Source organism: Zingiber officinale, chromosome 11A (genome assembly GCF_018446385.1).
Source record: "Zingiber officinale cultivar Zhangliang chromosome 11A, Zo_v1.1, whole genome shotgun sequence".
NCBI classification, from domain to species: domain Eukaryota; kingdom Viridiplantae; phylum Streptophyta; class Magnoliopsida; order Zingiberales; family Zingiberaceae; genus Zingiber; species Zingiber officinale.
Window position 1 is genome coordinate 36,948,881 of NC_056006.1, and position 72,089 is coordinate 37,020,969.

General features: G+C 36.6%; 1 protein-coding gene across 2 annotated transcripts; it reads right to left on the reverse strand.

Moving 5' to 3' along the window:
- Positions 1-6,968: 6,968 nt before the first annotated feature.
- On the reverse strand, positions 6,969-49,806 carry LOC122032179 (mitochondrial amidoxime reducing component 2-like). Of its 2 annotated transcripts, none has more exons than XM_042591438.1 (8): positions 49,608-49,806; positions 30,042-30,191; positions 29,162-29,338; positions 19,748-19,836; positions 19,596-19,660; positions 19,312-19,414; positions 7,517-7,624; positions 6,969-7,312 (listed from the first exon to the last, which is right to left on the reverse strand). In XM_042591438.1, the coding sequence occupies exons 1-8, from the start codon at positions 49,750-49,752 to the stop codon at positions 7,199-7,201; spliced, it is 951 nt and encodes a 316-aa protein (XP_042447372.1). In that variant the 5' UTR covers positions 49,753-49,806; the 3' UTR covers positions 6,969-7,198. The 2 variants fall into 2 exon arrangements, with proteins under 2 accessions (XP_042447372.1, XP_042447371.1); XM_042591437.1 differs by having other exon boundaries at positions 6,969-7,327; positions 49,608-49,804.
- Between the last annotated feature and the right edge of the window lie 22,283 nt (positions 49,807-72,089).

Sequence of the window (72,089 nt, forward strand, 5' to 3'; positions counted from 1 at the left end):
CGCTTTCTTCCTCTTGGGACATTGACTTCTATAATGTCCCTTTTGATTGCAAAAGAATCACACAATGTGCTCCTTGCACTTCTTTGTTGTGGGGACGGTCTCCTTGGGCTTCTCCTTGCCCTTTGGTGCCACTTGGTTCTTTTTCTTGGCCAATTTAGGGCATTTGCTCTTATAATGCCCATGCTCCCTACACTCAAAACGTATGATATGATTTTTATTTTTATTTGAAACATTTATACCTTCATGTGTAGGGATGACATCTTCTCCTTTTGATCCGGAGGTAGAGGCTTCCTCTAGATCCGATAATGATGCTCCTCCAATAGATTCGACTTGACTTGTGGAGGTGGAAGCTTCTTCATCCTCTTCTTCTCTTGACCCGGATGTGGAGACTTCTCCTTCTTCTTGATCCGGTGTCATCGAAAATTGCTCCCCCTCAATCCTAAAGGCGGAGGCTTCTTCATCTTCATCTTCTACAAGAAACAAAGAGTATGCACCCTCTTTGCCCTTTTCGTTGCATTCCTTTAAAGATGAAGCTTCTTGGACTTCTTTTTCGAAAGATGAGCATCTCTCACCTTCGGAATTCTCCTCCTTTTGGTCTTGCTCCAATGAGTCACCCTCTTTGGATTCTTCTTGGTTTGGTACAGTGGAGGGGATCTCATGAATCTTTGTCAATTCGCTCCATAGCTCTTTGGCATCTTCAAAATCTCCAATTTGCTCCAAGATGCTGCTTGGCAATAAATTTACCAAAAGCTTGGTCACTTTGTCATTGGCCTCACATCTTTGGATTTGTTCTTGGCTCCACTTGCTCCTCTTGAGTACTTTGCCCTTGGAATTTGTTGGAGCTTCAAATCCTTCCATTAGAGCAAACCATTGCTCTATCTCCATCATCAAGAAATTCTCGATCCTTGATTTCCAAAGATCGAAGCTTGTTGAATTAAATGATGGAGGCACCCTTGTATCGAATCCAAGTCTGTCTTGGAATTCCATGGAAGTTGAGCTTGAAGAATTTTGCTCCAACTTCTTCACCATCTAGCTCTTTTTCCTTTCCGGCGATGATTCCGATGAAGAGCAACCTTGCTCTAATACCACTTGTTGGGACCGATTATGTAGCTAGAGAGGGGTGAATAGCTCAGCGCGATCTCGTACTCGTCGTTGCTTGTTTCTTCAAGGATATGCAGCGGAAAGTACAAAGAAACATACTCAACGCTAACACTAGGGATTTACTTGGTATCCACCTCAAGAAGAGGTGACTAATCCAAGGATCCACACACTCACGCACCCTCCACTAATAAAACACTCTTTTATGGTAACTACCAAAGGTGGAGAAGCCCTACAAGTTCACACTATAAGAAGAAAAGGAAAGGGAGCAAAATACAAGCAAAAGCTTATAAGTTTGCACAAGAAAACCCTAACCCAAGATTTCTTCTTCTTACCGTAGATCCGCCTCTTGACTTGAAAGAACCTCCAAGAACTTCAAGAACTGGCGGTGAGAACTTTGTGGAGAACCTTTGTGAAGATCTGTGCTCGCTGGAGAAGAAAACCGTGAGTTCTCTATCGACGAAATCGCACGCCAACGTCTTTATCCAGCGCCAACGGTCGGATCCCGATCGATTGGATTGCTCCCAATCGATCGGGGAGGCTTTGGATCAATCCAGCAATCGATCCCGAGCGCCTCTGTGCTCTCAGGAACTGCCTGGATCGATCGGCTGATCGATCCAGGGCTTATTGCGCAGAATCGAACCTCCCAATCGATCGGATGATCGATTGGAGACTCTGGATCGATCCACCGATCGATCCAGAGCTGTTCTGTTCGCGCGACACTTCTCCCCAATCGATCCACTAATCGATTGGGAGAAGGCTTGTCGTGGGGACTTGCCCAATCGATCAGCTAATCGATTGGGCATGAGCCAATCGATCGGCTGATCGATCCAGCTCATGGTTTTTGCCCAAAACCAAGTCCAAAGTCCCCTAAACCAACATCCGGTCAACTATGACCTATTGTACATCATGCCTAGCATCCGACAACCCTTGACCTGCTAGGACTCCCTCAGCAAGTGTCCAGTCAATCCTTTTGACGCACTTGGACTTTTCTTCCTCATGCCAAGTATCTAGTCAATCCCTTTGACATACTTGGACTTTCCAACACCAGATGTCCAATCAGCCTTAATCTATCTGGATTTCCTCGTGCCTGGCTTCACTCACCAGGACTTTCTCAATTGTCTGGCTTCACTCACCAGGACTTCCAATCTGCCTAGCTTCACTCACTAGGTCTTTCACCTGACTTCACTCACCAGGATTTTCTTCTGCCTAGCTTCACTCATTAGGTCTTTCCATCTGCCTGGCTTCACTCACCAGGACTTTCACCTATCTTCACTCACTAGGTTTTTCACCTGGCTTCACTCACCAGGATTTTCAGTCAAGTATCCAGTCAACCTTGACCTATTCGACTCTCTTTCACAATCTCCCCACATGAACAATCGCACCTGCAATCTCCATGTGTTGTCTACATGTATTGTTAAACATCGAAACCAAAACATCAAAACTCGAGCTTGACTCAATTCAAACTCAGTCAAATAGGTCAACCTTGACCTAAGGAATATTGCACCAACAAGGATCTCTCCCTTTGTATTTATTCACATCATCAATATATATGAATCAATATAAATTAGCTAATATATCTTAAAATTTCTAATGTGAGACTAAAATCTTATTTACAATAAAGCTCCTATCCTTCCTCTTCTCACCTCTTCGTCCATTCGCATTTCTAACAACTTGTACTTAAGTTTTAAGTCCAAACCGCTAGGTGTCAAGTTTGTGATAAGAACCATGTTTTACATTCAAAATGTATTTATATGAGATAAAGGAATATAATCATGTATTCTAAAATGTAAATTAGCAAGTAAAGCATAAAATTCATGAAAATGATGTGTACACGAAACTTGTGTCAATTGGGTGACAAATTTGTGTCAAATACACAACATATAATGGAACTTCTACAACTCATTCAAATCAACCGAGCAACATTCATGGCATAAAAAGCATGTGAAAACAAGCATGATTCATAATTTTTAACATGATAAACCAACTACTAGAGGATGTTGACGACTCACTAAACAAAGATTCAAAATGTATTTCTAAAGTTGGGATGTTGATCCTCCTATATTTCCTTCTAAAGTTGGGATTCCTTGGAATCAACAACTTCTTCTAGTTATTGGAAAGGTATCTCATGAAGATTGAAAAACTTGTTTGAAGTGTCCCTTGCATACATGAAGTGGGCAACCTTGGTCAAATCATCTTTTGATAATCCACACTCCAAGATTGGCTTTGTTTTTCATTTGTTTTTAATCGGTTTCCATGATCATTTGTTGGAATTTTATAACCTGTCTTGGCAGGCCTCCATACTTTGAATTCAGCCATGAAGTAAAATTTCATTCGGCTCTTGCAACAGCTGAAATTGACTCCGTCGAAAATTGGTAGACATGTGGTTTAAAGTGGTAGTGTGATGGAGTATCGATCCATAGCCATCACCTTGAATGTTAATTCAACTTTTGGAACCTCCTTGCACAAACATAAACTCAAACAAGAATGCTAGCAGCAAGTGTGATTGTGTGGAGTGTTAAAATTTGCAATGGAAATAAATGTGAAAGAAAGGAGGCAGGATCTCTTGGCTCATTTTTTTTGGTCCAGGGGATATGCCACTCCCATTTGCGGCCGGATCACGATTGTGATCCGGCCGTAAATGGTTGCGATCCCTTCCTGGGTTCACTGTCCCTACCAAGTTATAGTTTTTGTTCGGAGCGGGCGGCCGGAGGCCGCCCGAAGGACACCCTCGCTTAGCGCCCAGTAATCTGGTCACTTATCCACCACCGGAGGCCTTCGGGCGGCCTCCGGCCACCCGCTCCGAACAAAAACTATAACCTGATGGGGACGGTGAACCCTAGAAGGGATCACAATCATTTGCGGTCGGATCGTGATCGTGATCCGACCACAAATGGAAGTGACACATCCCCTGGACCACAAAAAAATGGTACAGGAGATCTGTGCTCAAAAAAAATTGGATACGAGGATGATACAAGTGTTTTCGTGTAAGCATTAGATGCCAGAGAATCCAACAAAGCCTCTAAAGCAGACTTAACTGCCCTATCTAGACACTTGCAGTGACCACATAGACTTGTGTTGTCCGACTTACCAAATATAACCATGGGAGACTTCAACATTAAATTCTAGTCAAAGGTAAAACCCTTAGATTAACCATATTGGTGTAATCTTTACCCTTAGATTAATCATAATAGTGTAATCAACCTCAGGTCAAGATCGACCAAGCTCAAGTTGAGGAGATCATTAGATTTCGATATTTGATCATGTTTGATGGTTGAGAGCACATATTGATTGACCAAGCTCATGTTGGGGAGATTATTGGATTTCCATATTTGACTTCAACGTTAAATTCTGGTGAAGGTAAAACCCTTTGATTGACCATTTTGGTGTAATCAACCTGGGTCAAGGTCAACGAAGCTCAAGTTGGGGAAATTATTGGATTTCAATATTTGATCATGTTTGATGGTTGAGAGCACATATTAATGGCTGAGAGCAAGATGTTAAGTAAAAGGAGAGATTGTTGGAAAGAAAGATTATTGGTGTAATTGATCTCGGATCAAGGTTGATCAAATTTGATTTGGATATCAATGATTAATGATTGAGCAAGATGTTAAGTAAATCAAGGTTAACCAAAAACTTAATAGTGGAGAAGTCCAAGTAAATCACGATTAATCAGATATTTAACGATTGGAAGTATAATAGGGAGTTAGCATGGGAGAAGTCCAAGTGGGTCACGATTAATCAAACACTTGACAATGTTAGGTGAAGTCCTAACAAATCATAGAGGATCGGATGTTAGACATGTTGGTGAAATCCTAATAGGTCATGGAAGACTAAATGTTAGGCGTGTGAATAAAAGTTCGAATAGGTCATGGAGAATTGAATATTAGTCATGTGTAAGTAAAGTCTTGATAGATCATGGAAGACCAAATGTTAGGCACAAGAAGGGAAGTTCAAATAAGTCAAGGAGCATCGGATATTTGGCAATGGTAAAATCTTGATAGGTTAAAATTGATCAAATACTTAACAGATGAAATTCTAAAAGGTCAAGGTTGACTAAATGTTAGGCGAGTGAAATCCTCGTTATGCTGAAGTTAATCAGATATTAGGTAAAATGATATTTCAACCTTAGTGAGGTTGGAACAGAGTTACATGAGCCCGAATGTTCAGAATTTGAGGGGGTTGTGAAATGAGCAATCGACTATTACATCAATCAAGTGAAGAACTCGACTAATGACATTGCAGAGCGAATAGAATATTTTGCAATCGATCCGGGTATTGATTTGCATCAATCGATTGATGATAAAGGAGCAGTTGACCACTGCTGAGATGAATAGAATTGTTGGACAGATAGAACAGAACAATATTCAAATCTATAGTAAAGCAATCAACTGATGGTGCTCAAACAGTAGACTATTGGGCGGAATCCAATCATGATAGCAACCCTATAAAAAAAATGTTTTGCGGAGGTTTCGAGCTATTGTTGTAAAGCGATCAAAGTAAAGATTTATTATTGTAAAGTTGTTTCATTTGCATTGTTCTTATTCTCTATTGTATTCTTACTCTTGTTGCTTGTAAAAATAAGTTTATAAGAGGTTGCTCCGTCTCTAGAAGGTGTCTAGCAAGAAAATAGAATAATAGTGTTATCGCTATGACTTAGGCCGTGAAAAAAAAAATCAAATATTCTAAACCATGTAAAATCAAACAATTCTTGTGCTTGTGTTTTGTTGTTTATATTATTTTGTTTATTTTCACTTTGTACTAATTTTTTATAAACGAATACACGAATAATCAATCAAATGAAGCGAATCAATATTCACTCCTCCACTCTAGCGATGTTACCGGTCCTAACAGATCATAGGTGCTTAGGTCGACCTATGAACCCCTTTGATTGACCAAGCATGTGCCTAGAGGTGGTTTAAGGACTATCTCAATTTATTTGACCCTCTAACCACTTTAGATCAACCCCAAAGTTCAAGACAACATATTAAACACCCTTTATGGTATTAAGATGAAGCTCCCTAGATAATAAATAATATCTAGTAGCTAATCTAATTCATACAACAATCTATGCCCGAAGACAAACTCAAAACTACACCACTCAATTCACTACAAGACTCGCATGTCTTTGGGTGTTCATACAAAAGCTTGATAACCAGCCTCGAGTTCCAAGCCCGATTTCGGCTTCACACTTGATCCGCAATGTCCGACATCTCAACTCCTCAATTTGCACCTAAGCTTGAAGTCTCTCAATCCAATCTATTTGACCTCAACTGCTACCTGATCCGAAATGCCTAATTTAATCACCTGGATCTACTAATTTTGATTGCCACGAGTCGTGTACACTTGAAGCGCCAACATCAATTGCACACCTAACTTAAATCATAGTACTAAATCATCAAAATAGCCTGATTAAATTGAACCACAAAAGAAATCATTTTTTTCCAACATACTCTGCCCTGTCAGGATTAACCACCAGTCTGGATCCTCATATATCAAAGTAAAACTTTTATGAATCAATATAAGTATCTAAACATGGCCAACTCAGCAAGCATTCCTAAACTAGCAAATCTATCAGAACTTGCTAAAGATTGAATTGAAAATGTTTATGAAGAATATATAAACGTGTTGTTTAGACATTCATATCTGTGCAATATAGTAGTTGGCGTCAAAAAGGATACTCAGAAAAACAACAAATCAGATATCAAGAACCATATGGTACTTTGTGAATCCTTGAACTAAAAACTTACTAAGAGAAGCTTGGCATCAATAAGAACATGTAATTCCAGAGAACTAAATCTAGGGGAAATTTAATTGCCAATAGAGTTCAACATTATAAATTATCTCTAAACTTCATTATAGTCACAATATCCACAAAAGTTTATCCTTTTATTTGCAATATATCCTTAGAAATGTTTCCAAAAAAGTGTATATTTGCTTATTCATAATATACAGTTCTTGCTTGTAAAGAGTTGACAGAAAATCAATTACCATGCCGACTTGCATCATGCTTATATGCCAACTACTATTATGGTCTACCAATAGACAAATGGCTAAATAGTCTTCTAGTAAATTACCAAAGTACCAATTTCCCTAGTACTCAGATTGGAGCATCAACATTAGAAGAGTACTTTTGAAGCACAAAAACAGGATCTCCAACTGCAATAGTTTTACTTCCTCTGGGGGGTAAGAGTGATTCCTTGCAGACCAAATTCTGTCCAAAGAACATCTGCAATTTTCAGATCTCACAATGTTAAGTAGGTTTATCTTGTAAACAAATAAAGGAGAATTACATTAGTTTTTTATCATCATTGACAGCCTTTGGTTATATAGCACTGTTTATGGAAATTATGGTTATAAAAACTTTGGTGAATGTCTATTTTACTTAGAATCAAGGCAAACTACAGACAGATTTTACCTTCCCCTGTGTTTTCTTTAACTTCAAGGCATGGTCTGACCGAAACTTCATCAGAGTTGAAGTTGGTTCATTGCCAGTGACACCATTTTCTTGGTTAATAGTTGGTATCTGCATAAAACCACAAGGGATACTAATTTAGAGAAATATTTGAGCAATTTTCGCTGAAAAGTCGAGTTTGTGACGGTAAGGTGAAGTTAAACATTCACTGTGAATGCTCAAATTTGTGACCCAGGGGGTTGGGCACAGATTGAGAGTGGCTCATATGCTGGACAGTAGCAGATAGATCACCTGCAAACTGGGCAGCCGCAGAAGTTAGTGCATTATACAAAGCAGGAAAGTGGTGCACATGCAGCAGCAGAAGCACTGGCTGGTGCAGTGCACTGGCAGGGAACGGTTCCTAGTAGAGGCAGGATTCTGAGAACTAAGGAGACAGGTTCTTTGCAATGCGACAAGTACAGGGGCACAGAAGAAGGGGCACTATGTAGATTGTTGATGCAGAAGGAGCATGGTCAACACTGATAGTGCAGAAAGGGAAATCCTGGAATAGGGAAGGTATTGCCAGTTAATTCCATGCACTGAATGGGATCCTTTTTCCATTTGAAAACATAATGAAGTAAAAAAACATGGATCATTTATTTTTTCTGGATTTGGAAAGAGAGAGGATTGGAGGAATCATGAGGTAAAGGATTATAAAAAACCATTATTAATTAATGCTTTGAGGCTCCCTGCAGTTAGATTGAAAACAAATGTAAAAAACTGATAAAATATTAGGATCAGGAAACAAGAGGGTAATTAAGAAAGATGTATTCTGCAATATCTGTGTTAAAATAGGGAGACTGGGCTACAACATTTCAACTATCATAGAAATAAGTAGGGGCAAAGAATCAAACTCTTCTTATTGCTTTTTGTCTTCCATCTCACTTCAATAGCTGCTCTTTTCTAGACGAGCAGTATCAAGGAAGCGATGTTGAGTTTTGACAGTGATTTTTAGTTAGCAATAGAAGTTATTGCCCAAACCTTCTTCCTTCCCTTGCATTGAACAGTTAGTAAATAGAGGAACAGATGGATTTTTGACTAAAGTGACCTCTAGGGTAAGTCTTCAAGACTTCTTAGCTTTGAATCACTGGGACCGAGTCTTCAAGTCTTCAAGACGTGAGTGGAATCTAGCAAGCCCCCCTTTGAGACCGAGTTAGGTTACTGGGGAAATAACTACTTAGCTTCTCTTGAGATTGAGCACGCCTTTGAGACCTTGGGTTGATTGAGAAATATGAACCAAGTGTGTGGCATGTAAGTGTCTATCACCGATTACGTGCCTATCACCGGAAACATTAAGAACTCAAATTTGATGATTACTTGACGAGGACGAAAATTGAAACTTGAAGGGTTTTGAGTTACTTAATGCACTGTGCACAAGATACTTATGCTTGAGTCATTCTTGACTTGTTTCCATGATCATGCTTGTTAATAAAACTTTTTGATAGAGTTAGGAAAATGCATTAGGGATATGAGTGCATTGTAGAACATATGAATTTAGATTGCAGCATTTTGCTTGAGGACAAGCAAAGGTTTAAGTCTAAGGGTATGATATGCATAGATTGTATACTTTAGCATGTTTTGACGCACATTCACATACTTTGCACGTGCTTTATCTATGCATTTTCGTACTTCTAGCTTTGCTTTTAGCATATTTACACTTTTTGTTCGGAGATCTGTTTTTGTGCATTTTTTGTATACAGGAGTCGACTTTGGAGAAGAAATGATGTCCGAGGCAAAAATTAAAAAGGAAGAAGGCACCATCCTTGAGTGTCACACGACGACCCTGCCATGGGGGATTGCCCAGGCCGTGTGAGGATCACCACCCGTGTGGCTGCAGCAGGAAGGGGACTGGTCATGGCCGTGTGATTTTCACACGGCCGTGCCAAGTTGTGAAGCCAATAGAGCCAAGTCGTGTACACCACACGGCCTTGCAAGCACTCCAGAGATGAAGTAGTGCACGACCGTGTAGACACACACGGTCGTGCAACATTTCCAGAGGCCAAAAACACCCTGGTCGTGTGCACCACACGACCATGCAGGAGCTCCAGAGCCGGAGGCAGTGCAGGCCGTGTAGATCTACATGGCCGTGCAAGGGGAGCAGTGGCAGAGCAGGCCATGGTCGTGTCTCACACACGGCCGTGTGAGATGGGCAGAGAAGGGAGTAGCACAGCCCGTGTGAGCTTCACACGGCCGTGTCTCGGGGTCGTGTGCCGCCCAAACTCCTCCTCTATATAAAGCCTTCTTCAAGATTTGAAAGGGGAATCTTCTCCCCTTGGGGGGAAATCAAGATTTAGGCGTTCCTCCACCTTCTTAGAGGGATTTTCCGGCGATTCGAGGGCAAATCTTCAACGTTTCGACTCCGGGAGCAAGGATTGGATCCGAAGACCATTCTTCATTGTAGATAAGTCTTTCTTCCCTTTCTTTCTTGGATTTGGGGATCAAAATGCTTGTAATCTTCTTGTTTTCGGATTTCTTTCCTCGTTCTATGGATTAGATCTCTTGTTCTAGGATGGAGGGAGTATTTGTAATGAAGATTTGATGTAAAACTCTTGTGGATTTGTCAATTTCCTATTTCAATGATTTTGTCCTGTTTTATATCTCTTTGATCTTGTGTGGAATGTTGTGATTTAGACCTAATGTCCATTCTTGATTCAATGTTTGAATACCTTGTGGATCTTATAGAGATTATTTCTCATTTGATTTTCCGAGGGACGTTCGTGACAGGAACAAGCCCGTGTAAGGACGTTTGAGAGATGATCTTGAGGGTGAAATAGGATTATTCAAGGGGGTAGGATAGATTGTATGTGTTCATATCTTATATCTTGATGCGGTTGAGTAATAAATTCTTATGTTGATTATCCGAGGGACGCACGTGACAGGCAAGCCCGTGTAAGGACAACATAGATTCATTTCTAATTGATCATATTTAGGTATATATTTCAGTCCTAGGCCGGTTGTCTATTGCAAGAGGGAACCGATAACCTCCTACAAATAATGGACAATTGAGGAAAAAGATTTAGTAGATCATTTACATTGAATAATCTTACAAAGAAACTGAAACTCCTAGAACATACTTTTATCATAGCCCTTATTCTTGTTTCTTATTCTTTAGTTTCTATGTTTTACTTTGCATAGTTGTACTTTGCTTTTGTCAATCCATTGATTTGTTGTTTAACTAATTCGCGTTGAGATATCTTTAGTACTTATACCAGTCCCTGTGGATACAATATCTTTTATTATTACTTATGACATATCCGTATACTTGCATAACGTCAACATAAGTCAAAGAAATAAATACTAGATATATATGCTTGTTATTATATCAGGATTAAGAGCACACACTTCCATAATAACAAAGGTCTTGTTCTTTTATTCAGTCAGTATAAAAGAACTTACCTTAAATGGTCCTGCTCAATACACTCAAAGTGTACTAGTGTAATTTTATAGTTAAGATAAACTAATACCTGATTACGCTATGACTATTTCAATGGTTTGTTCCTTTCTATCTTAGTCGTGAGCTACTGTTTATAATTTATAAAGAATTGATAACATGATATTCTGTGTGTGACACCACACACCATGTTATCTACAATATAAATTAATTGAACAACTACACTTAGCATACAAATGTAGACATTTGAGCAATATGATTCTTTATTTCAAAATAAATGTTTACAAAAAACTAGGCTTTTAGTATATACTCTAACATTCAAATCCTAACAATTTAGTGTTCAAAGTAGAGATCAAGATATACCTTCGAGACAAAGCATCTGCAATAATGTTTTCCATACCTTGTTTATATTTGATCACATAAGGGAATGATTCAATAAAGTCCACCCATTTTGCATGACGTCTATTCAACTTACCTTGGCTCTTCAAATGCTTCAACGATTCATGATTAGTGTGAATGACAAACTCTTTGGACCACAAGTAATGCTGCCAAGTTTCTAAAGCTCTCACTAATGCATACATCTCCTTGTCATAAGTTGGATAGTTCAAAGCTGCTCCGCTGAGTTTCTCACTAAAATAAGCAAGAGGTCGACCTTCTTGTTTTAGCACAGATCCAATATCTATTCCTGATGCATCACACTCAATTTCGAAAGTTTTAGCAAAGTTAGGTAATGCAAGTAATGGTGCAGAACTTAGCTTCTCCTTAAGTAAGTTGAAAGTTGAAACTTGTTCACTATCCCAATGAAACCCAACATTCTTTTTAACAACTTCAGTCAAGGGTGAAGCTATAGAACTAAAATTTTTAACAAACCTCCTATAGAAACTTGCCAACCCGTGAAAGCTACGTACCTCAGTTATCGTTTTTGGTGTTGGTCACTCACGAATTGCCTTAACCTTTTCTTCATCAAATGTTATTCCCTTAGCACTAACAATATAACCAAGAAACTCTATTGGACTAGTGCAAAAAGAACATTTTTGAATGTTAGCATACAATTTTTCATTTCGCAAAATAAGTAGAACATCGAAATGTTACCTCAGCTCGTCGCGTGCTCGTGGTCGGCGTTGCTTGTTTCTTCAAAGATGTGCAGCGGAAATATACAAGAAACAACACACACAACACTAACAAGTAGATTTACTTGGTATCCACCTCCAAAGGAGGTGACTAGTCCAAGGATCCACACACTTACACACACCTCCACTAATAAACACTCATTTTCGGTAACTACCGAAGGCGGAGAAGCCCTACAAGTTCGCACTACAAGAAGAAAGGGAAAGAATACACAAATACAAGCAAAAACTTATAATGAGTATAGAAAACCCTAATCCTAGCTTTCTTCCTCAGTTGTAGATCCGCCTCTTGACTTGGAAAACCTCCAAGAACCTTCAAGAACTGGCGATCTGAACTTTGTGGAGAAGCTCTGGGAGCACAGTGAAGATCTGAAATGAATCGGTGAAGTTCTACCGAAGAAGACGCACGCCAACGGCCTTTATCTGCGCCAACGGTCGGATCCCGATCGATTGGATTGCTCCCAATCGATCGGGGAGGCTTTGGATCGATCAACTCATCGATCCAGAGCGCCTCTGTGCTCTGGGAATTTGCCTGGATCGATCGGCCAATCGATTCAGGGTTTATCGCGACACATCGCAGCTTCCCAATCGATCCACTGATCGATTGGGACCTCTGGATCGATCAGCTGATCGATCCAGCAGGCTTCTGTGCGCTCGCGACTGCCTCCCAATCGATCTACTGATCGATTGGGACAAAGGGTTCTCGCGGGGACTCCCCAATTGATCGGCCGATCGATTTGGCTCCAGCCAATCGATCAACTGATCGATCCAACTGCTGGTTTTTGCCCAAAACCAAGTCCCAAGCCCCCCAAACCAACATCCGGTCAACCTTGACCTGTTGGTACATTTTGCCTAGCATCCGGTCACCCTTGACCTGCTAGGACTCCCTCACCAAGTGTCCGGTCAATCCCTTTGACCCACTTGGACTTTTCTCCTCGTGCCAAGTATCTGGTCAATCCCTTTGACCTACTTGGACTTTCCATTGCCCGGCTTCACTCACCGGGACTTCCCTTTTGCCTAGCTTCACTCACTAGGTCTTTCACCTAGCTCCACTCACTAGGATTTTCACCTGGCTTCACTCCCAGGAAGATCTTCTGCCTGGCTTCACTCACCAGAACACTCACCTAACTTCACTCACTAGGATTTCCTCACTGCCTAGTTTCACTCACTCACTAGGTCTTTCACCTGGCTTCACTCACCAGGATTTTCCTCTGCCTGGCTTCACTCACCAGGACTTTACTTCTGCCTAGCTTCACTCACCAGAACCTTCCAGTCAAGTATCCGGTCAACCTTGACCTACTTGACTCTCCTTCACATCTCAACTGGTCAACTTTGACCAAACGGGAATTGTATCAACAATCTCCCCAAATGAACAACTGCACCTGCATTGTCCATATCATCTAAACTCAATATATTGTCAAACATCGAAACCCAAACCAAGACTCAAGTTGGTCAAATCAGGTCAACCTTGACCTAAGGGATATTGTACCAACATTAAGATCATCTAAGGCTTGAATTAGGTTGACTATGCCGAATGACTTGCTCTTGGTCAAACCTTCTTCAATGGTAGCTTTAGGCTTCACATCTTCAATTAGTACATTAAGTGTTTCTTTCATCTTTCTAGCCTTAGCCCTTGTAATTGGGCCTCCATTGATGCATAATAGATCATCATTAACATCTAGAGTGAGTTGACCATGATCGATATTGTTAGCTTGTTGCTCTCTTTCTTTGACTCCATCACTAAGTTTAGGTTAATTAAAACTAAGTAAACCCTAAGTATTTAAAAATACCTTTAGATTACTATGACCTAATATTTCGTTTCTCTTTTACCGAACTAACTCCACCGCATTTTGTTTCCTCTTGCGTTTTCGCTAACGCCGACGTCGACATCCATGGTCAGCTGCAGCATTGCTAGCCATCTCCATTGCCCACGCGAGCAAGCGAAGTGGTTCACGGCAACAGCAACCTTTAACCTCCCGGCCACTCATCTCCTTGCAGGCTGACAGGACTGACCACGGCCACCCAGTGTCGTCGACCTACCAACCCCGCTCTAGCAATTTCAGCCATACTTCTTACTCTAGAGGTCCCTGCTACGACCACGAGTAGGGAGTTGACAGCCCTCTTGAGTCATTGTCTTTCCACCTCCTCGGCTCTGGTCACCGCAACTCTGGCTACACTTGGATTTCAGCAACCTTCTCATAGTGTCGATCATCTTTCCAGCCATGAGTCACTCTCCGATCGTGAGCCACCATCAACCACCACATAATTTGGTGAGTATTAAGGATGATATTTTGGCTAAACCTAATCTAATCATTTGGATGGATTAGATTAGGGTTAATAATGGGTTAGATCAAATTTAATCAAGAAATTAAGATTAATTGAAATTAATCATTAATTAGGGTTAATTAATGATTGTTCGATTAAGGTTTTTCCTAATTAGGTTAGAATTTGATTTAGCCTATTGCATATGTGATTAGCTAAACTGTACAATTTGACAAGACTCTAATTGAGACGAGCGTCTCGACGTGGAAGTTATTTGACACAAACTACGTTTGAGGCGTATATTTCTTCATGACCTCATTGACCTTAGTGCATGGAGATGGTTTATGGAATAGATTAATTTTACCTTAACTCTACTCATATTTATCTAAGTTTGATAATTACATACTTGATCTTAGAAATGATCTATTTATTGCTCATACAATCTTATCTTTGAATGTTCATACTAGCGTACACACGTGAATAGTATGTACTATAGAAATTATCATGTTGATCGTTCACATGTTGTAGTGTGCACACGTGTATGGTGTGTACTATAGGAGTTACCATATTTGATTATTCATATGTTATAGTCGCACACACGTGTATGGTGTGAACTACAGGTGTTACTATTACTATACATGTTATTTAATAGACACATGTTGAATCTTTTCACACGTATAAATATATGTACATGTAATTTAGTAGACACATGTTGGATCTTTTCACACATATAGATATATGTGATTGATAGATCATGATATAGATATACTCATGTTTACAATATTGTTGCATTGATGATGACGATGTTTGAGTCATTGATATTAGCATCGTGATGCGTGTTGGATATCTTGGTGATACTATTGTGCATATGTATGAGATATCTCGCATTTGTTTAAGCTATGGTTGTTGCATATACCTGACATTATTCATACATGTTCATTTATGATACATGCATATGCTATTATATGTTGCTCATGTAATACAAGCAAATTTATTGCAGATCCCCAGTTACTGATCATTATACCTTACGTGTTAGATCAGTTCGAATATGCGCATTTATTATGTCATTTATTGTTGTGTACATAATTCCTATATATGAGACTATATACTTTGATCTCCTTACACATTTGACGATGCACGATTATTTATCTATTATCTGCTGAGTCATGTAGACTCACCACCCTGTTGTACTTTATTTTCTTCGGTTAGCAGGTGGTGATATAGACTCACCATCATTCTCACATCACATTTGAGAATGGTTTTCTATGTTATATTTCCTTCTGCTTTATTAGCACTTTGGTTTGTGGACTTGGTTATGTAATAATTTGACTTGGTTGTGGATTTTAGCCTTATGGCTACCTTTATTCGGTTATGTGGTTTATCGTGTTAAGCCGAGTTTGCCCGCAGTCATTTCTATTTTCTATGCTGTGGGGATTATGAAGATCACTCTATACTGTTGTTACTTTGTTTTATATCTTCCACCTTGTATTTGTCCATGTGGTAGACTCATATCATGTTGTATCGTACATTGTCACTAGGGGTATTATCCGTTCTGTCGGAAAAGTACACCTCTAGGGCGTAATAATTTATTGGTAACAGAGCTACAGGTTTACGAAGCCTATTTTCCATGTTTCGGATTTCGTAGTTTGTTTCCTTGAAGTGACTTATTGAGTTTTGGAACCAGATAGTGACATCTCCAAATTATAGGAAGTAAGGTAGTATAATTGTTGATATCGATACTGTGATTGTTTATTAAGTTGTCTGTATCAAATGATAATCTCAGTGAACCTCATTGACTATCCCTGGGTGACCTGTCCGGCTCCACGGAAGTTTCTCACCGACCACCAGGGTAAATCAGGAAGTGTACGCGGCGGCCAGCCCAGAAGCTCAGCATTGTTTGATTGCGTCCCTCATTTGGAGGAAAAATTCCTGCAAATACGTCATAGCTGGGATTGAACCGCGGTTGTCTGAGTGACAACCTGGATGTGCTACTGCGGCACCATAGCCCCGGAGACATTAATTTGTCTATATCAGGTATGACACGTGGTGGGTCAACCTAAAAATAAAATATCTAATGAATAGAGGGTAAGTACTCTAGTACCCCTATAAAAAAACAAATGAGATGTATAAAATTGTGTGAAGTATAGGAACATTAAACTAATGAGTTATATTATAAAACTTTGAAAAAGAGCGATAGGTAAAGATTAAGGAGAGTAAGGTTATAAAAAAAAATCATTTTGAATTCCTCCTAAAACGTTGACGATAGAAGACATACATGTCCTCAATGAACTGAAAAAGTATCGGGAAAGAAGTAACACTTATACATGGTATTCATTAGCCTAGAAAAAGCATAGAGTCCTAAGGGAAATTATGTAGAAAATTAGGAAAAGAAAGGTATTAGTGCAATGTATATTGAAACAATTAAGAATATTTATAAGGATTTAATGACAAAAGTGAAATAGTGTTAATCAATTCTAAATTCATATCTTTTTTATACTAGTTATATATGAACTTACTAGATGCATCAAAACAAGTTACTATGGTGCATGTTATTTTCATACGACATTGTTCTAGTTGATAAGACACGTGAAGCGGTAAATTCTAAGCTCCAATCTTGACAGGAAACACTAAGGTTGAATATATAAAATTTAAGTTAGTAGTATTAGACATAGTAGAGAAATTATTAGCTAAAGGATAACAAGTTACCGGTAAATGAGAGCTTTAAGTATCTAGGATCGTTTTTGCAAAATAATCGACAGGTTAATAGAGATGTTTTTATAAAATACAAAAAAGAAGGTTGAAGTGGAGCGGATGTCAAGTGTTCTTTGTGATAGTAAAGTACTTCTAAAGTTTAAAGGAAAATTCTACAAAATGAAAGTTACACCTAATATGTTATATGAAACTAAATGTTGGGGTATGAAGTAAACACACAAGCAAAAGATGAGAGATGCAGAAATGAAGATGTTAAGGTAGATGTGCGAACATACGAGGATAGACAAGATAAGCAATGAAAATATTATAGAGAAAGTTGTGGTGACACCTATTGAGGAAAAACTCTTAGAAACTCTTTTTAAGATGGTACAGCCATGTACATAGAAAGGGCAGCCCGGTGTACGAAGCTCCCGTCATGCGAGGTCCCGGAAAAGGATCCATTGTACGCAGTCTTACCCTACTTTTTGCAAGAGGCTGTTTCTAGGATTCGAACCCGTGACCTTTTGGTCACAAAGCAACAACTTTACCGTTGCGACAAGGCTCCCCTTCCATATATGCAATAAATATTTAGCAAAAACAATATGGTTTAACATTTCTTATGACATTTAGGTAGTCTATTCAATCACAAATAGGATAAAATTCATTTAAATAAAAATAAGGGTACAATAGGAGATAGAGCTCAGTTGCGTAGAAGGATCCATAAAGTCAACCCCACTTGATTGTTGTTGTTGATGTTGTTATGTTATTTCAATTATTCGTGCAAACCATGGTATGACTTTTATCCTTATTACTTGCTTATGTGAGATGTTACATATTTAGTATTATCGTCATGTCTAAGTTATATGCTACATGCTAAGTATTATCTTCATGCATAAGTTATATGATACATGCTTGGTATTACATCTTGCTTAGTGTTATCATTTTCGTTGATGCTATCATTGCTACTGGTACATCCCATGTATGCGGTTTTGTCTCTACTTTCATATGTTTCAGGATGAGTAGTAATAAATAAGGTTGCGTTTGGTAGGGGTGATAGGATTAGGATTATGTTTTCAAAAAGTTACTAATATGTCGTTTGGTAGGATTGATTAGGGGTGGGATTAGGGTTGATTAAGAGTGGGATTCACAATCCCTAGGCATGAGGAGTGATTAATAATCCTATCCCTAATCCTATCCTACTAACTCAATTCTAATCCTATCATCCCTACCAAACGGAGCCTAAGAGAACAACTTATCCAATGAATGGGTGATTATGAAAATATAGACACTAAGGAGGTCATGGTGGAGAAAGGGCTTACCATTTTCCTCTTAATCTTAGTCATGATATTGGTCAATGAGATATTTCATAGGTTTCAACATTTAAACTATCTCAAGTTGCTTCAAGAAAATTCTGAAGGTTGTATGTTAATTGTGAACATACAAAATAAAGTCATGTGGTCGTAGGACCACCCAACCTGAAACCAGTTCAAATTCAAATTTGTTCTCTTACTAGGTAACATATACATTTATTTATTGGCATACTATTTAGATTGTAACAAGCATTTTACTATCACTTTTAGTGATGCAGAATTTCTATGGAGCAATTGATAAAACTCACATATCTGCATGGACTCCTAGTTGTAGAAGTCATGGGAAATTCCAAGGTTGATAATATTGGTGCATAAAATGTAATGGCAGCATGCTTACTTGATATGAGGTTCACCTTTGTGTAAAGTAGTTTAACGGGAGCTGCTAATGATTATTGTACTTTTATGGATTTAATATGTAGATCACAATGTCAATGTCAATTGCAGGCAAATGACAAATTTTGTGATAGAAAAATATCAATTTGTATTTATTATGATGAAAGAATTAATCTCCCATTGGTCTTTGTAGATGAATTTTATGTTATCAACAATGAATGCCCAAGTATGGAGTTTTTTTGGCATATCGAGAGGTGAGCATTACCATCGCTCCACTATCAAAGATGTGCCCCTACCATTGCACGTGAATTGTTCAATCAAAGCCATTCATCTCTATGTAATGTAATTGGATCATGTTTTGGCATATCGAAGGCTAGATTTTCAATCCATAAATTGATGACAGAATGTCCCTAGTAACACCTTTTCTGCATGATATTTTACATGATGCTATGATATGGACTGTTGCACATTCTACATGATGAATTAATTTTTTATGCTTAAGAATACACACTAACACAATATAATTCAGAAACAAGGAATCAGTTAAGACATAACTTATATGACTGAGACAAAGAGACACATTACCTTACAGCGTGCACATAATTTGACACCATGAAAGTTCAATTTGTTGATTTTTAATTCTTTCCATAGGTCCTCTGAAAATGGATCACACCCATCAACAAGGATGCTGAAAAAATAAGAAATTGTAAGTGTGAATTCCTCAAAACTTGATTAATTGTTGGACATATTCATGGTAGAGTACACAAAACCTCAAACAAGAGAGTTCTAAGATATTATTCCAGTAGCATTCAACATTACATGAGAATGAGTTCTATATGGTTCTAAATTTCTGCATAATAGTTTCTTACTTTGGTCTGAATCGATTAATCGGTAATGGTTCATCTAGAAGTTCATTCAAACCATCCAGTGATCCCTGCAAATGATATCACAGAATAGAAGTCTGAATTTTTCCAAACTAATGATTGCAATCATGCAGTTCCATTGTATATATGTGCCTAACCTGGGATGCTAATAGGAACGGGAACCCATCAGTAAACAGAGTCTTGTATCCTTGAGCATAGTTTGGATCCACAGCTCTGATTTCTAATTCTAAACCATCAATAGATGGAAGTTCAAGTCAGCGTCTGCTGATGCTTCAATCATACATGGAAACAACAAGTACAAAGGAAATGGATTCCGCTGACAAGACAATCTTGCAACTAAAATTACAAATTTGACAATGATTTAACCATTGTTATGCAATTTGGATATAATAAGTAACTTTTCTGAGTAGCTTCTGTATTAGTTATCAGAAAATCATCCAAAGGAGAAAGCATGAGCTTATTCTATGAAAAATACTTAATATATACCTCATGCAGTTTGCACTTCTACATGCAAAGTGTAAGGAAATATGTTGCTAAACACGCAAACGCGCAGCGGAAAAACATATTTCTTTCAGAAGATCCATGCGAAGGGAAAGAGAAATTCCTACATATACTAAGTTTTCTAACATAGCATGAGAGATTATACCTTTGTAGCGTGTTCACGGACTCCCAACAGCTCGGATCACAGCACGATCTCACGTTCGCGCCTCTACGGTATCCACACGAACAAGCGTTCGTTTGTCTCACAAACTCACAAAAGGAGAAAGGTTGTGCTAGCAACCTTGAAAGTGGATTTCGGCCAAGAGGAGACGAGTAAGGAGAATGAAGAGAATCTATCCCAAAAATGAAGAACAAAAAGCTTAAGTATTTTCATCCAATGAAAATACTTAATTAGCATTAAGCCATAATGAGCATTTACACTCCATTAAGGACCAAACTTGTAACTCTTCATTTCAAATGAGTGTAACTCTTCATTTCAAATTCAATTTCGAAAATTGAATGAAATGAATAATTGAATTTCGAAATTCAATAATTATCTTCATTAAATCTCACTTGAGTCTAACTCAAGTCTCCTCACTTGAGTCTAACTCAAGTCTAATTCACTTGAGTCTAACTCAAGTCTAATTCAATCGAGTCTTACTCAATTAATCCTCATGCAATTCAAATTCAATGAATCACTATTTCATTAATTCAAATTGACTCCTTGAGTCTAATTTGAATTGGACTTAATCCAACAATTAGATCGAATTGAGTCCAACTCAATAAGTCTAATTCGGATTAGACTTAATCCAATAATTCATCATATGAACCCATCTCCAAATCTACTTGTTCTTTGTGTGTGACCCAATAGGTTCTCGTAACGTTGGCAATGTACCCAAATCAACATTTAGATACATAAGCAATGAGTGGCATCTAGCAAGGCATCATTGATACCCAAATGACGAGAATGTCAAGATCCAACCTAACATGTCCGTGGCTATTATGTTGTATGACTTGGTCCCTCTATCCTTGATATCTAGATTGATCAATGAGACATAGACCGTGTCATTCTCTTATCAACCTTTGTGTTTCTTGATCTCTAAGTAGACACACTCAATCAAATAAGTTTAATATCTCATATTGACTCATTTGTGCATGGGCATGCTTTCTTGTGTCCTACTAATCAAGGGGCCCTCGCTTCCGTTATATAGAAGGGATAGATCTCATCTACATCACTCACATCCCTCCGCATAATTCATTGCATACCAGTGATCGACTTTATTGTCCACCTTATTACAGATGACGTTTGCCGATACCAAAGTACACAACACCTTATGTAGGGAACCGTAGCGACTTCTTAGACAAAATACTTAAATCAATTATATAGAATTATGAATTTATCATCCATCTTCAAGAAAAAAAAAAGTAAAACCAATTTGAAGCTAATATCACCATGAAAAATATTTGGCAAGTAACCACCAAAATAGGCAAGAAAAAAGGGAGATAAGAAAACAACAATAACCAAGTCTTCTCTTACTAAGTGGGGTCAGCTATATAGTTCCTTATACATCATTAGGCTCTATCATTTAATATATCATTATCTATATTAAAATAAATTTTATCTTATTTTATTATTCTTAACCAAGGCTTTTTTTTTGCCTTTCTCGTTTAATATGTATATTTATCATAGTTTCATATCGTCTAACTAGAGTATTTATTGATTGTATAAGTATAAGTCTGTATCATCTTAAATGTGTCTCTCAGAATCTTCCCTCAATAGATTCAATCTGACTTTCTCTTGAATATTTTTATTTCTGTTTTTTGTTTATCCTCATATGTTCACACATCCACCTTAACATTCTCTCACCTTAACATTTTCATATCTGGAACTCTCATCTTCTGTCCATGCTCAAGTTAGCCCAACATTTAGCTCCATATAACATAGCAGATATAATAGTCGTTTTGTAGAACTTCAATTTAAGTTTTAGAATAACTTTACGATTTGCTTGTATTATATGTTAGACATCACTCAATCCCTCCATCCTTTTGTAAAAAAAATTCAAAATATTAAAGCTCTCAGTTTCAAATAACTCATCATCTTCTATCTTAATAATTGTCTCATTACATCTAATATTACAACAACAATCAAGTCTTATCCCACTAGGTGGGGTCGGCTATATGAAGCATTCCACAACATTAGGTTCTACTCCTTACTATATCATAATCTATATTTAAATAAATTGTCTTGTTTTATTGTTCTTAAACAAGTCTTTTTTTCTCTTCCTCGTTTGATGTGCATATTTGTCATAGTTACACATCGCTTAATTAGAGTATTTATTGGTTGTCTAAGCACATGTTTATACCATCTTAAATATGTCTCTCGGAATTTTCCCTCATACATTCCCTTACTTTCTCTCTAATATTTTCATTTCTTATCCTGTCCATCCTCATATGTTCACATATACACCTTACCATTCTAATATATACAACTCTCATCTAATATTTTTATTTCTTTTTCTATTTATCCTCATATATTGACACATCCACCTTAACATTTTCATCTCTGCAACTCTCATCTTCTGCCCATGCTCGAGTTAACATAACATTTAACTCCATATAACAGTTATTTTATAGAACTTCCCTTTAAGTTTCAGAGAGATACTTTACGATCATATAAAACATTTGACGCTCTCCTCCATTTCAATCATTCTACTTGTATTATATGTAAGACATCTCTCAATCCCTCCATCATTTTGCAAAAAAGATTCTAAATATTAAAGTTCTCAATTTCAAACAACTCATTATCTTCTATCTCAATAATTGTCTCATTATGGTAGGAGCAAGGGGGCGGGTAAGATATGACCCGAGCAAGCCCAAGAATCTTACCTAAGAAATCAGTCATCTTCATGTATGGGACGGTAGCATGATCTAGGGACTCACGCTCGGGGAGCGCGCCAAACCATGAAGGGTTATGTTCATGCTTATGTTCAAGTACATGTTTATGTTATGTATGTTCATGCTCATGTCTATACTCTTATGCTCATGTTCACGTCTATGTTCATGTATGTTTATGTTTATGCCTATGTATGTCTATGCTCACGTCTATGCTCTTATGTTCACGTTCCTGTGTATGTCCTTGCATGCAGTGTGGTTCCATTCATGCTTTAGTACGCATATGCAAGAAAAATATTTTACTACGAATAAAGATTTAGTTAAGTTCGATTTCGCCTCTTAAACATATGGATATTGGAACTAATTAATACATAGTATGGTTTGAATGTACTGAGTCTCTCGACTCATAGATTTTAACAATTTTAGGTAATGAGATAAATAAGGCGGAGGCATTGATGGGTGAGCAAGCTCAGGACGATCAATCCGAAGACCTTCCAGTTTAGTTTTCGCATTAGTTAAATGTTTCTTTTGAAGATAAATTCTAGAACTGTATGTATGTCCAGTACCTATTATTGCTAGTAGTTAATGGTTTTAAGAACTATTTATGTACATTAGTTAAATCGAGAATATGTTATAATTGTAAGTACAATTGTAATTGGGGGCGTCCGTATACTAAAAAATAAAAAATAAAAATAGTGAGGGATGTTACAACAGGTATAACCTTTGTATTGTAAAACTTCTCTTTATGTTTTACAGGTACTTTAGGATCATATAAAACAATCGACATTCTACTCCATTTCAACCATCCTACTTGTATTATATGTAAGATATCTCTCAATCTCTCCATCCTTTTATAAAAAATATCCTAAATACTAAAACTCTCAGTTTCAAACAACTTATCTCTCCTATTTTAATAATTGTCTCATTACATCTAATATTACAATCACAACAACCAAGTCTTATCCTAAGTTGGGTATATGAATCATTATATCCTATTAAGCTTTATCTCCTACTATATCATCATCTATACTTAAATAAATTTTACCTTGATTTATTATTGTTAATCAAATCTTTTTTGGTCTTCCTCTTCCTCGTTTGATGTGTGTATTTATTATAGTTTCACATAGTCTAACTGAAGTATTTATTAGGTATCTAAGTGCATGTTTATACTATCTTAAATGTATTTTTCAAAATTTTCCCTCAATAAATACAACTTCAACTTTCCCTCTAATTCTATCATTTCTTATTTTGTCCATCCTCATATGTTCATATATCCACCTTAACATTCTCATCTCCGTAACTCTCATCTTTTGCTCATATGCTCAAGTCATACTCCAACATTCAGCACCATAGTTAGTTTAATCGCCATTTTATAGAACTTCCTTTAAATTTTAAAGGTACTTGATGACCACATAAAATACTCGACGCTTTCCTTGTATTCTATGTAAGATATTTCTCTTAATCCCTCCATCATTTTGAAAAAATGATTCTAAATACTTAAAGCTCTTAGTTCCAAACAATTTGTCATTTCCTATCTTAACAATTGTACATCTAATATTGTTAAACAATTCCAAATTCTAAAACCTTTCACTTCTAGTATTTTCCATTGAGATTTTAGTTTAGAATTTACTCTTTCACATATCTCATTTGTCAAAACAATATCATCTACAAACAATATATACGTATTGTGTCTTGAATGTGTCAAGTCAGTTCCTTCATGATTAATGTAAAAAGATAGAGATTTAGAATTGATCCTTGATAACCCCATCTTTATTTGGAATGCTTTAGTTAATCCGCTTGAAATCTTCACTGGTCATTACATCCTCATACATATCCTTAATTAGTTCAATATATGCTACGCTAACACTTCTCTTTTCTAAAATTCTCCATAGGACTCTATCATAAGTTTTTTCTAAGTCGATGAATACTATATATAGATCTTGTTTTTGCATTCGAAATTTTTTAATTAGTTACTTGAGAAGATGTATAACTTTTATTATCAACCTTACAGGCATGAATTCAAATTATTTTTCGATCATCATGGCCTCCTTCCTTAATCTTTTTTCTATTACTTTTCCCAAAGTTTATTATATGACCCATTAGTTTAGTACCCCTATAGTTTGTACAATTTTCTACGTCTCCCTTTTTCTTATATAAGGAAACTAGAGTACTTACCCTCCATCAGACATTTTTTTCATTTTCAACATCATATTAAATAATTTTGTATGTTATTCAATATCTTGTTTTCCTAAGCACTTTCATACCTCTATCAGAATATCATTTGCTCTAACGATTTTTCCATTTTGCATCATATTTAAAGTTGGTTCTACTTCTGAAGTGAATTATACATTAAATAATTAAATTTGTATACAATTAAATTTGTCACCTAAACCTTTATTAAAAAATGAGTGAAAATAGTTCTTCCACCGCTTTTTTATTTCTCCACATTTACTAGTACCATATTGCATTCATCTTTAATACATCTTATTTGGATAAGATCTTTTATCTTCCTCTCTCTCACTTTAGCTATCTATTTTATAATTCACTTCTAGTATTTCTCGTCAAGATTCGAATTTAGTATTTACTCCTTCACGCGCCTCATAAAACAAAACAATGTCATCTACAAACAACATACATTATGGTACTGTGCCTTGAATGTGTCAATGAGTTCGTCCATGATTAGTATAAAAAATAAGATTAACTCTATTTTTATGGAAATGCTTCAGTTAATCTACTTGAAATCTTCAATTTTGTCGTTATATCCTCGTACATATCTTTAATATATGGTACACTAACACCTCTAAAAGAAGGATAAGAAAAACACATGAAAAATAATAGTTTTTTTCCCCTTTTGTACATTTCTCTCTTCCTCTCCCATGCTCTCTTACTCATCCCTGAGAACAAATAGATAGCTATATATATCCTTTAAAAAAAAATCATTATCATTAAGCCCTATTAATCCCAACTCCTTTGAGGCGGCTCCATGAATCTCATCACTTCATTCAACTCTACCGGTAATATTTCAAATAACTTTTAATGCCATTAGATAGAGTGCTCATTGGTCTCCCTCTACCCAAATTGATTCAATTTTTCTAATTCTAGAATCTATTGGTTGTCTTTCATTTTAAACACTACACCAAAATGATATTTACCAATATATAATTACACTTCCAATAGCACCGACATGCTTAGTTGGTGTGTCCACTTCTACCAATGCTAACTACATGTGTTGCCACATCACTTATCCTGCTACCACTTCAACAATAGCTAAAGCTTTGTTAAGACTAATTCCATTTCCATTCCTTGTTATCCAACTCAACACCAACAACCGAGTCCCCTTCACCAGCACAGGCTGATAATTAATACTTTTTGGAATATTATGAATTTTTGATAAGCCAACACCCAAATCCAAAATCTGAAAAGAACAATGGAAAACATCTCTAAGATCAAGTGCAAGATCAATATTGCCAACTATTAACTACAAGGAGATATTGAAAAGAAAATTTATATTGTTGACAATAAAGTGGTTGAGATGAAATGATGTTGTAGTGTCCGAAAACCCAATGGTTCAATTAAGAGGATTTATTTGATTAGTTTAGATTTAATTTAAGAGTTTATACAGTTATGAAAATTGGATTAATTAATTATATTAAGAAAAATAATAAGATACAAAATATATATGTGGCTCAGTAAGTCTATAAAAAAAATTTATGACCCATATGTATAAAAATTTATATAACTTAGTTGATAAAATTTAAACGTTTTCTTAAATTTACTATGTGATAATTTCAATAAGACTAGGTCCAGTGTTTCTTTTTCTTGTAGGAGAATGAAAAGAGAGACCAAGTCCTCAGCTTCTAACTTTTTTTAAAAAACCCTACCTTCAAAAGCTCCATCTTCTTATGTTTTTCCGTGCCCTAAGATGCTCCCCCTCTCCATTGTTCTTCCACCGTAGAGCTCCAAGGGAAAACAAAGAAGAGGGAATTGGTAACTAAAGACTAAAGGCATGTTCCCTACTCGAATTATATTTTAGTTAGTTTCTATAATTTATGAAATTCGGATCTTATAGTTCTTGATGCCCTTTCCATTTTAAGAAGACGGTATCATGGTTTAAGTTCATTTCTCACCTCTACTTGAAAGTTAGCAAGTTTTGATGCACTAATTGGTTTTTATTAAATGATGGAATTCAGCCACCCTCATGTTCATATTCATTGTTTTTAGGAGTTCCCTCCATGATGTATTGTTCTTTACTTATTCTAGTTGATAGCAACAATAGTTTTGATGCTCTAAATGGGTTCTAAAAGTTGAGGAGTTCGGATTCTTTAGTTGTGAGTTTAAATTCTGTTTTTCAGATAGTAGTTCATCACTAAATTTTAATGATTCTCCATCATGTTTTTGCTTTACAAGTTTGTGCATGTTCTCTACTTGTGTTTATTTTAGCTAGTTCTACAATTTGGTGTGGATTTGGATTGTAAAGGATTTGGTTTTATTCACTAATTTTAGGGGTTATTCATCTTGATGATAACTTCACAATTGCTTTATGCTCCCTATGTATTACCCTTAGAAGATAGAGAACTTTGCATGCTCAAATTGTAGTGTAGGAATTTTAAATTTCGGATTTATTTAAGAAGAGTTTTATTCACTGATTTTATAGGTTATTTGATAATATTACTTTACATGTTTGCTTCATGTTATTACCATTGCTTACATGTTATATTAGTCTCGAAATATTAGAAGTTGCTGATTTTATAAAATCTCAAGCTCATTTGTTTTAGAAGATGATACCAGATTAGTTCCTAGAAATTTGTAAGTTTCGGATTTTATAGATTCTTAAGTTCTTTTGTTTTAGAAGGTGATATCATGTTAGCTCCTATAAATTTATAGGTTTAGGATTTTATAGGTTCTTAAGCTATTTGTTTAGAAGATGATACCATGTTAGTTCCTATAATTAGCAAGGTTTGGATTTTATAGATTCCTATGCTCTTTTGTTTATTTGGAAGATGATACCATGTTAACTCCTAGAACTTATAAGTTTCATAAATTGCTTAATGTGCTTGTGCTTACTCTTGCTTTACATCATGATAGTTTAGTAGGTTATATGTATGATATGAATTTGCATGTTTATTTTTAGATTTACAATTATGTCATGTTTAAGTTGCTATGCATATTCATGCTATGTTGATGCACAAGCCTATGCTTAAGCTTATGTTATGAATTTGAATGTTTATGTAAAGATTTATAATTATGTCCATGTTCAAGTAGTGATCAAATTTATGTTAGATGCATGACTACAATTACGTCCATATTTATGTAATGAACATGGTTGAGTGTGTCCGGTGTCCTTACCCCGGGAGCTCACCAAATCTATGTGGTTGAGTGTGTCCGATGTCCTTAACTTGGGAGCTCACCAAATCTATGTGGTTTACCAGTGTCCTTAGCCCGAGAGCTCACCAACCCTACGTGATTATGTTAATGGTTGTATGTATGTGCTCATGATTAAGTCTATTACGTGCTTATGCTAATGCCTATGCTTATGTTCATGAGATGCCAGTAGGCAAGTCCTAAGTTATCTAGCATGTGTTTTTCTTAGTATATTAACACGATTTGGAATATGCTTAGTCTCTCGACTCACAGATTTTAACTATTTCAGATAATGGGACGAATGAGGGGCAATGACCAGTGAGCCAGCTCGGGCGATGGCAGTATAACCCGAAGACCTTTCAGTTTAGTTTCTGCATTAGTTAAATGTTTTTTTTCGAAGAATAAGTTCTGGGATTATATGACCAGTACCAAATGTTACTAGTAGTTATTTGGGTTAAGAACTATTTAAATGATTTAGTTAAATTGGGAGTATGTTATGGTTGTAAGTGCAATTATGATTCGGGACCTCCGCATGCTTGGATATATATGTAAAAAAAAATAAAAATTAAAAAAAACAATGGACGTTTCTAATCTAGTTAACATAACACATGCAGAGTAACTTGGTAAACTGAGGCACCTAAAGAAGAGACTAGTAATCTTATCCATGCAGGCTAGAAAGGAGCAAGATGCGAAAAAGATATCTTGGTTCCCTCGTTATGATAAATCCTCCTAATCTTAATTTATCTTAGCAACAAAAATTAGTAAAATTAAATAATATAATCATGAGAACAATAGAAAGATCACCATAAAACAATTACCAGTGTTGAAACGCACTAGACGGCTTGGTTTCCCTAGGTACTTCGTAAACCACTCAAATGCTTCATTTCCTTCATTGAGTGCAGAACCCGACCATTCCCAAACAGATATGTCATCAACTGCGGCACACTTTTTATTCAAAGGAATCCTCAGTGCCTCCATATCAGGAGCTTTTATAACTGCAGAAAATGTAATCAAGATGAAAAATAGAGCGGACCATGGATGATAAGAGAATGTGTTACTTTTTTTCTATGAAAAGATAATTTCTGAAAATAACAATGAAAATTATAAATGAAACATGTGCATTCATATCTACTTGATAGTTTTTGAAGCAAGATATTTATAGATAGCCATAGCCATGCTAAAGGAACAGGGAGAAATGGAAATGTGATTACAATGAACACACACACACACAAGTTTTCATAAATTAAATAAGCCACATAATGAACTAAAATGGAATATTACGGGTTGTACATGGGGTGCTAATAAAGGACAGAGCATATACATATAATATAGGTTTTATTTATAGAACCACCCATCTAATCTTTGGAACACTTCCACTAGTTCCATCAAGACTGTGCTTCCCGAGAGGCATATGATAGTCTCTTACATTACAAACTTCTCAAGCTAACATGCTTGTGTAGGCTTTTTTAATTATGCACCAAAGCTTGAGGTCCTAAACATGTCTTTAAAAAAAATGATGGTTGACTTGTATGAACAGGTTTACAAAGGCTCTCTGTTATTTGGCACACTTGGGTCACATTAGCTAATCAACAAATGTAAAACAAAAGACACTATACATTCTCTTAGTATTGGTCATCCAATGCTAGAACTTTTAAGTATCAAAACAACAAAATCAACATAGAGACAAGTATGATGCACCCATATATGAGAGATCAGTTGGCTCCCAATTATCCTTGAATGCATCCATTGGCAGCTCTATATCAACTAAAGCAAGCTTTGGCTCAACTCTTTGAGTATATGCCCTTCCTTTTGAGTTCACAACCAGCCACTGCCGATCCCACTGAAGTCCTACAGAGAATGAAGAAAATCAAGGACGAACATAGATAATCAATTGTATCTCTACCATAAGTTCACCAAATTGATTAGAAGAAATTTTGGGAGTATCAAAATTTATGAACGCTAGCTCACAATATATCAATTGTAATAATCATTTTGAGTTCTTTACTGAGATTAACAACTAATACAAAATTCTGTGCCCAGAAATAAACTAAGTAGTTTGGAACCTTATTGGTTGCTTTACTTGTAACATACAGCAAATTGATTTCAGTATCTGGAATAGAATTTATCATACCACAGTAGTAGTTTATGCACACAATCGTGCTTTAAGCATAGTTATCAAAATAAAATAGAAGAATAGGTTACGAATGCAACATTGTTTATTTAAATAATATACAAATAACATATTTAATATTAAAATGGCACAGAAATAAACAAATAAAAAACCATTAATATGCCTCTAATGCATCATATAAGATTAAAAACAAATCAAGCAGAGAATATTGTTATGTATATCAACATAAAATATTTTTTATATAAAGTATAAATTGGGAAATGGGATTTGTGTGCATAATTTGGGAGGTGGGCAAGGGTTACAAGGAAAGGGTGAACAAATAATGCTCAGGGTTTGTTTTAATTATCAAATAGTAGGGTTTCAATGTTGAGGTATGCGTTCAAAACAACTTAGGTCTTACATGATGGAGTCAAAGAAATAGAGCAACAAGCTAACGATATGGATCATTGTCAACCCACTCTAGATGTTAATGATGATCCATTATGCATCAATGGAGACCCAATTACAAGGGCTAAGGCTAGAAAAATGAATGAAGCACTTAATGTACTAACTGAAGATGTGAAGGTCAAAGCTACCATTGAAGAAGGGTTGACCAAGAGCAAGTCATTCGGCATAGTCAACCTAATTCAAACCTTAGATGAGCTTAATTAGCACTTAAGTCTTATGTCTATGTAGTAGGGATATGTAGGCTTAATTTAGACTCAATTTTAATTTTATTTGGGTTGTAATAAAGTCATAAGCTTAAAATGACTAAGTAGTCTACATAGGCTTTTACTAAATGGGCTTTCTTTTGGCCTTTTAGGATTTTTTTGGTCACCTTATAGCTATAAATAAATGGGGTGACGATCACACATATATCTTTGACATATTTTTCAATCTAAAGCACGGTGAGGCTCTCACTTGTTAGTTCTTCATTGAATTAGAACTTATCAAGGCATTTCCTTGTGGCGTTCGAAGACTTATCAACCTCCATCCCAAGGTTGTGGCGTCTACCATCTTCTATACCAAGGTTTATGCTTTCCTAAGCATTGAGTCAAGGTTCTTTTCATCAATCTTATCGATTTAGTTCTTTCTTTCTTTCTTCTTCCCTTCGTTGTGGGTTCTTGAGATATCTTTCTCTTTGGATTCACATCATTTGGTATCAGAGCCTTGGTTTTTCTAAATCGATTTCGTTATCATTTTTCTTTTGTGCTTGAATATTTGTTTATTTTGTTCAACATTATCTACTTATTGCTATCATCTCAATTTTAGTGAGTTTTTAGTCGTCTTGTTGCTATAAAAAAAAACCAAAATTCAAAAAAACATATATATATTTTCAGCAAAAAAAAAACAAAAAAACAAGATAGAAATTCAAAAAAAAAGAAAAAAATATTTTCAGCAAAAAAAAAAGGGCCGAAAATTAAAAAAAAAATGTGGGTATAGAGAATTGTTATTTCTATACTTGCATTTTCCAATTCTGCATTTCTTTTAATATCTTGCCTAGTATATTTGCATTTTCCAATTCCGTATTTTCTTTAAAGTCTTGCCTAGTATACTCCGCATCTCCTTTAAAATCTTGCCTAGTATACTTGCGTTTTCCAATTCCACATCTTTCATTAAAGTTTTGCCTAGCATACTCCGTGATCCTGTCTGAGAGCTTGCGTGATGAAGCACCGGGCGACAATGAGTGGTGATGTATAATAACTCTAATATCAATAGACGGGGATAGATCCGAGAAACCCACAGCGGACCTTACCGATGCTCTGATACGAAACAATCGATCCGAGAAAACTAAAGCGGACCTATGAATAATACCTCGCAAAAAGGAATTCCGACGAGGTGACTCCGGGGATCAGCAAAAACTCTGCAATCCAATGGATGAGATGATCTCATCTTCCTGCACACGATAAGACCAACCGACAAAGCGTTAGTGACCTAAGACTGGGGTGGGAATCCCTGGCTAGGCCCTCCGACGCTTAAATTAGTCTCCGGCGAGAAGAAGAAGAAGCAAGTATGAAAATTAGGATTTGATTTGGATGCAATGTGTATGCTTGCGTACCTTGCCAATAGAGAGGATTTCCCTTTTTATTCCACCTCATCTAACCTCCACAGTCATAAGATGGATCCCGGTTTGTTAAAGTTTGTTAAGAGATGATGTAAGCTAGAACTGCAATAATAATTTAAAGAATCTTTTTCTTACCCCAGATATACCTTCTTTGTCGTTTAGCATACCTGCGAAGAATTCTAGAAGATATTTGCCGCCAAATTGATTAAGCTATCATATGTTTATAAATTGTTATGGTTCACTTGTTACATATACAGGGTTAGCCACATAAGCTTGTTTTGCATATATGAGAAATATCTTCTGTCTACACTAGTCTCAGTCGGCATTCTATACTCGACCGGTTATTTATACCCGACTAAGACTTCATTATAAATATGCCAGAGACTATGTAAGGTTGAAAACCTTTATGTTCGATCTATTTCTTATACTCGACCTGTCTATTGAACCTGGGCGGTCATACCTTGCCAACCGAGATTGATCGGTCGGATATATAAAGGCACCATTGCCCTTTAACCCTTCCTTCGGTCAACCATATGTCGTTAAATACTTCTGCGCTCGGCTGATCTATTACGCTCGGCCGGTCTTGCCTTATGGACCGAGACTAATCAGTCGGGTGTGTATAGACCTTCAGAATAGCTACCGAACTCACATGCTCGGACGGTCTGTTGAGAGTAACCAACCCTACATCATTAACCAAGACAACCCAATCGGGCTTATGGAGGCACTATTACCCAATAACCCTTCCTTTAGTCAGTTATAGGCTAAGGGTTATATGAGACTAAATGTATCTGTGTTCAGCCGGTCTATGGAACCCGATTAGCCTTTGCCCGCCGAACTTATAGGCTTGATCGGTATATTACGTTCGTCCGATCTCTGTCTATTGTGTACAAGGCTAAGAACTTTTACACTCGGTCGACTCTCTATGTTTGGTCGATCACGTATGCTCGGTCGAGCACCTGTGCTCGATCGGTCTTTGCTTACCCAACTCATATACTCGAGTGACTTTGCCACATCCCAGACTACCTAAGGTTGAACTTTCTTTACACCGGGTCGATCCTTTATATCCGACCGACCAAACATACTCGGTCGGTTTTTTTCGGCCGGTCTTACATGATCGGCCGATCTATTACGTCCGATCTGTCTCTGTCTGCCATGTACGTAGCGACCCCCTTGTCGGATCCAACTTTCTCCGAGCGGTCCCTTATCTCGCCCTTTTCAACCTCCCTTGTCTTTATTATCACCTTTCCTTCTCCTACAAAAGGGTCCACTTATCATAACCCATATCACTCCGCATCTCTTTTAAAGTCTTGCCTAGTATACTTGCGTTTTCCAATTCCATATTTTCTTTAAAGTCTTGTCTAGTATACTCCGCATCTCCTTTAAAATCTTGCCTAGTATACTTGCATTTTCCAATTCTGTATTTTCTTTAAAGTCTTGCCTATTATACTTGCATTTTCCAATTCCGTATTTTCCATTTAAGCAGTCCTTAATATCAGTTTTCAATTCTACAACTTGTATTTTTATATCAATTCCTATCTTTTATCCTAATATCCTTGGGAGTTTAAATTAGTCAACGAACGCTTATAGGGAAATTGCCACCATTCTAAGTCTTTAAAGAGCTACATTAGTGAGTTGAGTGATTGAGTGTCAACAGATTGCATTAATGGCGAAAAGTTGAGAGGAAGCAAGACCGAGAGAAACACTTAAACAATAAGTCTTGAGACAACACTTGGAATGCATGGAAATCAGATTCAATCAAATCCTCGTCAGATTAGAGAGACAAGATGCTGTAATTTCGAGATTGCAAAATAGTCAACGGGTAGAATTCCTATATGAAATTCAAGGCAATATAACCGTGATGATAACAATGATGATGATGATGATGATGATGGCGTATCAGGACATTGATGATAGAATTTCTAGTGGCAGATCTGGTCATGCTAGAATTGGTGGTAGAAAAGAAAGAATAAATGATTATATTGATAGAAACTTGGGAAATATCAAGATGAAGATTCTTTCATTTCAAGGCAAAAGCGATCCAGACGTATATTTAGAGTGGAAAAAGAAAGTTGAATTAGTGTTTGATTGTCACAACTAGAAGAGAAGAAGGTAAAACTAGCTGCTGTTGAATTTATTGATTATGATATTATTTGGTGGGATCAAATTATTCTAAGCATGAGAAGAAACAACGAGAGACCCATTGGCACTTGGGAAGAGATGAAATCTATTATGAGAAAGAGGTTCGTGTCATCACATTACTATCGAGATTTGTACCAACGACTACAAAGTCTAACCCAAGGATCCAAAACTATAGAGGAATATCACAAGGAGATGGAGATTGCCATGATTCGAGCCAATGTGGAGGAGGACCGAGAAGCAACCATGATTTTTACAAGGTTTGAATTCAGAAATTGCAAATGTAGTGGAGTTGCAACATTATATGGAGCTGGAAGATATTGTGCATATGTCCATGAAAATTGAAAGGCAACTCAAAAGGAAGGGTTCAATCAAGCATGGTCAAAATTCATCCACTTGGAAATCTAGTTGGAACAAAAGAGATTATAAATTTGCATCAAAGAGTAAGACTGAGTTTTTGAAGAATAAAGATGCTGGTTCTCCATTGGTCAAAAGTAAAGAACCTATCCAATCTTCAAGAAATAGAGATATTAAATGCTTTAAATGTTTGGGAAGAGGACATATTGCTTCACAATGTCCAAACAAAAGAATTATGCTTTTGAAAGAAAATGGTGATATTAAAACTGAGAGTGAGTCCAAAGATGATAATGTCGTGCCACCATTAATGGAAAGTGATGTAGAAGAGTATCCCGTCGAAGGTGAAACCCTTGTCACTAGGTGTGCTCTAAATGTATAAGTGAAGGAAGAAGATGAAGAACAACGAGACAACATATTTCATACCCGTTGCCACATCAAAGACAAGGTATGTAGTATGATTATAGATGGGGAAGTTGCACTAATGTTGCTAGTACTATCTTGGTTGAGAAATTATGCTTACCTACCACTAAACATCCTAGACCTTATAAACTACAATGGTTGAATGATCGCGGGGAAGTTAAGGTCACTAAGCAAGTGTTGGTTTCATTATCCATTGGTGGATAGGTATCATGATGATGTTCTTTGTGATGTAGTACCAATGCATGCAAGTCATTTGCTTTTAGGTAGACCATGGCAATTTGATAGGAGGGTCATGCACGATGGCTTCATAAATAAATATATTTTTAAGATGCATGGTAAACTTGTAACTCTTGTACCATTAACTCCTAAGCAAGTATATGAAAATCAATTGAGGATAAAAAAAGAGAGTGAAAAAAGAAAAGATTGTGAGAGAAAAAAAATGAAAAAGAAAAGGAGTGTGAGAAAAGAAAAAGTGAGGATGAGAGTAGTGAAAAAAAGAATGAAAAAGAAACAAAAAAAAAAAATAGAGCAAGAGAGTAAAAAAGGGAGTTTTTATGAAAAAGAAAGAGAGGTTAAAAGAGCTTTTTATTCTCAACAGCCGATGATTATACTTTTGTACATGGAGGCTTATTTCAACACTAACAATATTAACCCTTCTTTGCCTAGTGTTGTTAAATCTCTTTTGCAGGAATTTGATGATGTATTTTCTGAAGAAGTTCCTGATGGATTGCCACCACTTAGGTGAATAGAGCACTAAATTGACTTCATCCTAGGAGCAGTCATTCTCAATCAACCAGTTTATAGGAGCAATCCTATGGAGATGAAGGAGCTTCAAAAGCAAGTTGAAGAGTTGATGAGAAAAGGGTACGTCCGAGAAAGTTTGAGTCCTTGTTTAATACCTGTTTTGCTTGTGCCTAAGAAGGATGGAACTTGGAGAATGTGCGTTGATTGCAGGGCTATCAATAAAATTACGGTAATGTATCGTCATCCTATTCCTAGATTAGATGATATACTAGATGAACTCTATGATTCTTGCATTTTCTCTAAAATTGATTTGAAGTCTGGCTATCATCAAATTCGTATGCGTGAGGGAGATGAATGGAAAATTGCTTTTAAGACTAGGTATGATTTGTACGAATGGTTAATCATGTCATTTGAGCTAACTAATGCACCTAGTACTTTCATAAGATTAATGAACCATATTTTGTGTGCTTATATTGGGAACTTTGTTGTAGTATATTTTAATGACATCTTGATTTATAGTAAGAATTTAGATGAGCATGTCAATCATTTATAAAAAGTTCTACTTATTTTGCGAAATGAAAAATTGTATGCTAACCTTCAAAAATGTTCTTTTTGCACTAGTCAAATAGAGTTTCTTAGTTATATTGTTAGTGTTAAGGGAATAGCAGTTTATGAAGAAAATGTTAAGGCAATTCGTGAGTGGCCAACACCAAAAACGATAACTGAGGTACATAGCTTTCACGAGTTGGCAAGTTTCTATAGGAGGTTTGTTAAAAAATTTAGTTCTATAGCTGCACCCTTAACTGAAGTTGTTAAAAAGAATGTTGGGTTTCATTGGGATAGTGAACAAGTTTCAGTTTTCAACTTACTTAAGGAGAAGCTAAGTTCTGCACCATTACTTGCATTACCTAACTTTGCTAAAACTTTCGAAATTGAGTGTGATGCATCAGGAATAGGTATTGGAGTTGTGTTAATACAAGAAGGTCGATCTCTTGCTTATTTTAGTGAGAAACTTAGCGGAGCATCTTTGAACTATCCAACTTATGACAAGGAGATGTATGCATTGGTGAGGGCTTTAGAGACTTGACAGCATTACTTGTGGTCCAAAGAGTTTGTCATTCACACTGACCATCAATTGTTGAAGCATATGAAGAGCCAAAGTAAGTTGAATAAACGTCATGCAAAATGGGTGGAGTTTATTGAATCATTCCCTTATGTGATCAAATATAAACAAGGTATGGAAAACATTGTTGCAGATGCTTTGTCTCGAAGGTATATCTTGATCTCTACTTTGAACACTAAATTGTTAGGATTTGAATACATTAAAGATCTACATTCTAATGATCATGACTTTGGAAATATGTTTGATGTCTGTGAACATGCTGTATTTAGGAAGTTTTATAGGCATGTGGGATTTCTTTTTAGAGTGAATAGGTTGTGTGTCCCTAATTGTTCATTAAGGGAATTATTAATCCAAGAAGCTCATGGTGGGGGACTAATGGGACATTTTGGAGTAAGAAAAACTCCAGAAGTGTTGGTAGAGCATTTCTTTTGGTCACACATGAAACGAGATGTAGTCAAGTTTTGTGAGAAGTGTATTACATGTAAGCAAGCAAAATCTAGATCTTTACCTCATGGATTGTATACACCTTTACAAATTCCTAGTGAACCTTGGGTTGATATTTCCATGGACTTTGTTGTAGGACTACTAAGGTCTAAACGAGGTATGGATTCTATTTTTGTCGTTGTGGACAGATTTTCTAAAATGGCTCATTTTATTCCTTGTAGGAAAACAGATGATACTAACCATATTTCGGATCTATTTTTTAGGGAAATTGTGCAGCTTCATGGAGTACCGAGGAGCATAGTTTCAAATCGTGATGCAAAATTCCTAAGCTACTTTTGGAAGACACTATGGGAAAAATTAGGAACAAAGCTTTTGTTTTCTACAACTTGTCATCCATAAACAGATGGACAAACTGAGGTAGTAAATCGAACTTTATCTACTTTATTGAGAGTTATCATTCAAAAGAATTTAAAAGGTTGGGAAGATTATTTATCACATGTTGAATTTGCTTATAATAGATCTATGCATTCTACTACTAATTTTTCAACTTTTGAAGTGGTATATGGATTCAACCCTTTAACTCCTTTAGATTTGTCACCTTTGCCTGTTTCTTAGCGTGTCAATTTAGATGGTACTAGAAAAGCTGAGTTTGTGAGGCAACTGCATGAAAAAGTTCGATTGCAAATTGAAAAGAGAACTGAACAATATGCCACGCAAGCCAACAGGGGGCAAAAGAAAGTGACCTTTGAACCCGGAGATTGGGTTTGGGTTCATATGAGGAAGGAAAGATTCTCTACTAAACGTCGTACTAAGTTGCATCCACGAGGAGATGGTTCATTTCAAGTCATTGCTAGAATCAATGACAATGCATACAAGCTTGACTTACCAGGTGAGTATAATGTGAGTGCTACATTTAATGTTTCTGATCTTTCTCCCTTTGATGTAGGTGATCAAGATTCGAGGGTGAATCCTTTTGGGGAAAGGAGGAATGATGGAGTCAGAGAAAGAGAGCAACAATTTAACGATATGGTGTTAGTTAGAGCCCTAGAGCCAATCATTTGATGATTGTATTATAGACTCATTGTATCATATTCTTATATAAATAAAGGCATTTTTGTTTTGGTTATTATACTTACTTGTATTGGTGTCAAATAAACTAAGTATAATAACGTCCTTGAGTAGAGGGTTCTCACCTATATCAATCGGTTAATTGAACCAATAGTGAGATGATATAGGGAACACTACTCTAAATCATTCCTAGTCGAGTATTAACATTCAGGGACAATGTTAATGCAATAAGACTAGCATGTAGGTCAACTCGATGACTTGATCTCACAAGTGGATATAGATATCAAGTCGACAATGGGTATCGAGAATGATATCGAATGACCGCCATGAGAAAGTATCATGGATCGTTAAACGAGTGTCATATACTTTCTCGTGCTATTAGTACGACTACTAGTCCTCGCCTGAAGTCACCATGGATCCCTACATAAGGAGTTATGATTGTTTCACAAACGTCACCAGAATCGGGGACTATAAAGGCGATTACCGGATATGTAACTTACGCAGAGGGATGTAAGTGATGTAGATGGGATCTATCCCTCTATATGACGGAAGCGACATCGATATTCTTGATAGAGTGAGACCACGAAGTGCACCATGCCTAAATGAGTCAATATGAGATATCGAGCTCATTCGATTTAGTGAGTCTACTGGTTCAAGATTTAGATTGTCGAGGATGACCACATGCCTACGCCACATTAATCAATCTAGATGTACAGGATGAAGGACACTTGTCATATATTGTGAGGAGTCACAAGGTGATGTTGGATCTCAACGTTCTCAGTAACATCAGTAATGATGTGTTGCTAGATACCGCTCATTACTTATACTCTAAACGGGTTTAGGGGTATCGCCAACGCTACAAAAACCTATGGTCACACACAAGGACAATTAGATGGAGATTAGTTCATGATGAACCAAGAGGATTAAATTCATTTGATAAATCAAATTGGATTAAGAGTAATCCTAATTAAGCTAATTGAGTTGGACTCGATTTGCGTTCAATGAGTCTAATTTAGATTATAACTCATTGAATCAATTTAATTAAATGAATTAGATTCATTATATTAAATTGGCTTGAATTAAATGGTTGGATTAGATCAACCATGAGAGAAATTAAGTCAAGTTTGACTTGACTTGAGAGGAAGATGAAGAGTCAAGTTTGACTTGACTTTATGCCACCTCATTGGTGAATTAGCATTAAGTGGCCAATGATGAGGTGTCACATCATCATGTTTAACACATGTGTGTGCCACCTCATGGAGGTTACAAATCTCTTAATGGCCACACTTAATGCAAAAATGGGGGTTACACTTGGGAAAGTGGCCGGCCACTTTTTGTTGTGAATGTGAATTCATTTTCTCATTTAAGGCAATTCACTTCATCCTCTTCCTCAAGCTCTCCCTCTCCCTCTCCTCCTCAACTTGGCCGAATCATCAAAAGGTGCTAGCACACCTTTTTTGTGTGATTTTTCCATCTACGTGTTCGTGTGAATACGTATAGAGAGTTGTCTACGTTGACAACTTCGAGATCCGGCACCATTTGGACGAGCGGGAACGCGAAGGGCTTCGCTACAAGGATAATACTCTTATTCATGTAGATCTAGGAGTAGATCTAGGTAGAAACTCGTACTCGTATGTTTTTTCAAAAATTTTTCTTCGCACGGATCCGTTGGCTAGGGAGTTTCGGGGTTTCCGCGACGCGAAAAAGCGGTTTTCGCCGTCCGAAAAACCCAACAGTGGTATCAAAACTACGTGCGAAGACGAATACGAGTTTATTTTGTGTTTTATGAAAACTTTTCAGTTCTGTAATATTCTGTAAATTTATGATTTTTATAGTTTTATGGGTATTTTTTTCGTAGAAGCGAAGCACAAGTGTCTCGACACTTGTAGGCTTCGACTACCGAGAAGTTTTTCCCAAAACGGCCAAGTTTCGCCCCAAAACTTTTTGGGACAGCTGACTAAGGCGCTGTTAGATCGCAAAGGAACCCTCGCGATGGTTAGATCGCGGGTAGGGGCGCTGCCCCTGGCCCCGCAAGGGGATTCGTTCCGCGTTTGCGCCCGAAAACCACTAAACGGAACCGCCGGGAAATTGTACTCGTAAAAATTGTAAAAATTATAGAAAATTACAGAAAATTATAGAAATATATAATTTCGAATTATATATTATTTTTGTGATAGTCATGGCCCAAAGACCCAATTCGATTGGATAAATTTGTGTTGTAATTCAAAATATGGCCTGCGTGCCATTTTGTGTGTTTGTGTGTACTGTATTTGATACACGACCTGCGCGTCGTGCCTCTCTATTTATATTCTGGTTGTAAATTAGATTTAGACTCGAATGTAACTCGAGTTTCAAAATATAATGTAAATTTTGAAGCGGTGGAAGGTCCACTCAAGACGGAGTTACGAGGAAGGCGCGAGCAACACAAGGTGGTCAAAAGGAAGGCGCTTGAGAAGTTGTTGACCTTAGGTTGACCATCCGATCTTCTCAGCTTGAGAAAATCGTAGTAGGGTCATGACATAATCACAAAATTATTTAATTAATTGCTTTTGTGTGTATGTGATGCATGCTAGTTAATTAAGTAATTAATTAGTGCCTAACGATTAGATTAGATCTATCGAGTATATGATACGCATCATCATTTAGATTAGATCTAAATCGCGACAACTCGTAATGCCTACCATGCCGTGATACCTACCACTACCTCGATCGCATGTTGTTGTTGAATCTGCCAAAGCAGAGCAACACATACTATCTTGGTAGGGTACGGAGGGACAATCTTGGTCCCGCCTATCAATGCATGGGTGAGTACAACTCAATTAGATTGAGTAACTAGTTAACTCAATTGGATCGAGTTTAACTATAGGCATTATCCAATGGTTGGTAGATGAAAATCATGTTTATATTAACTCTGGGCCAAAGCTAACTCGAGTTTTAATATAAACGCGGATTTTGATCCTATAAACAAGAGTTGCGTAGAGATGTAATTGGTAATCGTTACCTCACCGATCATACTAAGTCTTGGGCGATTAGCCAAAGCTAACTCAGGTTAGTATGATGTGGATCTTGTCCACATGAATTATAGAATTCGGTGGGAGCATCATTACTTAAAGGCCTAATTAAATGATTAAAAGAATATGATATTTATTTTACTGCATTTTTACTCTATTCATAATACAATCTGAACACTTTCTCTGCGATCGTTCTTGAGAAGACAAGCTCAACGGAGCAAACTTCCCTGGTACAGGAACCCGAGAATAGTTCTCACCGAACGTAAAGACGCGTTGGGCGCCCATTCCCGGAGGCTCCTCCCGCCATCGCCTGAGCTAGAGATGCTTTGAAGCATCGACGACGATTAGATGTGTCTTGTCTAATGCTCGCGACCATGAACTCGAGCTTCAGCAACACGAGTTAATGGGCGCTACGATATGGTTGAACATCTTCGGCAACTGTAGCGAGGCATGAGAGATTTGAGATCTCGAGGCCTTTGTTTGGTCAAGATGTCGACAGGGCTCTGTGGCCCGTATGTACTCAAATGATTGGGCATGAGAACCTACAAAGGTCGGGTTCCCACTGCCAAGAGTCGCCATCGACCGATCTTGCAATCCTTAGGATAGCTACGATCGATTCGCTCTAAACTACAATACGAACCGAGATCGACAAGCCAACGCCCATTGCTTAAGATGTTGCTGAATTTGAACCTTAAGAAGGCTAAGCCCAACACTATTCGATGGTTGTAAACATAAGGGCAAGCCCGGCAAGGGAAAGTCGAGGGTAAAGGCAAGGCAAGCCCAAAGGAGGGTCGCCATGACGCACCGCCCGGTCGGACCGAGCTGGAAGAGGAACTAGGTATACTTGAGGATCTTAAGAAGCAGTGAGACTTCCACGGTATATATGTTATAGAAGTCAATCATCTATTTCTACATCACGGGTATTAGATACTGGATGTGCTTCTCACACTGAGAAATAGCAGGCATTGGCAAAAGGCGAGGTGGACCTACGAGTGAGCAATGGAGCACGGGTTCAGTAGGGACTTACTTTCATCTCGCCCTCGGGCTCAGAGTTAGTAGATTGTTATGTGTGCGCATTAACTAAGAACATTATATCGGTTTCTTGTTTGGAAAAGAAAGGTTTCTCATTTACAATAAAGAACAAATGTTGTTCCGCCTATTTAAACGATATGTTCTATTGTAGTGCACCTCGATAAACGGACTATATTCTAGACCTTGAAAACCCTATCTATAACATAAATACCAAGAGGTTCAAGTCAAACGACCAACAAACCTATCTCAATCGCTCGGTCATATAAACGACATCGCTATCCCAACTCCATAAGAATGGCTTTGGACTCGTTTGATTTTTGAATCTTATGAGACGTGCAGTCATGCCTACTAGGCAAGACGGACATAGTGAAAGAGCGACCGATTTGTTAGACTCATACATGGTGATGTATGTGGCCCTTTCAACGTCATTCAGATTATAGGTACTTCATCACATTTATCGATAACTGAGATATGGTTATGTGTGATGATAAGTCGAATCCTTTGAAAGTTCAAAGAATTCGAAGAATGAAATCTGAACCACTGGCGAGTATTAAGATACTTGATCCGATCGGTGGAGAATACCTTAGCCATGAGTTCCGTGACTATCTGGCTGCGTGTGGGATTCTATCCACTCCTCCTGGAACACCACGGTGGAATGGTGTATCCGAAAGGAGGAATCGTCACTATTAGATATGATACGATCATGATGAGTCACATGGATCTTGAGCATACCTTTGGGCTCTGACACTAGCCTTTTATACTCAACCGAGTTCCATCCAAGGTCGTGATAAAGACACATAGGATATGGACGGGAGAGATGCCGGTGTCTTTCATGAGGATTTGGGGTTGTGAGGCTTACGTTCGACGTTAAGTCTCGCATGTTAGGACCTAAATCCGACCGACAAGTGTTACTTTATTGGATATCCCAAGGAAACTAAGGATATTATTTACATTCGATCAAGGTAGGTTGTGGCGGAAGATCGGGTCTTCTGTAGGGACTTTGTTTACAGAAGACTAGAGCATGCTCGATCTTGAAGAAGTTCAAGATGCGAACAATAGCACTCGATTGAACCGGAACCACAAAGTGTTGTGAATGATGTTGTTCCACAAAGAGTTGAGGAACAACAACCAGTTCAAGTATACCTAGTCTGATAGGGTACGTCGTCACCGAGAGATACTCATTTCTCTCGTCTGACGACGTTATGCTCATAGGATGAGCCTACCACCTATCGTAGTGAGACCAGATTAGAAATGGCTACCGTGAGATCGAGATGGAATCCACGTGTACACCAACCAAGTATGGACTTTGGTTGATCCACGAAGGGGTAAAACCCACCATGGGTGTAAGTGGGTCTTTAAGAGAAAGGCTGCATGGATGGACTTATCTATAAGGGTCGCTTGGTAGCTAAAGGTTTCAAGAATTCATGGTATTGATTATGATTTTCTCCAAGAGCGATGTTTAAGTCCATTCGGATCATGCTTTGCAGCATACCATGACTATGAGATATGGCGGATGGATATCAAACCACATTTCGAATGAAACGCCGAGGATGTGTCGGCCTGACACAACCGAGGGTTTTGAGATCCACAAGATGAGTAGCAGTGTCCATTTATGGACTAAAGCAAGCTTCTCGGAGCTGGAATCTTTGATTCGATAAAGCAATCAAACAGTTTGGTTTCATCAAGAACGAAGATGAGTCTTGTGTCTACAAGAAGGTTGTAGAGGGTATAGTTGTCTTCCTCATATTGTATGTGGATGACATACTACTCATTGGGAAGGACATCCCTATGCTTGATCAAGACCGGTTAAGGAGTTGCTTCTCAACGAAGGACTTGGTGAAGCATCCCGTATTCTAGAAACATATCTAGAGATAGATCTAAGAGATTGCTTGGCCTAAGTCGAGTACATATATCGACAAGGTACTCCTTGGTTTGCCGTAGAACTCGATAAGGGTTTAGACGCGTGGCGTGAGTCTTTCAAGACTCAAGGTCCCTCTTCAGAGAGAGAGACCGCGTGAATCGGATCCCTTATGCCTCGGCCATGGATCTATCGTATGCGACGCTCGCCATGTACTGACCGATGTCTCGTATGCTTTGAGGACGAGCAGATACAGTCGATCGGTGAAAGTCATGGATAACGGTCGAGAATATTCGTAAGTATTTAAGAAGGACTAAAGAATATTTCTTGATATATGGAGGCAACGATGAGCTAACTGTAAAGGTGATGCAGCTTCCAGACCAATCGGGATGATTACCGATCGCAATCGGGGTTCGTATTTTGCATTAATGGTGGTCTTTGTGGTGGAAGAGTTCAAGAGACACGATGGTGATTCTACGACGAGGTCGAGTACATGCATTTGCGAGGCGTGAAGGAGGCGATTTGGATCCGCAAGTTCATCATTGAACTTGGGATTCGATATCGACCCTATTGAGCTCTATCGCGACAACAATGGAGCTATAAGCAAAGCGAAGGAACCTCGCTCGCACCAACAGACCAAACACATACTACGGCGTCCATCTCATTCGAGAGATTATCGAGAGAAGAGATATGCAGAGTACCCACAGAGGCTAACATCGCAAATCCTCTTGACGAAGGCTTTGGCGCAGAGGAAGCACGTGATGGTCACACTAGGTCGTCAGCTTAAAACCTTGATTGGCACCAATGCTGGTGGGAGATTAGTTAGAATCCTAGAGTCAATCTTTGATGATCAGATTATAGACTCATCAGTTGTATCATATTCTTATATAAATAAAGGCGTTTTGTTTTGGTTATTATACTTACTCATATGCCGAATAAACTAAGTATAATAACGTCCTTGAGAGGGTTCTCACCTATATCAATCGGTTAGTTGAACCGATGGTGAGATGATATAGGAACACTACTCTAAATCATTCTGAGTATTAGATTCAGACAATGTTGATACAATAAGACTAGCGTAGATCAACTCATGACTTGATCTAGTCGTGGATATAGAGATATCAAATTGACACATGGGTATGGAGAATGTATATTGAATGACCGCCATGAGAAAGTATCATGGATCGTTATATGAGTGTCATATACTCTCACGCTATTAGTATGACTCTACCTTGGACTGAAGTCACCACGTGGATCCTACATGGAGTTACTTTGGTTTCGTACTAAACGCCGAATCGGTGACTATAAAGCGATTTGGGTATGAATGAATTATGCAGAGGGACGTGATGTAGATGGGATCTATCCTTCTATATACGGGAGCGACATCGATATTCTTGATAGAGTGAGACCACGAAGTCGTGGTCGACGCCTAAAGTCGATACGAGATATCGAGCTCATTCGATTTAGTGAGTCTACTGGGTTAAAATTTAGATCGTCGAGGATGGCGACATGTCCACGCGTACATGATCAATCTAGATGTCTAGGATGAAGGACACTTGTCATATATTGTGAGTCACAATTAGTAGTCGTGATGTTAGATCTCAACATTCTTGTAACGTTGGGTAGTAATGATGTGTTCTTAGACACCGCTCATTACTTATGCTCTAAATGGGTTTAGGGGCAACGTTACAAGAACCTATAGGTCACACACTAAGGACAATTAGATGGAGATTAGGTTCATATGATGAACCAAGAGGATTAGATTCATTCATGAATCAAATTGGATTAAGAGAAATTTAATTAATCAAGTTGATTCATGCGTTCAATGAGTCTAATTTAGATTATGACTCATTGAATCAATTTAATTAAATGAATTAGATTCATTATATTAAATTGGCTTGAATTAAATGGTTGGATTAGATCAACCATGAGAGAAATTAAATCAAGTTTGACTTGACTTGAGAGGAAGATGAAGAGTCAAGTTTGACTTGACTTTATGCCACCTCATTGGTGAGTTGGCATTAAGTGGCCAATGATGATGCTCCACATCACCTCATGGAGGTTACAAATCTCTTAATGGCCACACTTAATGCAAAAATGGGGTTTACACTTGGGAAAGTGGCCGGCCACTTTTTGTTGTGAATGTGAATTCATTTTCTCATTTAAGGCAATTCACTTCATCCTCTTCCTCAAGCTCTCCCTCTCCCTCTCCTCCTCAACTTGGCCGAATCATCAAAAGGTGCTAGCACACCTTTTTTGTGTGATTTTTCCATCTACGTGTTCGTGTGGATACGTATAGAGAGTTGTCTACGTTGACAACTTCGAGATTCGGCACCATTTGGACGAGCGGGAACGCGAAGGGCTTCGCTACAGGGGTAATACTCTTATTCATGTAGATCTAGGAGTAGATCTAGGTAGAAACTCGTACTCGTATGTTTTTTTCAAAAAATTTTCTTCGCACGGATCCGTTGGCTAGGGAGTTTCGGGGTTTCCGCGACGCGAAAAAACGGTTTTCGCAGCCCGAAAAACCCAACATATGGATCATTATCAACCCATTCTAGATGTTAATGATGATTCATTATGCATCAATAGAGGCCCAATTACAAGGGCTAAGGCTAGAAAGATGAAGGAAGCACTTAATGTACTAATTGAAGATGTGAAGGCCAAAGCTACCATTGAAGAAGGTTTGACCAAGAGCAAGTCATTCAGTATAGTCAACTTAATTCAAACCTTAGATGTGCTAAATTAGCACTTAAGTCTCATGTCTATGTAGTAGGGATATGTAGGCTTAATTTATGCTCAATTTCTACTTTTATTTGGGTTGTAATAAAGCCTTAAGCTTAAAATAGCTAAGTAGTCTACATAGGCATTTACTAAATGTGCTTTCTTTTGGCCTTTTAGGATTTTTTTGGTCACCTTATAGCTATAAATAAATGGGGTGACGACCACACATGTATCTTTGACATATTTTTCAATCTAAAGCACGGTGAGGCTCTCACTTGTTAGTTCTTCATTGAATTATAACTTATCAAGCATTTCCTTGTGGCGTTCGAAGACTTATTAACCTCCATCCCAAGGTTGTGGCGTCTACCATCTTCTATACCAAGGTTTATGCTTTCCTAAGCATTGAGTCGAGGTTCTTTTCATCAATCTTATTGATTTAGTTCTTTCTTTCTTTCTTCTTCCATTCGTTGTGGGTTCTTGAGATATCTTTCTCTTTGGATTCACATCATTACAAACTGAAACGTTCACAAAAGTCACTACAAACTCAGTTGGGTCACTCAAAAAGCACAGATCTTTTGGCGTTTTGGTCTTGTAATAGAAACAAACAACCCAAAGCACCGGTTGTGATTTTTCTAGTATCATCCAACAATGATATGGCTGGTGCACTTTTTACTCTTTTCAGTAAGTTCTTTTTCACCTTTGATGCATTTTTTACTCATTTCAGTAAATTCTTTTCTCCTTTGTCTTGCCAAGGCTTTAGCTTGATTGAATACTCTCATCACAAATGACAGAATGGCTGATGCGCTTTTTACTCATTTCAGAAAGTTCTTTTCACCTTTGTGTTTTTGAGGGTCTAGATTGATTGTATACTCTCATCATAAATGGAAACCAGCCAAATATGAGTTGCTTGGTGAACCAATTTCTTTGGAAGATAGATGTGCTAATATCCTACTGGGTAAAAATGAGTCTCCAATTCATATGGTTCGACGATAGAGTTTTATGATATTTGGTGGGATGTTATTGGGAAGCATCTCAAACATTTGATACATAAATCTAGATCTTTTGCAAACAAATAACTGTGTACATTCCCTTAAGTTCTTTTGTGTTAATTTAAGATATTGAGTGTGCTCCTTTAATTCATTTTTTTCATACTTGTTGGGCTTTGGATGAGGTTGAGTTGCCCTACCAAGCAATGTAATGCACTTGGCCAACTTAGCTAGCAACCCTATCAGATCAAATCGCCCAAAAATAATCATTTTAGTATTATTTAGATTTTTTAAAGCATGATATAGGAGAGATTTTGATTGTGCACAAGTTGGTTAGGTGGAGCATTCCAGATGCCTTTTGGTGTTTGAAAAATGCTAGTGGTGATGGTTTTTATCATTGTCCATACAGGTATTTAGAGAGGAGTCTAAGGTAGATAGAAAGGACTTTTGTAGAAGGTATGGTAGTGTTTTATCTAATTCTTATTGGATGTTTCTTTCATATTTATATAGATTTGGGATCTCTCTATGAAGTACACTTATGATGAACTATGGTAAATCATTTTTGTTCTTACCGTATGATTTCATTATTCAACCATGGGAGGTGAAGATTCACAATGTGGGCATGTGGTGGTGGTGATCCTACTTTCTAAAAAGATCAAATTTGGGTCTACACTACAAGTGTGTAGTTTGAGGCGGCAAATTTGACCAAGTGGTGCTAAAGGCCTCCAGTCCCAACAGATGGGATCAAAAACACTTGTGAGCCCAACATAACTACCTCGTTGTTTAAGAAACAATTATATATGAATATTAACCAAAAGAGAACAACAACAGCAAATCATCCAAACTGATTATCAGTTTGCTTATCACTGACACAAATTAGAATGTATCTAGCTTAAATATTTGTCTATTAACTAAAATCAAGGAGAACCACATATCCTATTAGTCTTTGTCTTCAGGTGGATGGGTACCCAATTACCCAAAGTAAAGACCGATTAAGATGGACAACTAAAGTCTCCCCAACGTATTCGACCAATTAAAAATACCACAAAAGAGAGCTAGAAGAGAAGTATAAGCACCAGTCGCAGTCAAACTATCTCACTTTCAAGATCAAGACCTGTTAATTCCCAGGAAGAGGTAAAAAAGGGAGGATAAAAAGGCAATTTTTCGATGAAAAAGTTGGGAGTACCAGTGGAGGTGACGCAAGCTTGAGGGACGGAGATCCCACGGCAAGACTTGATGGGGTAGACGAAGATGGAGGTGACGGTGGCAGCGGCTTCTGCAGGCTCCCGCGACCCAAACAAAGCAGCCAGAACCGAAGAGGCCTTCTCCATGTCGCTTGTCTGACTGATTCGTCTTCTTAACCTTTTTCTTATACCTTTTGCGGCGTGCCCTTGTAAGCCATTGGATCATGATAAGAACTTCTTTCCGCGCGCATACCGTACTGCTTAAAATTAAGCATTATTTCCGTGGAAAACAAGGCAAGATTGAAAGAGAAAAAAAAAAAAAAAAAAAAGAAAACTGAATTAGGAAAGAAAAGAAAAACAAATTATAATTTTTAGTTCATCTCAAAAAATATTTTTATTTAAATATTAAAATAAAAATTTTTAGTTCAACTTATCAAAAATTACTCTATACAAAATAATATTATACTAGCATTTTATTTATTACTCTAATCAAAATGATTTAAACTTACCAAAATCATTCCAACTTAACTAAAATCAATTGGTAAAGACTTTTGAACCGAGCTATAATAATTTTAAATTGATTTTGATTAAATTAAAATAATTTTATTAAGTTTGAGTAATTTTGATTAGGTTGATAAAGAATATATTTATATAAGAATATTTTATATATAGTAATTTTAAATAATTTAGAGTAATTTTTTATTGTAATAATTAGAATAATAAGGAAACATAACTTATATAAGGTTAGTAATAGATTGATGGTTAAGTTTGACTTTAACCAAAAAAAAAAATAATAATAATAATAATAATAATAATAATAATTCTATACACTATAAAAAAAAATAGGATTTTAAGGACGAATTTTCTAAAAAATTTCGTCGTAAAATTTTTTGCGATAAAAATATATTCGTTCCAAATCAGTCATTACTAAATTTTGCAACAAAAAAAAATAATTCGTCCCAAATTTTATGACGAACTATAATTTTCATCACAAATTTTGTTGCAAATATACACCATATAGTATCTTTAAATTTGGGACGAAAATAGATTTTCGTCCCAAATTAGGGACAAATTCTGGATCGCCCCGAATTTGGGACGAATAAGTTCATCTCAAAATCCGGGTTTACCCGAATTCCCAAGGTTCGTCTCGAATTAGGGACGAATCTAGTTCGTCCCGAATTTGGGCAAATTCGGGACGAATCAAAATTCATCCCTAATTTAGGACGAACTTTGGGAATTGAAGGTAAACCTGAATTTTGGGACGAACCCAAATTCGTCCCAAATTGGAGACGAATTTTGGTTTGTCCCAAATTTAGGATGAATCAATTCGTCCCTAATTTGAGATGAATATGGGTAATTCGGTGTGGGATTTTGGGACGAACCCAAATTCATCCCAAGGTTCATCCCAAATTCGGGATGAACCTGAATTCGCCCCTAATTAGGGACGAATCCAAATTCGTCTCAAATTTGAGACGAACCCTAATTCGTCCTAAATTTTGTCCCAAAATAAAAAAATCAAAAATTCTCTAGATTTTTATTTTCTTTATCCTATTTACATATCAAATACATTATTACATAATATGATTTATAAATCTCTTATCATCCTCATATCCAAATTTAAAATATATTAGTCAAACTTCAACACACATCATATTTATACACATCCAAACAAACAAAACTACACATCCAAAAAATAATAAAAACTACACCTCCCATATCAACATTCAAATATGTCAACTCAACACACATCATATTTACACATCAAAACAAGAACTAGTTTGATTCAACAACTCATAATCCAAACAACAAATACCTCAAAGCATCTAAACCATAAAATAAAATACTAATCGTCATGCTTCGGGAGCTTCGTGCGCCTTCTTCCTTTCTTCGTTCTTCTTTTTCTACGTCAAATTAAAAATGAATAATAACTAACATTTATAACCAAAAAAAATATCTAAAACATATCAATGTTATCATATTGAAATAAGACATCTAAAACTTATGCAACTAACTTTTTAATATCATGCCCCCTTGCCTTTATCTTTTCTTTTCTCATTCTTTAAATTTCCTTGTGGTTCCTAAAGGCTACAAGGAAATCTTGGTCATTCTCTTAAAGATCAGAGAGGGATAAACAAATCAACCAAAGTGAGAAATAAGTTTGCTTCAATTATCCCAATTCCTTTTCTTTCATCTCTTCAAGGTGAGTTTTAACTTTTCACATAACCCACTAACCATTAGAAGATCAAAGTGAACTTCAACATAAACAGTGGATGATGGAGTCAAAGAAAGAGAGAACAAGCTAACGATATGGATCATTGTCAACCCACTCTAAATGTTAATGATGATCCATTATGCATCAATGGAGGCCCAATTACAAGGTCTAAGGCTAGAAAGATGAAGGAAGCACTTAATGTACTAATTGAAGATGTAAATGCCAAAACTACCATTGAAGAAGGTTTGACCAAGAGCAGGTCATTCGGCATAGTCAACCTAATTCAAGCCTTAGATGAGTTTAATTAGCACTTAAGTCTCATGTCTATATAGTAGAGATATGTAGGCTTAATTTAGACTCAATTTATACTTTTATTTGGGTTGTAATAAAGTCATAAGCTTAAAATGGCTAAGTAGTCTACATAGGCCTTTACTATGGGCTTTCTTTTGGCCTTTTAGGGTTTTTGGTCACCTTATAGCTATAAATAAATGGGGTGACGGCTACACATGTATCTTTGACATATTTTTCAATTTAAAGCACGGTGAGGTTCTCACTTGTTGGTTCTTCATTGAATTAGAACTACTTATCAAAGCATTTCCTTGTGGCGTTCGAAGACTTATCAACCTCCATCTTAAGGTTGTGGCGTCTACCATCTTCTATACCAAGGTTCATGCTTTCCTAAGCATTGGGTCAAAGTTCTTTTCATCAATCTTATCGATTTAGTTCTTTCTTTCTTTCTTCTTTCATTCGTTGTGGGTTCTTGAGATATCTTTCTCTTTGGATTCACATCATTTGATATCAGAGCTTTGGTTTTTCTAAATCGATTTCGTTATCCCTTTTCTTTTGTGCTTGAATCTTTGTTTTATTTTGTTCAACATTATCTACTTATCATTATCATCTCAATCTTAGTGAGTTTTAACTCATCTTGTTGCTATAAAAAAAAGGTCGAAATTCAAAAAAAAAAAGGAAAAAATATTTTCAGTAAAAAAAAACAAAAAAAAGAGGCCAAAATAAAAAAAATATTTTCAACAAAAAAAGGGCGAAAATTTTTAAAAATGGAAAGAAAAAAAAGATGGGTATAGAGAATTGTTATTTCTATACTTGCATTTTCTATTTTTGCATTTCTTTTAAAGTCTTGCCTAGTATACTCCGCATCGCCTTAAAGTCTTGTCTAGTATACTTGCGTTTTCCAATTCCGTATCTTTCTTTAAAGTCTTGCCTAGTATAATTCGCATCTCCTTTAAAGTCTTGCCTAGTATACTTGCATTTTCCAATTCCATATTTTCTTTAAAGTCTTGCCTAGTATACTCCGCATCTCCTTTAAAGTCTTGCATAGTATATTTGCATTTTCTAATTCTGTATTTTCTTTAAAGTTTTGTCATATACTCTGCATCTCCTTTAAAATCTTGCCTAGTATACTTGTGTTTTCCAATTCCATATTTTCTTTAAATTTTTGCCTAGTATACTCCGCATCTCCTTTAATGCCTTGCCTAGTATACTTGCATTTCCCAATTCCGTATTTTACATTTAAGTTCTACCAAGATTTAATTCTGGCAAATTTCCTTTCAATCCTTAATATCAGTTTTTAATTCTGCAACTTGTATTTTTATATCAATTCCTATCTTTTATCCTAATACCCTTGGGAGTTTAAATTAGTCAACGAACGCTTATAGGGAAATTGCCACCATTCTAAGTTCTTTAAAGAGCTAACATTAGTGATGGAGAAACCAAACAAAAAGTAAATACTCCTCTATGTGTATCCACACAAGCAAGAGACGGAGAAACCAAACAAAAAAGTGTGCTAGCACCTTTGAATAGTTCGGCCAAGGTGGAGGAGAGGGAGAGAAGAGAGAGCTTAAGGCAGAAGATGAGAGTTACACTAAGCACACAAACACATTCAACACCCTTGAATGTGGCCGACCACTAAAGGAGGAGTTTTATACTCCATGGGATATCAAGAGTCACAACTCTTGATCTCCCTCATGAGGTGGCACACACACATAAGCAACCATGATGATGTGGAGCATCATCATTGGCCCACTCTTTGTCAACTCACCAATGAGGTGACAAATGGTCAAGTCAAACTTGACTCTTCATCTTCCTCTCAAGTCAAGTCAAACTTGACCACTTCTCTCCCATGGTTGATCAAATATAACCATTAGTTCAAGTCAATTTTAATTTAATGAATCTCTATTCATTGAATTAAATTGACTCAATGAGTCTAAGTCCAAATTAGACTCATCTAACACATGAACCAAATTGTGTCCAACTCAATTAGCCTAATTTGAATTACTCTTAATCCAATTTGGTTCATCACATGGACCTAATCCTTTAGGTTCATCAAATAAACCTAATCTCCATCTAATTGCCCTTTGTGTGTGACCCTATAGGTTCTTATAACATTGGCAATGCTCTTAAACCCATTTAGAAGCATAAGTAATGAGCGGTATCTAGCAACACATCATTACTATCCAAGTTATAAGAATGTTGAGATCCAACATCACCTTGTGACTACTAATTGTGACTCTTCACAATATATGACAAGTGTCCTTCTATCCTAGACATCTAGATTGATTAATGTGAGGCATAGACCGTGTCATCCTCTAATCAATCTAAATCTTGAATTTCAAGTAGACTCACTCAATCAAATGAGCTCAACATCTCATATTGACTCATTTGGGCATGTCCATGCACTTAGTGGTCTTACTCTATCAAGAATATCGATGTCTCTCCCATCATATAGGAGGGATAGATCCCATCTACATCACTCACATCCCTCCGCATAATTTGTTACATACCCAGTAATTGCCTTTATAGTCCACCCAGTTACGGGTGACGTTTGACGAAGCCAAAGTATGTAACTCCTTATGTAGGGAACCATGGTGACTTCAGGTCCAAGGATTAATAGTCATACTAATAGCCACATGAGAAAGTATATGACACTCATATAACGATCCATGATACTTTCTCATGGTTAGTCATTCAGTATACATTCTCCAATACATACCCATGTGTCAACTTGATATCTCTATATCCATGACTTGTGATATCAAGTCATTGAGTTGACCTACATGCTAGTCTCGTCGCATTAACATTGTCCCTGAATGTTAATACTTGACTAGGAATAATTAAGAGTAGTGTTCCCTATATCATCTCACTATCGATTCAATTAACCGATTGATATAGGTAAGAACTTTCTACTCAAGGACGCTATTATACTTAGTTATTTGGCACCAATATAAGTAAGCATAATAACCATAAACAAATATCTTTATATATATAAGAATATGATACAATGAGTCTATACAACAATCATCAAATGATTGACTTTAGGGCTCTAACTAACAATCTCCCACCAGCACTAGTGCTAGTCAGTGTAGGCTCTAAGGCCTAATGACCTAGTGTGACCATCATGCTTTCTCTGTACCAAAGCCTTGGTCAAGGGATCTGCAATGTTAGCCTCAATGGATACTCTGTAAATCTTCACATCTCCTCTATTGATGATCTCTCGAATGAGATGGAAGCACCATAGTATGTTTGGTCCACTGGTGTGAGCGAGGTTCCTTAGCCTGCGCTATTGCTCCATTGTTGTCACAATAGAGCTCTATGGGATCAACTATGCTAGAACCACCCCAAGCTCAGTAATGAACTTGCGGATCCAAACTGCCTCGTTTGCTGCTTCTGATGCAGCAATATACTCGGCCTCTGTTGTAGAATCAGCGACTGTGTCCTGCTTCGAACTCTTCCAGCTCACAACACCACTATTTATACAAAACACAAACCCAGACTGCGATTGATAATCATCCTAGTTAGTTTGGAAGCTAGCATCATTATAACCCTTTACAGCTAGCTCGTCATCGCCTCCATATATCAAGAAATATTATTTAGTCCTTCTCAAGTACTTAAGAATATTCTTGACTACTATCCAATAACTTTCACCTGGATCTAACTGGTATCTGCTCGTCATGCTCAAAGCATACGAGACATCAGGACAAGTACATAGCATGACGTACATGATAGATCCTATGGTTGAAGCATAAGGGATCTGATCCATGCGGTTTCTCTCCTCTCTAGAAGAGGGATTTTGAGTCTTCGAAAGACTCACACCATGTGACATCGGCAGAAATCCCTTCTTGGAGTTCTGCATGGCAAACCGTAGTAGTACCTTGTCAATGTATGTACTCTGACTTAGGCCAAGAAATCTCTTAGATCTATCTCTATAGATCTGTATGCCTAGAATGCGGGATACTTCACCTAAGTCCTTCATTGAGAAACAAGTCCCTAGCTAAGTCTTGACAGACTGTAGCAAAGGGATGTCTTTCCCAATGAGTAGTATGTCATCCACATACAATATAAGAAAAATAACTGTGCTCTCAACAACCTTCTTGTAGACACAAGGTTCATCTTCATTCTTGATGAAACCAAACTATTTGATTGCATCATCGAATCGAAGATTCCAGCTCCGAGAAGCTTGCTTTAGTCCATAAATGGACCTATGCAGCTTGCATACTCTGTCAGTATGCTGTGGATCTACAAAACCCTTAGGTTGTGTCATATACACATCCTCGAGCAGGTTTCCATTCAGAAACGCGGTTTTGACATCCATCTGCTAGATCTTATAATCGTGATACACTGCAATAGCAAGCATGATCCGAATGGATTTAAACATCGCTACTGGAGAAAATGTTTCATCATAGTCAATATCATGAATTTGCTTGAAACCTTTAACTACCAAGCGACCCTTATAAATAAGTCCATCCATGTCAGTCTTTCTCTTAAAGACCCACTTACACCCAATGGCTTTGACCCCTTCAGGTGGATCAACCAAAGTCCATACTTGGTTAGTGTACATGGATTCCATCTCGGATCTCATGGCCTCTAGCCATTTCTCGAAATCTGGTCTCATCACAGCTTCCTGATAGGAGGTAGGCTCATCCTCAATGAGCACAACGTCATCATGGTCAGACAAGAGAAATGAATATCTCTTAGGCTGACGACGTACCCTATCAGACCTGCGAAGAGATAGGTCTACTTAAACTGGTTGTTGTTCCTCAACTCCTTGTGGAACAACATCATCCACAACACTTTGTGGTTCCAGTTCAACTTCCATCGAGGCTTCAGTGCTATGGTTCACATCTTGAACTTCTTCAAGATCGAACGTACTCCCACTAGTCTTTCTAGAAACAAAATCTCTTTCTAGAAATACCCCAGTCTTAGCCACAACTATCTTGTGTTGACTGGGAATATAGAAGTAATATCCCTTCGTTTCCTTGGGATATCCAATAAAATAGCACTTATCGGATTTGGGTCCCAATTTGTCCAAGACTTGATGTCGAACGTAAGCCTCACAACCCCAAATCCTGATAAAAGACACCTGGACATCTCTCCCAGTCCATATCCTATATGGTGTCTTTATTACAGCCTTAGATGGAACTCGATTGAGAATGAAGGCTGCTGTGTCTAGAGCATAGCCCCAAAGATACATAGGAAGATCTGTGTGACTCATCATAGATCGTACCATATCTAATAAGGTACGATTCCTCCTTTCGGATACACCATTCCACTGTGGTGTTCCAGGAGGAGTGAGTTGAGATAGAATCTCACACTCAGCTAGATAGTCACGAAACTCATGGCTAAGGTATTCACAACCTCGATTTGATCGAAGTATCTTAATACTCTTGTCAAGCTGGTTTGGTACTTCATTCTTGAATTCTTTAAATTTTTCAAAGGATTCTGACTTATGTGTCATCAAATACACATAGCTATATCTACTGAAGTCATCAGTAAATGTAATGAAGTACCTATAACCACCTCTGGCAGCGACATTGATAGGGTCACATACATCACTATGTATAAGTCCTAACAAGTCAGTCACTCTCTTGCTGTGTCCACTAAAGGGTGTCTTGGTCATCTTGCCCAGTAGGCATGACTCGCATGTCTCATAAGATTCAAAATCAAATGAGTCCAGCAAACCATCTTTATGGAGCTGGGATAAGTGTTTGTCATTTATATGACCTAAGCGACAGTGCTAGAGATAGGTTTGGTTCATGTCATTTGACTTGAACCTCTTGGTACTTATGTTATAGATAGAGTTCTCAAGGTCTAGAATATAGAGTCCGTTCATCAGAGGTGCACTACAATAGAACATATCATTTAAATAAACTGAACAACATTTGTTCTTTATTATAAATGAATAACCTTTCTTGTCCAAACAAGAAACTGAAATTATGTTCTTAGTTAAAGCAGACATATAACAACATTCATCTAATTCTAATACAATCCCAGAAGGCAGAGATAGATGATAAGTTCCTACAGCAACAACAACCTGTGCTCCATTGCCTACGCATAGGTCCACCTCGCCCTTCGTCAATGCCCTGCTATTTCTCAGCGCCTACACATTAGTAAAAATGTGAGAAGCACATCCGGTATCTAATACCCATGATGAAGAAATAGATAGATTGACTTCTATAACATAGATACCTGAAGTGGAAGTCTCACTTCTCTTCTTCCTAAGATCTTCCAGGTAAACTTTGCAGTTCTTCTTCCAGTGCCCGGTCTGACCGCAGTGGAAGCAGGTAGCATCCTTGGCAACCCCTCCTTTGGGTTTCAGTGCCTTGCATTTGCCCTTGGCTTGGGACTTTCCCTTGCCTTTGAGCTTGCCCTTGCCCTTGTGTTTCTGAACCATCAGAATAGAGTTGGGCTTAACCTTCTTAAGGTTGAGCTCAGCAGTTCTTAACATGCTAAGCAGCTCGGGCAATGGCTTGTCAATTTCGTTCATATTATAATTTAGAACGAATTGACTATAGCTATCTGGCAAGGATTGTAAGATCAGGTCAGTGGCCAGCTCTTGGCCAAGTGGGAATCCCAACCTCTGTAGGTTTTCTATGTACCCAATCATTTTGAGTATATATGGGCCTACGGGAGTCCCATCTTGCATCTTGCACTAAAATAGTGCCTTAAAGATCTCTAATCTCTCGTGCCTCACTTGTCCTTGATATAGTTGACAAAGATGTTCAACCATATCATAAGCATTCATCAACTCGTGTTGCTTCTGAAGCTCAGAGTTCATGGTCGCGAGCATAAGACATGACACATCTAATGCGTCATCTTGATGCTTCTTGTAAGCATCACGGTCAGCTCGCGTGGCAGTGGCAGTGGCAGGAGGTGTCTCCGGAATGGGCTGCTCTAGAACGTACAGTTTACGTTCTTGTGTGAGAACGATTCTCAGATTCCTGTACCAGTCCAAGAAATTAGCTCAGTTGAGCTTGTCCTTCTCAAGGACGGAACGCAGGGAGAAAGAGTTCGTATTTGACGTCATGGTTATCTACAACAGAAAAATGCAGAAAAATAAAATATCATATTCTATTAATCATTTAATTAGGTCTTTAATTAAATGATGCTCCCACTGAATTATAGAATTCATGTGGGACAAGATCCACATCATACTATGCCCTGAGTTAGCTTTGGCTAAATCGCCCAAGACTTAGTATGATCGGTAGGTAACTTATTACCAATTACATCTCTATGCAACTCTTGTTTAAAGGATCAAGATCCGCATTTATATTAAAACTCGAGTTAGCTTTGGCTAATATGCCCAAGAGTTAATATAAATGTGATTTTGTCCTATCTTTTAACTATTGGATAAATGTCTACAGTTAAACTTGATTTAACTAGTTGTACTCAATCTAATTGAGTTTTTACTCACCCATGCATTGATAAGCGGGACCAAGATTGTCCCTCCTTACCCTACCAAGATAATATTTGTTGCTCTGCTTTGACAGATTCAACAACTACATGTGATCGAGGTAGTGATAGGTATCATGGCATGGTAGGCATTTTATGAGTTGATGCGATTGAGATCTAATCTAATCGATGATGTGTATCATATACTCGATTTAGATCTAATCTAATCATGGAGGTGCATCATGTGCGTGACTTAGATCTAATCTAATCGTTAAGACACTAATTAATTACTAATCTAGCATGCATCACATATACACACACAAGTAATTAATTAATTTTGTGACTAGTCATGACCCTACTACGATTTTCTCAAGCCAATAAGAAGATCAGATGGTCAACCTAAGGTCAACAGCTTCTCAAGCTCCTTCCTTTGACCACCTTGTGTTGCTCGCACCCTCCTCGTAACTCCGTCTCGAGTGAACCTTCCACCGCCTCATTTTTGTACATTACAAAAGGTGAAACTCGAGTTACATTCGAGTATAAATTATTTACAATAAGAATAAATAAATAGAAAGGCACGACGCGCAGGTCGCGTATCAAATATACAACACGCACAATCACATGACGACGCGCAGACCGTATTATGAATTATAACACAATTTCCAATCAAATTGGGGTCTTTTGGGCCATGACCATCACAAAATGATACACAATTCTAAATTATGTAATTTTAATAAATTTTTGTAATTTTGTCTAATATTTTTATGATTTTATGAGTAAAAATTCCCGGCGGTCCCGTTTAGCGATTTTCAGGCGCAATCGCGGAACGAAGCCCTTTGCGGGGTTAGGGGCAGCCCCCTACCCACGATATAACCATCACGAGTGTTCCTAAGTGATCCTACAGTACATTAGCCCGCTGTCCCAAAATGATTTGGGGCGAAACCTTGCCGTTTCTGAAAAATTTTCTCGGTAGTCGAAGCCTACAAGTGTATAAACTATTGTGCTTCGCTTCTACGAGAAAAATACCCATAAAATCTATAAAAATAGTAAATTTACAGAATATTACAGAACTGATATTTTTCATAAAAATACAAACAAAAACTCGTTTACGCTTCGCACGTGGCTCTGATACCACTATTGGATTTTTCGAGCCGCAAAAACCGCTTTTTGGTTTGCGGAAACCCCGAAACCCCGCCACCAGATCCGTGCGAAGAAATAAAATTTAAGTAAACTTCAAGTACAAGTTTCTAGCCTAGATCTAAACTACATCTACAAAGGAGAAGAGCTTTACCCTTGATGTGATGCCCTTCGCTAATCCCGCTCGTCCAAGGTTCGCCGGATCTCGAGAGTATCAAAGTAGATACTCCTCTATATGTATCCACACAAGCAAGAGATGGAGAAACCAAACAAAAAGGTGTGCTAGCACCTTTGAATGGTTTGGCGAAGGTGGAGGAGAGGGAGAGAAGAGAGAGCTTAAGGAAGAAGATGAGAGTTACACTAAGCACACAAACACATTCAACACCCTTGAATGTGGCCGACCACTAAAGGAGGAGTTTTATACTCCATGGGATATCAAGAGTCACAACTCTTGATCTCCCTCATGAGGTGGCACACACACATAAGCAACCATGATGATGTGGAGCATCATCATTGGCCCACTCTTTGCCAACTCACCAATGAGGTGGCAAATGGTCAAGTCAAACTTGACTCTTCATCTTCCTCTCAAGTCAAGTCAAACTTGACCACTTCTCTCCCATGGTTGATCAAATCTAACCATTGGTTCAAGTCAATTTTAATTTAATGAATCTCTATTCATTGAATTAAATTAACTCAATGAATCTAAGTCCAAATTAGACTCATGTAACACATGAACCAAATTGAGTCCAACTCAATTAGCCTAATTTGGATTACTCTTAATCCAATTTGGTTCATCACATGGACCTAATCCTTTAGGTTCATCAATTGAACCTAATCTCCATCTAATTGCCCTTTGTGTGTGACCCTATAGGTTCTTATAACATTGGCAATGCTCCTAAACCCATTTAGAAGCATAAGTAATGAGCGGTATCTAGCAACACATCATTACTACCCAAGTTATAAGAATGTTGAGATCCAACATCACCTTGTGACTACTAATTGTGACTCTTCACAATATATGACAAGTGTCCTTCTATCCTAGATATCTAGATTGATTAATGTGAGGCATAGACTGTGTCATCCTCTAATCAATCTAAATCTTGAATTCCAAGTAGACTCACTCAATCAAATGAGCTCAACATCTCATATTGACTCATTTGGGCATGTCCATGCACTTAGTGGTCTCACTCTATCAAGAATATCGATATCTCTCCCGTCATATAGGAGGGATAGATCCCATCTACATCACTCTGCATAATTTGTTACATACCCAGTAATCGTCTTTATAGTCCACCCAGTTACGGGTGACGTTTGACGAAGCCAAAGTATGTAACTCCTTATATAGGGAACCATGGTGACTTCAGGTCCAAGGACTAATAGTCATACTAATAACCACATGAGAAAGTATATGACACTCATATAACGATCCATGATACTTTCTCATGGCAGGTCATTCAGTATACATTCTCCAATGCATACTCATGTGTCAACTTGATATCTCTATATCCATGACTTGTGAGATCAAGTCATTGAGTTGACCTACATGCTAGTCTCATCTCATTAACATTGTCCCTGAATGCTAATACTTGACTAGGAATGATTAAGAGAAGTGTTCCCTATATCATCTCACTATCAATTCAACTAACCGATTGATATAGGTAATAACCTTCTACTCAAGGACGCTATTATACTTAGTTATTTGGCACCAATACAAGTAAGCATAATAACCATAAACAAATGCCTTTATATATATAAGAATATGATACAATGAGTCTATACAACAATCATCAAATGATTGACTCTAGGGCTCTAACTAACAACATGGTCCACTTGGTCGACTAAGGAAGTTAAAAATTGAGAATGAGTTTATATTGGGATCAATTGGACGTTCATTATTTCTTCCTGGTCTTTGTTGTTTGTTTTGAACATGAGGCTCACAATAATATGATGCAAAAATTGTTACCTCCTCCACAATATATGCATTAATAATAGATGCTTTAACACGTGCCTTATTTTTGATTTTTTTCTTCAAATGATAAAAGAATCTGATTGCAATAAAATAAATTTTAGTAGATTAATTATATAATAAAATGAGTATATTTTTATGCATTCAATTTGTCGAAATATAGCAGATGAAAATTTTACCTTTCAAATGGATACATCCATCGGAAATGGACAGGTCCTCCAACTTTAGCCTCGTATGGCAAGTGAACCAAAAGATGTTCCATGGAATCAAAAAATAAGGGTGGAAATATCCTTTCTAAATTACACAAAATAATTGGAATGTCTCTCTCTAACGTCTCCATGTGTGAGTGTCTCAAAACAGTTGAACAAATATTGTGTAGAAAAATACTTAATTCTGTAATTGTACCCATTCAAAATTTGGTAATAGTTCCTTAAAAGCAATAGGAATAAACCTTTGCATAAAGTTCCTTAATAGGAATTAATAGTTCCTTAATTCTGATGATTTGCATGCCCGTCATATGTTCAGCAGTTGTCTTTGATACATAAAGTCTTTGTAACCTAGGAGTTAAAGGCAAATAAAACAACTGATTGTATGATTTACGTCGTTGTTGACTTCTTATGATGCTCTTGTACCTATCTTGATTACAGAATTTATAAACATCTACATCTGCATCATCTCCCCAATATAGCATACATCCATCTCCGCATACATCAATTCTTTCCACTGAAAGACCTAATTCTTTAATAAGTTTTTTCATATTGTAAAAATCATTGGGCAATATATTATCACATGACAATGCCTCTTCAAAAGTTTGAACAAACTTATTAAAACAATCTTTCAACACATTAAACTCAGCCTTGACATTCAACAGTCTTGCGGAGAGAGATAATTTTGTGTGAGTGTTACAACCAACCCATAATGGTTCATCAGTAGCATTCAACACTTGAAATTTAATATATGTTTCATCAACACTTGATACTTCTACCTCCTCCAAAGGTGATGTATAAGTAGTAAACATTTGTTCAACTGGTGGAGGATAACTAGAACTTATACCATGGTTGTCGGGATTGAAATTGTAACGACCCAATTTTCCTTATTTTGAGTTCTGAATATCCTTAAAAATATTTGGAAATGCTTTTAAAATATTCTAGAGATTTTTAGAAATTTTTAGAGTATTTTTATGCAAATTTTGGAGTCCGTTTGGTATTTTTACCGAGTGGAGAAAGTTTAAAAAAAAAAAGAAAAATAAAATAAAAACCAAAGTACAAGAGCTGGGATTCGAACCCAGCTTCTCGGGCCCAAGCAGTAAGCGGCCCAACCAACCGAGCTGAGCTCGTTTTGTTAACTAAGTGGGGGAACAAATATATTTAAGTAATAGATGGAACCAAAATAACCCAGGTTATTTAAGGAGGTAAATTTCTTCCCGAGCCCTAAAAAAATCCTTTTCCCCTCTTTTTCTCTCCCGACGGCGCTGTTCTCCTCTCGGGCGAAACCGCAGCCAAGGCTAGGGTTCCTCCTCCCGACGCCGGCGAGGGGTTTTTCCGGCCGGTCTCCAACCGTGGGTGACCTTTCCGGCAAGGAAAGCTCGGGGAACACAAGGAGAAGGGAGAAACGAAGCTCTACCGAAACCCTAGGGCATTTCTCTTCGGTTGTAAGTTCAAGAACCCGATGTAAGTGCTTCTCACCTGCGGTAGGAGTAGATTTTGGGGTTTTTGTTCGCATTTTCTTGTTGTTGTGTAATGAACAAGAGCAGCCCTTCATTCTAGCCTATTGTCCAGATTTCAACCTTTGCTAGCATTTCGGTTTGGGCTTTGGTTCAAGTTCTTTTGCTGTTTTTTAGATCACGGACAGATTTTTTTAAGTGTCTTCTTGATTTGTTACAGCATGCTTATCTAAATGTATTTACCTTACATTTCAAGCATATCTAAGTAGTTATGTTTCCTTCAAGACATGGCACGATCAAAGAATTGTTAAGATTCAAGAATAAATTGGTTTTACAAGTTTGCTATTTGGAATCTGTTTGCTGCCGTGGACCTGACCAAACATATTTCATATGACCATGTAGTCTTTTAAGTACTGTTGAGTTTTGTTTTGAATATATACAGATATAAATATCAGTGCCATGTAGTTTAAAATCTCTTGTTTGCTGAATAAATGAGAGAAGTACAAGAAAAGCAATACTAAGATACAATCTGATCCTAAGGTTCAGAATTTAGAACCAAGGCACACTAAGTGCTTAAATAAATGCCAAGGCATTTATTGAGAAGAAGTATTTAAAGAAGGATATAAAGAAAAGTATTTTACTTTTAAAAGAGCATGTACCGGACACAAGGTCCAAGGGATGGGCTCCAAGTTGCCCCTAGACATAAGGTCTAGAAGTGTCTTAATGGTTTTGAGATTAACTACCTCAATTCTCATCAAGAAAGGCGCGCAAAGTGGTACAATGCCGGGCCCAAGTAAAGTTGAATATTATTTTAAAGTATAAAAGTATTAATTTGGAAACAAACAGAACAAGTTCTTTTATTTAAGTTGCAAATTTCTAGCAAGTTAAATTGTTGTTTCCTTTAGAGATGCATGATGTAGTTCTATCTGCTATTTTCATGTGATGTAGTTCTATCTGCTATTTTCATGTTGAGCATGTACTCCCTGTTTTCAGTTACATTTATGCATTCCTTATCGGATTTTGTGAGTAGAAAGCACTTACTAAGCTTTTAGCTTATAGATACTATTTTTTTTTCCTCCTACTGCAGATATAGATAAAAGTAAAGGAAAAGTTAAAGTGATATGAAGGAAGGCGACAAGGAGGCGTCGATGGTGTGTGTGGTGGCTGATATGGAAGCTTGGGACCTTGCTAGAGGATTTAAATGAGTTCTTGTTAAGAATCTGATAAGAGTTGAATAGAAGTTTTCTTTTAAATTGCTGGATATAATTTAGTCATACTTTTTTTCTATTAGTAAGTGCAGATTAGTTCAATTTCCTTAAGCAGATACAGATTTGATTTTGTACCTTCCAATTGCCCCTGTTAGTTTGATTCCTTCTTACATGTTCCATAATCTGTTTAATACTCTAATTAGTGCCATAAATTGTGAAATTAGTCTATTTTTGGTTGCTGGACTAATAGCTTTCGATTCTGCTGGAATTGGCTACCTTTATTCATGTTGATATTATGCTAAATTGATTCTGCTGGAATTGGCAACTCGTATATTGGTTTAGGCTAAAGTTTCACATTAGCTTGGTTTAATGTTTCCTTATGAATGGTTAAAGTTTTGGCTGTTGATGCATTGTTATGCATGCAATATTAGTAAGAACAGCCATGACCGAATTATGCAAAGGTATACACATGCATACAAGTTTTAAATGCTGTTATGGAAACATGCTAATACATCTGGTTATGATTGGATGCCTATTTGTTATGGCTAGAATGTTTTCCTTCCTTACCGCCGGACTGTCTGGATTTAGTATTGCTGAAACGTTTCTTGGTACTGCTTGATTTATAATTGCAGTAAACCACTTCAGTTGCGGTAAATCGCATGTTTGTATAGCTAAACCGTAGCATGCCTTCATCATTATATAATTATGCTTTAAACCATTGCAAATAAGCTAATTCATTGTTTGAGTTGGTTCGGTTTGGAAGCACTGTAGCGGGTTTTGTTTTATGGAAGAAAATCATGTGATGTTCGGATTTGTTAAAATGAATGAGCAGTAGTTTTAATTAACTTCCCTTTTATTCCTGTTTGGTGGTAGAATGAATAACTACATCTTGTAACAAGGAATGTTAGGTAGGATTTCATGAATGCAAGTTAATAAAGGAAGTTGCAAACAGTAGAGATAAGTTTCCTTGTCTATATGTTACACTTGCTGGTTGTTATACTTATTTGCATGTTTAAATAAGTAAGAAAAGAAAAGAAAATAATAATATCAGAACAGGTTAAAGCATTTTGATATGTGATATGTTTTTAACAAATAGTTTAAAGCATTTCTAGTGTTAAAAGTAAGTAGTATCAGTTATGTGTAGATAGTAGTTTCAGTAGCGGTCACCCTCAGAGGAGTAGTAAGGAGGGTGGCCGTTACAGAAATTCTGACCCGCTGCATCAATAACTGTAACGCCCTGGCCTGGGCGGGCCCCACCCGGACCGAACCGGGAACACCACTAGAATTGTCCATCGGGTTGACGACTAGCTCTACAGACCACCGGAGGTTCTTTTAGCATGCTTTGTCCTTACTCGCACGCACCTTGGAAAACTTCCCAAGAGGTCACCCATCCTCAAATTTTTCCAAGCCAAGCACACTTAACTTTGGAGTTCTTAAATTTGAGCTTCCGAAAAGGAAGGTGCACCTTGGTGATATGGATGTTAGAGTGTATACTAAAAGCCTAGCTTTTGTAAATATTTATTTTGAAATAAAGAATCACATTGGTCAAAAATATCTACATGCTAAGTGTAGTTGTTCAATTAATTTATATTGTAGATAACATGGTGTGTGGTGTCACACACAGAAGATCATGTTATTAGTTCTTTATAAATTATAAACAGTAGCTCACGACTAAGATGGATAGGAACAAACCATTGAAATAGTCGTAGTGTAATTTGATATTAGTTTATCTTAACTATAAAATTACACTAGTACACTTTGAATGTATTGAACAGGACCATTTAAGATAAGTTTTTTTTTATGCTGACTTAATAAAAGAACAAGATCTTAGTTATTATGGAAGTGTGTGCTCTTAATCCTAATATAATAACAAGCACATATATTTAGTATTCATTTCTTTAACTTATCAAAGGGAGAGATTTAGCTCGATAAATCAAAAGGCCCGATAAGTTGGGAAATGATATTACTTATAGTGTGTGTTGTTGATTATAGAAGGAAACTATTATTGGTGCAGTTAGCACTAATGGTCTAACTCGGGTTTTGATGAATGACAAGTCGGGTTAAGTTAGGTTTGTTGTGATCTAACACTCTGACCGAGTATGCAGACTAAGTCCAGATAGGTCGACGGGCTGACCGGACGTTTGGCAAGAAGTCCAGCTAGGTCGACGGGCTGACCGGATAGCTGGCGAGAAGTCCAAGCGGGTCGACGGGCTGACCGGACGCTTGACAAGAAGTCCAGACGAGTTGAAGGGCTGACCGGACGTCTATCAGGTAAGTGAAGGTAAGTCACTGGAAGGGAGTGACTGTGAGGACGCATTCCCGGGAAGGGAACATTAGGCATCGATCCGGCTTAGATCCATTTCGGATATCTAAGTCGAGATCGTGACTAGATTCCGGTCTCGGAAAGACGGAATCTAAGTCATACTTTTAATGTCAAACTTATGAACTGTGCTAACACTTTGTTTTGCAGGAAATTTATTATACTTGCCTCGGACTAACCTTGTCTTGCAGGAGAAGGACCTGTTCTGGAGAAAGGTGGTCCGGGCGCCCGGAAGGGATCCGGGCGCCTGGGAGGCAAGTATTATCCCGATTGCGCGTCGCCATGTGGAGCTCGCTGGTTGGACCTGCCACGTCTCACCAGGGCACCTGGAAGGGATCCGGGGCGCCCCGAGCTTCATATAAAAGAAGGGGCAGGGGTGGAGCTTCAACAAAAAAAACTCAGAACTCTCTGCTCTACTGTGCTCCTACGACGCCTTGAGGCTACTCCGACAAAGCGCTGTCTTCAGTTTACTTCTTTTCAGTTTGTCGGTATTTTCGTTCTATTAATTTCTGTACTTAGTTTGTAATATCTTTCGAATTGATAGTGATTGCCCATCGAAAGCACCCTCGTGTGCGGGCCTTGGAGTAGGAGTCGCCAAAGGCTCCGAACCAAGTAAATCTTTGTGTTCGCTTTGGCTTACTGTTTTACTTTTCCGCTACGTTTACTTTGTTCGAACGTTTTTCGATATTCACCCCCCTCTATCGAACTTCTACGATCCAACAAGTGGTATCAAAGCAGGTACCGCTCTGATTTGGTGCAACCACCAATCAGACAAAGGGGGGTCTTTTTAAAGAAAAATTAGATATCGTTCGTTCTTAAAATAAAACCTTACGCCTTTTGTTTTTTCCCTCCAAAATAGGTTTTGAAAAATACATCATCATCTTTTCACCACTATTTAGTATCGACAAAATATTACACTTTCAAAAATTTGAGATAATATTTTTTATTAATATTTTAATAATATTTTATTATTTTTTTTAAAAAAAAAGTATAGTGAAAAATTATATTTTTTTTCTCCAACACTACTAATCCAAGACCAAGTCTTGGGACTTTTTCTCTGTTTCTCTGTGTGCAAGAATAATGACTCTTCTAGAAGGACGGAACCCTCACGAACCACCACCATACGATCAAGATTTCAACTACTGGAAGCGATTAATGGAGTGCTTCTTAGGAAGCTTAGATTTTGATTATGTGCTAATATTGAGGAAACCTTCTCAGGACTCGGAACTGAATAAAAATGTAAGTAAAATTATTTGTAATGTTTTACCTAACAATATTTTATGTAGACTAGAAAAATACAAGAACGCATATGAGCTGTGGACCCAGTTGATCAATCTTCATGAGACGCTAATGGAGCTAGAAGATCAAGTTAAAGTCGAATCCGGACTCGAGTCAGATCCAACGGAGAAGCGTGCTGAATTAGGAGTTGCGCTCAAGGTTAGTAATATTTACCAAAACACCCTTGCTAGTAGTAGTTTAAAATATGTGCATGTTAATTTGGATATGTTTGAAAGTATATGTGAAAATAGTGTACATGACAATACTTGCAAAAATACCTCTAGGATATTTTCTGATAAAACAAATATAATTAATTCAGAAAATACAGAAAACACTCCTAAGATATTTTCTGATAAAATAAATATAATTAATTTAGAAAATACAGAAAATCTGAAAATAATTAATAAATCTAAAAATTCGAATTTAAACCTAAACAAATTTGAAAATTCAAACAAAAAGGATGACAAGGTCAATATTGATCTAGATAAAATTAATAAATTATTTAATCTAGACAATATTAATATAGAAAGTCTTATCTAAACTCGAGATAATCTAATTAACAAAAAATTAAATATTAAAGATAAAACTTATCTAATAAATCCCACTAATTATATCAACTTAAAAGATAAAGAAAATATAAGGATAAACCCAAACACTCTGATAAAAACAAAAATAAATTTAACAAATTTAAAATTAAATATTAAAGATAACATATTAAACAAAGATAATTTGGAAATTTTAAAATTAACAGCTAATAAAAGATTAAAAGACAAACCTTTAAAGAAATATAATCTAATTAATTCAAATTTAAAAATAAATAAAAATTTAAACTTTAAAAATAAGCTATTAAAGAAAGATAATTCAATTAACCCAATAAAATTGAAATTGAAAGAAAATTTAAATATTAAATATACTCTTTTAAAGAAAGATAATTTGACCAATTTAATTAATTCAAAATTAAAAACTTAAATTTAATTAAAACTTAACTAAAACCAGCTCTAATTATACAAAAATCTTAAAATAAAAGGCCAATAATTCAGGGGAGGCTCCAAAATAGTTGACACCTCCAAAACTAACATACCCGACAAGGTAACTCAAACCAACCTACCCGGTAGGGTAACAAGGACTAAGTAGAAAGGAACCAAGTTTAACTTGACCCACGGTACTGGTGAAGTTTTGGATGATAGTACGTTAGGGAAGCTTAGTCTATGCATGTCTAGGAAGATATGACTTCGACTTGGTGTATTTGCCTAAGTGGAACTAGCCGAAACTACCCCTTATGGATCCTAACTAGTTAGACCAAGGTTTTGTATTAAGTTCAGTGGATAGGACTATTTGGAAAACCTCGAAGGCATGGTTACTCTAATGATGTCCAGGTGACTCACCATAGCCCAGAAGTTTATCCAGAGAACACCTATTTGTTGAACCCAAAGCTAAACCTGAATCTAACACAAGTTAAAAACAAACCCTAAAATTGAACCTAATTCATCTCACAAAATTATAGGATTCCCTGATTGAAAATATAGATTGAGTGAGATGACTAAGGACTTAAATTAAAATTAAAATCAAAATTAAATTAAATTAAAATTAAAATTAAAATTAAATTAAATTAAATTAAAATTAAAATTAAAATTAAAATTAAAATTAAATTAAATTAAAATTAAACTTAAACTTATTTTTTTTTTTAAAAAAATTGTTTTAAAAATTAGTCTTAAAAATTCTTTAAAAAAAACTATTTAAAAAAATCATTTTAAAAATTCTTTAAAAATTATTTAAAAAATTATTTTAAAAATTCTTTAAAAACTATTTTAAAAATTCTTTAAAAATCATTTTAAAAATTCTTTAAAAATTATTTTAAAAATTCTATAAAAACTATTTTAAAAATTCTTTAAAAATCATTTTAAAAATTCTTAAAAATTATTTTAAAATTTCTATAAAAACTATTTTAAAAATTCTTTAAAAAATTCTTTAAAAATCATTTTAAAATTCTTTAAAAATTATTTTAAAAATTATTTTAAAAATTCTATAAAAATTATTTTAAAAATTCTTTAAAAATTTATTTTAAAAATTCTTTAAAAATCATTTTAAAAATTCTTTAAAAATTATTTTAAAACTTTTAAAAATCATTTTAAAAATACTTTTAAAATTATTTTAAAAAGCATTTTGAAAGACTTTAAAAAATTATTTTAAAACTTTTAAAAATTATTTTAAAAACTTTTTAAAAAAATCATTTTAAAAATACTTTTAAAAAATTATTTTAAAAATTTTTAAAAATCATTTAAAAGAAACTCTTTTTAAAAGTCATTTTAAAAAGACTTTTAAAAATTATTTTAAAAAGACTTTTAAAAATTATTTTAAAAACTTTTAAAAATAATTTTAAAAAACTCTTTTACAAATCATTTAAAAAAAAACTAATTAAACCTTACTTAACTGTGTTTAATAATTTTAGCTTCATGCTAACTTCAAACTAAATTAATCCTACTTAAAAAGAAGTAAATAAAAAATAATAATAATTATAACTAACATTTTCATTGACCAACTCAATCAATTAATACGAAATTTAAATTATTTCACTAAGTATTAAATTATTAAATCAAGTAAAAACTAATCAATAAATTATTGATAATAGTTAACTGTTATTTAATTAATAAAATCTTATCTTATTTAACCTTAAACTAAAGTTAAGCACCTGAATTTAAAATTAATTATTGATGAATCAAACTCAAATAAACAATTATACCAAGGATACAACGATAATTATGTGTTACTAAATCCCCTAGAACACTTATGTAGAAAAATATGTTAGGGCTTTAAAATCTAACATACCCAAACCTTAGCATTATATTAAGGGGGAGTAATAAAGTAAGGAGGATTAATAAATTAAGGGAAAGTAATAAATTAAAAGAGTATCAAATTCAAGGGGAGGTTCACATCTTTTTATATTTACTTAAAAAAAATTTATTTCCCTAAGTTTTTTTAATTTCTTAGACTTTTTAAAATTTCTCTTTAAAATTTCT

Excerpts from the sequence above, each read along its gene's own strand:
- LOC122032179 (XM_042591437.1), bottom strand. The coding sequence starts at position 49,752 with ATGGAGAAGGCCTCTTCGGTTCTGGCTGCTTTGTTTGGGTCGCGGGAG. Across the intron at positions 19,661-19,747 it reads CGTTCCTATTAGCATCCCAG|GGATCACTGGATGGTTTGAA; the intron begins GTTAGGCACATA and ends TATCATTTGCAG. Across the intron at positions 19,415-19,595 it reads ATTAATCGATTCAGACCAAA|CATCCTTGTTGATGGGTGTG; the intron begins GTAAGAAACTAT and ends TTATTTTTTCAG.